At 47.5% G+C, this 60,948-nt stretch overlaps 1 protein-coding gene across 1 annotated transcript; it reads right to left on the bottom strand.

Annotated features, from left to right (window-relative positions):
* Positions 1–18,222: 18,222 nt before the first annotated feature.
* Positions 18,223–27,320, bottom strand: LOC146356611 (extracellular calcium-sensing receptor-like). The gene is made up of 7 exons (XM_084830219.1): positions 27,240–27,320; positions 26,842–27,095; positions 21,756–21,885; positions 20,788–20,973; positions 20,182–20,499; positions 18,622–18,849; positions 18,223–18,357 (listed from the first exon to the last, which is right to left on the bottom strand). The coding sequence occupies exons 1-7, from the start codon at positions 27,318–27,320 to the stop codon at positions 18,223–18,225; spliced, it is 1,332 nt and encodes a 443-aa protein (XP_084686345.1).
* Between the last annotated feature and the right edge of the window lie 33,628 nt (positions 27,321–60,948).

Genomic DNA, 60,948 nt, shown 5'->3' with positions numbered 1-60,948 from the left:
ACAAATTCTGCAAAACATGGCCCCTCCAGGACATTCCTGACTTGTGTGGCGGATAACTTCCTCCAACAGAAAGTAGAGGAAGGAACTAGAGGATCGGCTATCCTTGACTTGATCCTAACCAACAGAGATGACTTAGTGGATAAAGTAGCAGTTACAGGAACTCTGGGGGAAAGCGACCATGTTGTACTTGAGTTCTTGGTTCTAAGGGAAGCAAAAGCCGAGTGTAGTCAAACGCGTACCCTGGATTTTAGGAAAGCTGATTTTCATAAACTCAGAACAATGATCAGTAAGGTCCCATGGCAAGCGATGCTAGCGAGAAAAGGAGTCCAAGATGGGTGGGAGCTTTTAAAAAAGGAAAGTCTCAAGGCACAATCACAAGCAATTCCAACAAGAAGAAAAGGTGGAAGACAACAGAAGAAGCCAATGTGGCTTCACAAAAAGCTTAGGGATGACCTGAAAACAAAAAAGGACACATATAGGAAGTGGAAAGAAGGCCAAGTAACAAAGCAAGAGTACAGGCAGATAGCACAGAATTGCAGGGATGGCGTCAGGAAGGCTAAAGCTGAGAATGAGCTGAGGTTAGCAAGGGATGCTAAAAACAACAAAAAGGCTTTCTTCAGCTACGTGCATAGTAAAAGGCAGAGGAAAGAAATGGTGGTTCAGCTATTAAATAAGGATGGCAAAACGATAACAGATGACAAAGAAAAGGCAGAGGTGCTCAATTCCTACTTTGGCTCAGTCTTGTCCCAAAAGAGGGTCTATGACCCCCCTGGCAAAGGCAAAGTACAGGCTGAAGGGGCAGGATTGCAGCTTGAGATCAACAGGCATATGGTCAAGGAACACCTCATTACTTTGAATGAGTTCAAATCTCCACGGCCAGATGAACTGCATCCTAGAGTCATCAAGGAACTGACAGAAGAACTCTCAGAACTGCTGTCTATTCTCTTTGAGAAATCATGGAGGACGGGGGAAGTGCCAGATGACTGGAGGAGGGCTAACATTGTCCCTATCTTCAAAAAGGGTAAAAAGGAGGAAACTGGGAACTACAGACCAGTCAGTCTGACATCAATCCCTGGGAAAATTCTGGAGCAGATCATAAAGCAATCCATCTGGAAGCACCTTGACAACAATGCCGTGATTACTCAAAGCCAACATGGATTTGTCAAAAACAAGTCCTGCCAGACAAATCTGATCTCATTTTTTGATCAAGTAACCTCTCTTGTAGACCGTGGGAATGCTGTAGACATCATATACCTCGACTTCAGCAAAGCTTTCGACAAAGTGCCCCATGATTAGGGTTGGCGGAGAATTTCTCCCCGAAACTTCGGGGGGGCCGAGCGCCAACGTGTTTGGCCCCCCGAACAAGTTTCGGGGAGAAATCCTCCGAACCCCCCCCCGCACCCCGCACCCCCCCCAGGACGGGACTTACCTTCGCCGAATGTCCCTCCCGGCGGCGGGTCCAGCCGGCAGTTCGGCGGGTGTTCGAGCGGGGCGGGAGTGGCAGCCGGTCTTTCGACATTCCAACAAAAGAAAAAAAAAAACGCCCCCTGATAGGCTACGTGACGATTAATGTAGCCTATCATGGCTAGATTTGCAAAGTCAGCCGTGATAGGCTACGTCAATCGTCACGTAGCCTATCACGGGTGACTTTAAAAAAAAAAAAAAAGTGTGTACGGATAATGGCGGCCCCCATAGGGAGCCGCCATTCCCGTTCCTTATTTGGTCGCTGTAGTCTACGTAAAGATTTACGTAGACTACGGCGAAAATAAGGGCAACGCTATTTGCGTTGCCCTTATTTTCGCCGTAGTCTACGTAAACATTTACGTAGACTACAGCGACTAAATAAGGAACGCGAATGGTGGCTCCCTATGGGGGCCGCCATTTGCGTACGCGCTTTTTTTTTTTTAAAGTCACCCGTGATAGGCTATGTGACGATTGACGTAGCCTATCATGGCTGACTTTGCAGATCTAGCCGTGATAGGCTACGTCAATCGTCACGTAGCCTATCAGGGGGCGTTTTTTTTTTTTTTTTTAACTTTCGCATTCGCGGCCGGGCGAGGCGGGAAGCCTCCCCCCCCGGCCTGAACTTCGCGGGGGGATCAGCGAAGCGCCTCCCCCCCACCGCGAACGTCCTTCGAGGACAGGTAAGTGACTTTCGTCCACCCCTACCCATGATATCCTGATGAGCAAACTAGCTCAAATTGGGCTAGATGAAACAACGATCCGGTGGATCCACAGTTGGCTACAGAATCGGACTCAAAGAGTGCTTATCGATGGGACCTTCTCAAACTGGGGAGTGGTAACGAGTGGGGTACCGCAGGGCTCAGTCCTGGGCCCAGTGCTCTTCAACATTTTTATGAATGACTTGGAGGAGGAGGTGCAGGGAATGCTGATCAAATTTGCAGATGACACAAAATTGGGCGGGATAGCTAATACTTTGGAAGACAGAAACAAAATTCAAAGTGATCTGGATAGACTGGAGCGCTGGGCAGAAAACAACAGAATGACATTGAATAGGGAGAAATGCCAAGTTCTGCACCTAGGAAAAAGAAACCAAATGCACAGTTACAAGATGGGGGATACGTGGCTCAAGAACACGACAAGCGAGAAGGATCTTAGAATTGTTGTCGATCACAAGCTGAATATGAGCCAACAATGTGATGTGGCTGCAAAAAAGGCAAATGCTATTTTGGGCTGCATTCATAGAAGCATCGCTTCCAAATCCTGAGAAGTACTAGTTCCCCTCTACTCAGCACTGGTTCGGCCTCATCTGGAGTACTGTGTCCAGTTCTGGGCACCACACTTTAAGAAGGATGTAGACAAACTGGAGAGGGTTCAGAGGAGGGCAACAAAGATGATCAGGGGACTGGAAACAAAGCCCTATGAAGAGAGACTGAAAGAACTGGGCATGTTTAGCCTTGAGAAGAGAAGACTGAGGGGAGATATGATAGCACTCTTCAAGTACTTCAAAGGTTGTCACAGAGAAGAAGGCCAGGATCTCTTCTTGATCATCCCAGAGTGCAGGACACGGAATAATGGGCTCAAGTTACAGGAAGCCAGATTCCGGCTGAACATCAGGAAAAACTTCCTGACTGTAAGAGCAATACGACAATGGAACCAATGACCTGGGGACGTGGTGGGCTCTCCCACACTGGAGGCCTTCAAGATGAGGCTGGACAGCCATTTGTCAGGGATGCTCTGACTTGTATTCCTGCATTGAGCAGGGGGTTGGCCTCGATGGCCTTGTAGGCCCCTTCCAACCCTACTATTCTATGATTCTATTCTTCTTCTTCTTCTTCTTCTTCTTCTTCTTCTTCTTCTTCTTCTTCTTCTTCAGCTGTCAATTAGAGCCCAGGGAAACTTGCCTGAAGGAGAAATTCCTTCCTGAAACCGTTGTTGTTGTTGTTGTTGTTGTTGTTATACAGCACCTGTCTATTAGAGCCCAGGGAAGCCTGCCTGAAGGAGAAATCCCTTCCTGAAACCATTCTTATTCTTATTCTTATTATTCAGCTGTCAATTACAGCCCAGGGAAGCTTGCCTCTAGACACTGGAAATCAGTTATTATTCTAACATCTGTGGCTGCTCAGTGCATCCCTCTCCTCCTGGGATGCTAGAGGGTGCTGGATCAGACAAGGGCCATCTAGCCCAGCATTTTGTTCACAGTGGTCAACCAGCTGCTTCTGGGAAGCCCACAAGCAGGACAGGAGCATGACAGCACCCTCCAGCTTCTGTTCCCCAGCAACGGGTGTCCATCTTAATAGGGTCAAGAACAAGTTAGAGAAGAAACAATGCAGTGTCAGAAGTGATGTGGCCAATTTTACTTGAGAGGAAGCGAGAGAGGGAGAGAGAAAGGAGGTGAGGGCAGATGTTGCTTTCAGACAGAGAGGGAAAGGGGATCTCTTCTCCTGGAGCCTTGTAAGTTACAAAGCTTCCTTAGGTAGAAACTCAGGGGGGGAAGATGAAGCGCTGCTGCATTCCCTTAGGTCCCAGTCTCAACCAAGGCAGAAGGATAAAATGCAGCTGGGAGAGTAGTAGGGATGTCAGAGAATTCCACCACGGATCCCAGGGAGGCTGAATTCCAGTGAATTCGGCCCCCCGGAATCCATGGCAGAACGGATCAACCCACCCCACCACCCCACGGAAGCCCCCTGGAACACAGCCTAGCTGGCTGCGGCTTTGGCAGTGGCCGCTCCTGCGGTGGCTCTGGCCACTGCTGGGCTGCGGCCACAAATGGCGGCCACTACACCGGCCACCATTTGCGTCCCTTCGCTGAGCCGTGATAGGCTACATAAATATTTACATAGCCTATCACGGCAAAGAGCAGGGATGCAAATGGCGCAGCGGATGCCATTTGTGTCCCTGCTCTTTGCCGTGATAGGCTATGTAAATATTTACATAGGCTATCATGGCTCAGCAAAGGGACGCAAATGGCGGCCGCTACGCGGGCCGCCATTTGCATCCGCAGACCTGCCGCAGCTGGATGTCCGGCTGCGGATGCACCCGGCTGGCAGCTCCGTGGAGTCGCTGCAGAGTGGATCCATCTGGGGAGGATTCCAGGGGGAGGGACGGAGTCCCTCCCCCCCCCCACCGCAGATGCCACTTACGAAACAGGTAAGTGGTTCCATTGTTGTTGTTGTTCAGTCGTTCAGTCGTGTCCGACTCTTCGTGACCCCATGGACCATAGCACGCCAGGCCTTCCTGTCCTCCGGTCTCTCCCGGAGCGTGCTCAAGTTCATGTTCATTGCATCGGTGATGCTATCCAGCCATCTCATCCTCTGCCGTCCCCTTCTCCTTTTGCCTTCAGTCTTTCCCAGCATCAGGGTCTTTTCCAGAGAGTTTTCTCTTCGCATTAGGTGGCCAAAATATTTGAGCTTCAGCTTCAGGATCTGTCCTTCCAAGGAGCAGTCAGGGTTGATTTCCTTTAGGATGGACTGATTGGACCTCCTTGCAGTCCAGGGGACTCGTAAGAGTCTTCTCCAGCACCACAGTTCGAAAGCATCAATTCTTCGGCACTCAGCCTTCCTTATAGTCCAGCTCTCACAGCCATACATTACTACTGGGAAAACCATAGCTTTGATTATGCGGACCTTTGTCAGCAAGGGGATGTCTCTGCTTCTTACTATGCTGTCTAGGTTGGCCATAGCTTTCCTCCCAAGGAGCAAGCGTCTTTTAATTTCACGGCTACAGTCACCGTCTGTGGTGATCTTAGAGCCCAAGAAAATAAAATCTGTCACTGCTTCCATTTCTTCCCCTTCCATATGCCAGGAAGTGATGGGGCCAGATGCCATGATCTTCGTTTTTTTAATGTTGAGTTTCAAACCAAAGTGGTTTCATACATCCCTAGAAAGGAGACTGAGGGAGATGACAGAAGGAAGGGAACAAGTGAGCGGTGGCCGAGTGGAGCTGAATGGAACAGGTGGCTGGAGCAAAACGAGATGAAGCGAAATGGAACCGGAAGAAACTGAATGGAAATCTCACTGCTGCTTTTCAACACCCTGGCTTCGGGGGAGGAACTCCTCTTGTAAGAATAAAGGAAGTAAAAGAGGAGGAAGTAGGGAAACTATTAGTGGAAGTTCCTGCAAAATTGCTGGGTGCAAAAGGAGTTCTGCGTGCGTGCTTTGGGAGGAGGTTCTCAACATTTACCACGCACTTTGGCACGGTGTTTCACTTTTCACCGACATTCAAAAGGTGCATCTATATGTATGGTGTGTGTGTGTTGTGTGTGTGTGTGTGTGCGGGGTGTGTGTCTCCGTGTGTGGGTGTCTGTGGGGGCATGTATGGGGTGTGTGAGTGTGTGGGTGGGAGGGTGTGGGGGGTGAGGGGGGTGAGGATGTATGTGTGTGCCTATACGTGTGTATATGTATATCAATAGGCTGACCATATTTCCTTGAGACAAAAAACAGGATATTAGGATGACAAAAATGGGACGGGGTTATGTAATATTCTGTATTCATTAAAAAGTAAGACGATAACAAATGTTTTATTGGAGAAAGAATTTCTATGGGTGGAACGATGGTAGAAACTCGCCCTCCTGTCTCCCACACGCTGAATGGGGCTTAGCGACCGCCTCTCGAATTCCTGCCACTGCAGAGAAGAAAGGGGGTGGCATCTGATCATCGCTAGTGCAAGAAGCCTGGACCTGACTGGATGAAGGAGATGGACCTCCCTCTTCCATCACACTAGTCGTTTCACTGCACGCATTGATTAGCACAGAGCCTTGTGATAAACGCGTTCAGTGTTCTACAAAAAATTAAGAACGGGACAAAATTGACATTTATATTAAAACGACGGGACAGTCGGGAAAGATGAAAAAAAAACGGTACTGTCCCATTTAAAACGGTACGTATGGTCAGCCTATATCTCGATATGGCCCTCAGAGCCAAAAAGGTTGCACGCATGAGTTGTTTATTAAAATTCATTTCTGTAGCTTCTGCCTTCTGTGAATACTTTTCTGCTGAGTAAGGCGGTAGCTTCAACTGAAGCTCTTTCCATATTCCATACATTTGGATGGTTTCCCCTACCTCTTTTTTTTTTTAAATCTCCTGCCTCTCGCAGGAGCATTGCTCAGATCATCCACCCTTGCAGGGCTGAGTGGCAGAATCCCCCCCCCCCCGCTTTCCTCTGCCTCGTGTGATGCAAAGTTGTGGGATGGGAGCACCATAGAGATATGGTCTGTAGAGCCACTCCTCTCACTCTGCGCTAGGACTCTGCCCGGTGTTGAAAGGGAGCCGGGCGTGAAGACTGTGTGCATTGCGTGCATGCCCCCTTTCCTATCTCTCGGGTCCATGCCTTGGGGATTGGCCTCCTCACGAGTTCCCCGCAGCAAGACCGGGGCACAGCAGGAATTCCAGGCACTAAATGTGGGCGAGAGCAGGAGGCAGATGGGGGGCGGGGGGAGGTGCCCCCTGCCCGGCGGGGCTGCTCCAGGTGAGCAGCTGCAAAGTGCGCCTGGGCTTGCACGGGTGGCAATGCCCGCCGGGCCTGACTCGGGGCCCCCATCTGAGGCAAAAAGGGGGGCCCTGGGGGCAGAGCGCCCAGCGGGGGGAGCAAGGGAGCTTCGCACAACCTCCACGCATCAGAGCCCGAGGAAGAGACACCTCGCCGTCCCTCAGGAGGAGCTCCCTCGCTACCCCCGGTGCGGGAGCGTGTGCGAGTGTGATGCAGGGGCCGCAGTCTTGCGCCCTGCCGCTCGGGGGGCCCCCCGAGTGGCCACGCAGAGAGCAGCAGGTGACGGGGACAGCAGAAGCAAGCCCCCACTTCATTGCTGCAGCCAGGGGCGGGGCGCTGTGGGTTAAGCGCGTTTTGAATGCAGATCTGCACATGCTTAGAGTGTCTTGGGTCAGGACTGGTGCACGCTTTGTTTTGCGTATGCATAGGATCACAGAATCACAGGGTTGGAAGGGGCCCACAAGGCCATTGAGTCCAACCCCCCGCTCAAGGCGGGAAGCCTGATTCCCAGGCAGTGCCCCATCCAAGTACGAACCAGGGCTGACCCTGCTTAGCTTTCATAGAATCATAGAATAGCAGGGTTGGAAGTGGCCTACAAGACCATTGAGTCCAACACCCTGCTCAAGGCAGGAATCCAAGTCAGATCATCCCTGACAGATGGCTGTCCAGCCTCCTCTTGAATGCCTTCAGTGTGGGAGAGCCCACCACCTCCCTGGGTCATTGGTTCCATTGTCGCATTGCTCTAACAGGCAAGAAGTTTTTCCTGATGTTCAGCCGGAATCTGGCTTCCTGTCACTTGAGCCCATTATTCCGTGTCCTGCACTCTGGGGTGATGGAGAAGAGATCCCGGCCTTCCTCTCTGTGACAGCCTTTCAAGGACTTGAAGAGCACTATCCTGTCTCCCCTCAGTCTTCTCAAGGCTAAACATGCCCAGTTCTTTCAGTCTCTCCTCACAGGGCTTTGTTTCCAGCCCCCTGATCATCTTTGTTGCCCTCCCCTGAACCCTCTCCAGCTTGTCTGCATCCTTCTTAAAGAGTGGCACCCAGAGCTGGACACAGTACTCCAGAGGAGTCCTAACCAGTGCTGAGTAGAGGGGAAATGGTACTTTGCATCTAAAGGAGGCCTGGGAGGAAATGCTGTGTATTCACTGATCATCTTTCTATACTGCCCAATAGCCAAAGCTGTCTGGGCAGCTGACAACAGTTCTGTTGTGGTTCTAACCCAACAGGAATGTCGGCAGAGCTTGAAAGCTTGGCGTGGCAGTTGGAGCGGGGAGAGAAGAGAAATGTCAGTTGTGTGCTTTGCAGCTGAAGGAAAGCACGTGGACATCAAAAGCCCCCACCCCAAGACTATGTAGGGCACACGTTCGAGGGGTTGCCCATGAGGCTGGTCCGGAAGCTGGGCCTATAGGTTTGCCAGCTACAGCCTCTCCTGGACAGGGATAGCTTGACTACGGTAGTACAGGCATTAGTAACTTTGAGGCTGGATTGCTGCAATGCACTCTATGTGGGGCTGCCCTCAAGGCTGGTCTGGAAGCTGGAGCGAGTGCAGAACGCAGCAGCTCAGCCTGTGTTGGGAGCTGCCCCTTTTCAGCATGCAGCTCCTTTGCTGAGGGAACTGCCCTGGCTGCCCGTTCACTCTCAGAGATCATATTAGGACCTCGTTGAACTGAACTCCAGTACCAGGGCTCCAGTTAATCAAACGGCTTCTCCCGTTCTCAACAGGACATTCAGTAGAATATTTATTTGTTGAAAATACTTATTGTACCACACTTCACCTATTGACACCAGAATGGCTTACAAAATGTAAGATGATTTATAATCCTCATGAAACCACCACAAACTTGAATGAAAATGGCAGGATAGAAATGGAAAGAAGCAACTCTTAACGTCTGGCTTCCAAAATCAATTTAGGATTCCTGGGCCAACAAACACCCCAAAGGACGTCATCTACGGCACCAGCTGCACCTCCATGGGGATGGTGTTCCACAGTCACAGTGCCACAACAGAGAAGACTCTTGTTGTCATGTCATCGTGGTCTGGGGGTACTCCGAGATCCATCATTGTCGCTGGAGGCCCAAGTGGCCGCTGCAGCTCAGAGTGCCTTTCACCAGCTTTGGCTGGTTCACCAGCTATGGCCTCTCCTGGACAGGGAGCTTGGCCACAGTGGTACAGGCATTAGTAACCTCAAGACTGGGTTACTGCAGTGTGCTCTATGTGGGGCCGCCCTGAAGGCTGGTCCGGAAGCTGGAGCTGGTGCAGAACGCAGCAGCTTGGCTGTTGTCGGGAGCTGCCCCTTTTCAGCAGGTAACTCCTTTGCTGAGGGAACTGCACTGGCTCCCTGTTCACTACCGGGCCAGGTTTAAGGTATTAGTACTAGTGTACAACATTAAAAAAACTAAGATCATGGCATCTGGCCCTATCACTTCCTGGCATATAGAAGGGGAAGAAATGGAAGCAGTGACAGATTTTACTTTCTTGGGCTCCAAGATCACCGCAGACGGTGACTGTAGCCATGAAATTAAAAGACGCTTGCTCCTTGGGAGGAAAGCTATGGCAAACCTAGACAGCATAGTAAGAAGCAGAGACATCACCTTGCCGACAAAGGTCCGTCTAATCAAAGCTATGGTTTTCCCAGTAGTAATGTCTGGCTGTGAGAGCTGGACTATAAGGAAGGCTGAGCGCCGAAGAATTGATGCTTTCGAACTGTGGTGCTGGAGAAGACTCTTACGAGTCCCCTGGACTGCAAGGAGGTCCAATCAGTCCATCCTAAAGGAAATCAACCCTGACTGCTCATTGGAAGGACAGATAATGAAGCTGAAGCTCCAATATTTTGGCCACCTAATGCGAAGAGAAAACTCCCTGGAAAAGACCCTGATGCTGGGAAAGACTGAAGGCAAAAGGAGAAGGGGACGGCAGAGGATGAGATGGCTAGATAGCATCACGGATGCAATGAATATGAACTTGAGCACGCTCCGGGAGAGAGCGCAGGACAGGAAGACCTGGCGTGCTATGGTCCATGGGGTCACGAAGAGTCGGACACGACTGAACGACTGAACAACAACAACAACTAGTGTACAAAGCCCGAAACAACTTGGGACTAGGACTAGGGATGTCAGAGAATTCCGCCATGGACTGAAATGGGATCAAATTCCCTTCCGTCCGTGCCACGGAATCCTATGCGGAACGGCATCACGAGGTCCTGTGGAGCCAGCAGTCATGTGGCTTTTTTTTGGTCATCTGCACAGAGTTGCGAAATTTTCATAAATAAAAACGCAAGGTAGGGTAATAAATACGTAAGTTTTTTTTTAAAAAAAGAATTGTGCTCACTTCCTTGTTTGTGGATGTTCTTTTTCAATTGAAGTCCTCCCTCTCCCTTTACTTTCAGCCAAAACACTTCCTCCACCTCCGGGCTTCCCAAAACAAGGCTGCCCTAGGTGTGCCTGAGCGATGCACTCTTGGTTTAAAGCAACGCTGAAGAAAGAAAGAAAGAAAGAAAGAAAGAAAGAAAGAAAGAACCTTTTAAAATGACCATGCCGGTCTGGAGCCCTGCACGAGTATTATTCCCCCTGCTAGGCTTTCTATTTCCACATCCAGCCTTGTTGGTGACATGGTGAGGCTAAGATGGAGAGGAGAACCAACTCTGTGCATGTCTACTCAGAAGTAAGACTCACTGAGTTCAATGCAACTTACTCCTACACATGTCAGCACCCCACTTGCCCCCAGCTCAGCTTTGTATTTCCACATCCAGCTCATTAGCAAACCTGTTAGTTATCTCACTGGGTGACTTTGGGCTGGACTCTAACCACTATATCATACTTCTGTTATATGAAACTCATGAAGAAAAAGAGACAGTATAATGGGAAGTTCTTTCTGAAGCAGTCACACTTGTACAAATGTGGCACGAAGGGAAAGATCAGCAACCTTATCTTTGTTTGAATAAAAAGCACACTCTGCGCATGCTCAGGGAATGGACAAAATGAGGAATAAACATACCAGGGAATATGAAGAACTGTATTCTTCTATTGTGTGTGTGTGTGTGGAATCTCCCTCAATCCAGCTGTTCCCTGGAACCCCCCCCCCCATTCACCCAAGGGTCTTCTGAGATAACTAACAGGAGGTTTGATCATGAGCTGGATGCGGAAATACAAAGCTGAGCAGACAGAGAGGATAACCAACTCTGTGCATGTCTACTCAGAAGTAAGTCTTACTGAGTTCAGTGCAACTTACTCCTACACATGTCAGCACCCCACTTGCCCCCAGCTCAGCTTTGTATTACTGCACGTCTCAGGGCAGGGGAAAAAATACGTAAATATCTACGAAAAATAGCCTTTCTGACAGAAGTTATGCAGACTCACGGAGATGGCTGGGCACTGGAATTATGGCTGTCAGTAAGGATTTATCTTTGTAATTCTCAGAGCGGAAAAAAAAGAGGAGAATTCTGGGGGCTTGCGAACGACGGTACAGAGCACTGGCTGCAAACTGCGGAAGTCAAGTGTCACGGAAGGTACACAATTCATACATCCCTGACTAGGACACATGAGAGAGCGCCTCCTTCATCACCAGCCTGCCCCGTCACTGAGGTCATCAGAGGGCATGTTCCTACTGGTTCCACAGGGAGCCACGGCCTGGTTGGAATCCACCAGGAAAAGAGCCTTCAGCGTGGTGGCCCCCTTTCCTGTGGAACTCTCTGCCTTCGGAGGTCAAGCAGGCACCAATGTTGTGTTCCTTCTGGCGCCTCCTGAAAAATCTAGCCATGATAGGCTACGTTAATCGTTACGTAGCCTATCACAGGGGCGTTTTTTTTTTTTTTTACTTTTCTTGTAATGGCGGCTGCCGCCCCCACCCCTGACGAAGACCTGCCGAACCGCCGCCAGGACCCGCCACTGGGAGGTACATTCGTGAAAGGTAAGTCCCATCCCAGGGGGGGGGGCGGGGGGCAGAGGGGTGGCAGAGAATTTCTCCCCGAACAACCTTCAGAGGACCGAATGTGTTGGCACTCGCCCCCCCGAAGTTTTGGGGAGAAATTCTCCCCCATCCCTATTCAAAACTTGGGGATCCAAGGAGGGCTTCTTTAAGAGCAGTCTTATCATTGCCTCCTTGAGGGCTGATGGCATCACTCCCTCCTCAAGGGAGGCGTTCACCACCACCCTGATCCCCTCACCCAATCTCTCTCTGCAGCTCATAATGAGCCAAGAAGGGCAAGGATCAAGTAAGCAGGTGGTCGGCCTTACAGATGAAAGCACCTTGTCCACTTCATCAGAAGGAAGAAGCTGGAACAGATCCCACAAAACCAGTTTGCCACAGGCTTCTCTTGCTTGCTAACTGTATCCATGGTGCACGGAATAACACTCCTAATCCAATCAATTTTATCCACAAAGTGCCTTGCCAAGGCCTCACAGGAGGCCTCAGAATGCTCCAGCAGTTCCGGAGCAACTGGACCAACCAGGCTCTGGACCACTTGGAACAGCCTCCTGGGACAGCACTTTGTGGATGCGATAGAGACAGCATAGTATTCCTTTTTTGCTGCCTTCATCGCCACATGATAGGCTGAAGATACAGCTCTAGCCCATGTCCGATCATCTTCGGAGTGAGACTTCTGCCACCGGCGCTCTATCCATCTCACCTCCTGTTTCAGGGCTCATAACCACGGATTGAACCATGGTGTGGTCCAAGCCCTGTTCAGGGGGAGAGGGCATTTTGGAGCCACCCGATCTAATGCCCCAGTGATTGAAGCATTCCAGCCACCCCCAGGGCCTCAACCGATTGGCCGTTTGCATGCTGCAGAGAATCCCCAAGCACGTTTCGGAATCCATTCGGATCCATAAGATGCCTGGGGCAGACCATTTTAATGGGTTCTTCACCCCTGTGGAGGGGTTGTGGAACCGAGAAGTCCAACATCACCAGATAGTGATCTGACCATGACAAGGGGGTGGTGGATATACCCCCGACTTCTAGATCACTCCCCGCTTCTCCAGAAACAAACACAAGGTCTAGTGCATGACCGGCTACATGGGTGGGCCCAGTTGCAATATGGTGCAGCTCCCAGGAAGCCATGGTCTCCATGAAGCCCCGAGGTGCCCCCATGAGGATGGCCTCTGAATGTACGTTGAAGTCCCCCAACACCAATAAGTTAGGGGACTGCACACGCACATCAAAGACCACCTCAAGCACCCTGGCCAGGGAGTCAGTCGTGCAGAGGGGTGGACAGTACATGAGCAGAATCCCCAGACTGCCCTTTGGGCCCAACCTCCAGTACATGCACTCAGCAACCTTGGTCTCCCGGAGAGGGGGTCTGGTGAAGACCAAGGACTCCTGGTAGATAACAGCCACTCCCCCTCCCCGATCCCCAGCCCTTGGCTGCTGTGCATATGAAGTCCTGGCTGGGAACATGGCCACCAGAGTTGGAGCAGCGGCCTCAGCCAGCCAGGTCTCCGTAATACATGCCAGGTCTGCGCCCTCATCCAGGATCATGTCATGGATGAGGGATGCTTTTTGGGTAACAGACCTGGCATTGCAGAGCTGGAAACGAAGCCCAGAAGATGGAGTCAATTAAAACACTATCCTCTAAAATCAGGGAAGAACCTATTAAAATGATACATGGCTGGTATCTCACTACAGTGCACTTATCTCATATTAACTCAGACAACAATAATTTTTTTCTGGAGGAGATGTAAGGAACTAGGCATCACACAACACATCTGGTGGGAATGTGGGGAAGTGAGGAGAATATGGGACTTTGTTTTTATAGAAATTAGTAAAAGCCAGGGAGGATTCTGGGGGGAGGGATGGATCGCCTCCCCCTATGGGCACATTCCCAAGCAGAGGAACAGGTAGGGAATCCGCCCATCCCTACTTGGAAGTTGCAGCTAGGGCAATATACAGCAGCTGGACTGTTGACTGTAACATCTCATAAGGATCGTATAACACCAGTTTTAAAGGAATTGCACTGGCTGCCAATACAAGGCCAGTTGGAATTCAAGGTGCTGGTGATGACATTTAAAGCCCTAAGCAGCTTGGGACCTTGATATCTGTGGGAGCGCCACTCCCTATATATGCTTATCCAAGGACTGAGATCTGTTGGAGGGGCCCTCCTCTGTGTCCCACCAGTGTGAGACATACACTATGTAGGGACATGGGAGAGGGCCTAATCTGCTATGGCACCCCAGCTGTGGAATACCCTCCCCTTGGAGGCCTGATTGGTGCAGATGTTGGTTTCATTTCGGCGCAAGTTAAAACATAGCTTGATACCAAAGTCTTTGAGGGTTGATTTAATTCCCTAAAGTTGCACACTGTTTTAACTGTTTTATTGTTTTAGGGTTTTTTTTAATTGGTATTAGCTTATTTGATGGTTTCATATGCTTTTAGCTGTTTAAATTACTTATAGTTTTATACTGTTTAAATTGATTTTATCTGTACGCCACCCTGAGATCTTAATGATATAGGGTGGGTTACACATGTTGTAAGTAAAATAAATAATAAATAATATTCCTGATGGCTGCTGACAGCATTTAACTGGTGACTCTTCCAGACTTGGCATCTGGACCTTGAGTGCCATGCCTGGTTGCTAAGATTTATGTATTTAGTCATCCAAAGAAACATTTGTACACCAGCCGTTGGACTAGAAAAATGCCCTGAAGATGTTTTACAATGGGAAAAAAAATCAAAATGGCTAAAAACAGAAAGCATTAATCCCAGAGAAAAATACAAAACAAAAACCATGCCTAGTGAGATTGAAATAGAAAAAAAAGGCTTCTCTGGTGCTTTTCTGAAGTTGGAAAGAAGCCTCTTTTTCGAAGTGTAGATTACTACAAAAGAAATAGGAGAATATCAAGGAGATAGTTAACAATACAAGTCAGATTTATAATTTCGTTTTTGTCATGAGATGCTCCTTTGTATTCAGATCAGGCCTCAATATAATAATGTAGCACTTGGGAAGAAAGATGCAGCCCAGCAAGCCAGCACTGGAGGTCAAGATGGAGAAGACCTGCACGACCACCATGTATTTCCCCTTGGTGCTCAGGTAGGTGGGCACAAAGGACACCCAAACACTGCAGAAGACCAGCATGCTGAAGGTGATCAGCTTGGCTTCATTGAAGGCCCCAGGCAGCCTTCTGGCTAGGAAAGCCACCATGAAGCATATGGCAGCCAGGAAGCCCATGTAGCCAAGGGCACTATAGAACATGGCGACAGACCCTTCATTGCATTGCAGGACAATCTCTCCAGGTTGAGAGTGCATGTCAGATTCTGGGAAGGGTGGAGAGGAGCTCAGCCAAATCGTAGAAATGACAACTTGGACACTGGTACTGCAAATGACAATGGAGTTGGCAAAACTTTTCCCCAGCCATCCCCTCACCCTGTTCCCTGGCTTTGTGGCCAGGAAGGCCAACACCACCATGATCGTTTTGGCCAATAGAGAAGAGACAGCAACTGAGAAGATGATGCTGAAGGCTGTTTGTCGTAGGAGGCAGGTCGCTTTCCTTGGCTGGCCGATGAAGAGGAAGGGGGACAAGAAGGAAAGCAGGAGGGAGATGAGGAGAATGTAGGAAAGGTCCCGGTTGTTAGCTTTGACTACTGGAGTTTCTCGGAATTTAATGAAGATTCCTAACACAAAGCCTGTCATTAAGGACAGGAATAGGACAAAGGAAACCAGGGTGATCCCCAAAGTTTCTTCATAGGGGAGGAAAATTAGAATCTTGGGGATGCATTGATCTTGGTCCTTGTTTGGATGCTGATCATCTGGACACTTGGTACAATGGTCTGAATCTGTAAATAGCAAGAATAACATCTGTCTAACATTCTTAGCACTATCTGTTCTTTTATGTCCCGTCAAAGATATTTTCCCTGTGTGATTGACAGCACATATTAATTTCATGCATGGCAGTCAGGCTAACTGGGCTTTATCACTGTCCCATTTCAACAACCCACATTTCATAATTCATCGTAGGAATGTTGGAGAATTTCTCCACGAATCTCCAGGGGGCCGAATGCCAATGCATTCGACCCCCCGAAATTGGTGGAGAAACGGTCCGCCCCCTACCCCCCCAGGATGGGACTTACCTTCGGTGAATGTCCCTCACGGCGGCGGGTCGCAGCGGCGTTTCAGTGGCATTGCGGCGGCGTTGCGGCGGCCGGTCTACCGACCGGCTGCCACCACTGCCATTTCCAAGTGAAGAAAAACCACACACCAACAAACGTGATAGGCTACGTAAAGTTTTACGTAGCCTATCATGGCTAGATTTTCAAAAAACACCGTGATAGGTTACATAAAGGTTTATGTAGCCTATCACGGATGACTTTGAAAAAAAAAAAAAAAAGGGGCGTACGCAAATGGCTTTTGTGTAGCTGCCTTTTGCTGTGATAGGCTATGTAAATACTTATGCATCCCCTATGCCATTTGTGTCCCCGCTTTAGCCGTGATAGGCTATGTAAGTGTTTACGTCTATCATGGGCTAGCATAGGGACGCAAATGGCGTCCCCTACGCAGGATGCCATTTGCGTCCATAGCAGCCTGGCAGCGGCTGGAGGCCCCGCTGTGGGTTGGCCCAGCTGGCGGCTTTGCAGACTGGCCGCGGAGCCGGCTGGGTAGGATTCCGGGGGGAGGAACAGATTTCCTCCCCCCAACTGCGGACCCCAGTGGAGCCAGGTAAGTGGAGTTTCGTACACCCCTAATTTTTCATCAAATCCAGGTGAGGCAGTGGCTGTTCTGAATCAGTGCCAGGGCACTGTAATGGACTGGATGAGAGCCAGTGAACTGACACTCAATCCAGACAAGATGAAGGCACTGTTAGTGGGTGGTTCGTCTGCCTGGCTAGGTTATGTTCAACCTGTTCTGGAGTGGGTTGAACACTCCCTAAAGGCTCTGGTTGTAGTTTGGGGGTGCTCTTGGACCCAGAACTGCCACTTGAGGTACAGGTGGACTTGGTGGCATGGAGCAGCTTGTATCATCTTACACTGATAATACCAACTATTCCCTTATCTGGGCAGAGATAGCCTAGCTACAGTTATCCATGATATGATAACCTCTCATCTGGATTACTGCAATGCATTATACATAGAGCTGTCTATATGTAGGCAGATTTTTAATGGGGACTTGCCAATGTGATCACATTATGCCAGTACTTTTCCAGCTGCACTGTGTCCGGTCCTGATTAAAAGTGTTGGTGTTAACATTCAAAGTCCTAAATGGCTCAGGGCCAGGTTACCTAAAGGATATTCTCCTTCTATATGCACCTGCCCAGACCCTAAGATCATCTTCAGGGGTCCTTCTCTGGGATGCCCAGCAAAAGGAACTGAGGTGGGTGGCTACCAGAAAGAGAGCCTTTTCTGCTGTGGCACCTCAGTTGTGGAATGAATTCCGTAGAGAGATTTGCCTGGCGCCTATGCTGTTCTTTTTCTGATGCCAAGTGAAGACCTTTTTATTTTCCCAGGCATCTTAGCATTTTAGCTTTCTAGTCTTTTTGCTCTGCTGTTTTAAATATGTATTTTAAACTTCTGCATTGCTGCTAGGATTTATTCTGGTTGAACTTTTATACTGTAGTTTTAAGCTCTTATGATTTGTATTGTTTTTATGCTGGACTTTGTGGTTTTAATTTCTGTGAACCATCCAGAGAGCTTTGGCTATTGGGCAGTATAGAAATGTAACAAATAAATGAATAAGTTTCTTCTTTGTGACTCATGATGGAAAATAAATAAATGTGGATATTGCAAGAAAGGACCCAGGTTTAGAAATCCCCATAATTTTTTTTTATTTTTTATTTTTTTATTTTCATTTCTATACCGCCCAATAGCCGAAGCTCTCTGGGCGGTTCACAAAAATTAAAACCAAACAACAATAAAACAATTTAAAATATATAGAACATTAAAACCACAATATAACAATACAACCACAATAAAACCTAGCAGCAGTACAGGAGTTTAAAATACAGATTTAAAACAGCAAAGATAAAAATTTAGAAAGCTAAAATGCTAAAATGCCTGGGAAAATAAAAAGGTCTTCACCTGGCGCCGAAAGGAATACAATGTAGGCGCCAGGCGAACCTCACTAGGAAGCTCATTCCAGAGCCGGGGTGCCACAGCAGAAAAAGCCCTCCTCCTAGTAGCCACCCGCCTCACTTCCTTTGGCAGGGGCTCATGGTGAAGGGCCGCTGACGATGATTTTAAGGTCCGGGCAGGCACATATGGGAGGAGGCGATCCTTCCATAAGAAAACCTTCACAGAAAATGTCTGGGTGGATCGTTGCCCTCCTCCCCACAGGCTGCATTTTCCTCCAGAGTCACCCACCTTCCTGGGTGGAGATGGTCCCTCCTGGACAGGGAACACAGTCGTAGCAGCAAGCAAACTTTCCTTCCTGAACCACCTTGACGAATCCTGGGAGACAGCTTTCCACGCACCTGGCGTGAGGCAGGGGCTAAGGAAGAAGATAAGGGACAGCGAGGAAAATGTGTTAGGGCTCATTCCGCTGTGGAAAGGAGAGACACAGTTGGAGAGGACCCAAGAGAACTTCCAGGGTTTCACTTGATCCCGTAACTAAGCTTAAGCCCATGCAGTTGAAGGGGCTGCACATTGCTTCTCCACTTCATTCATTGGCTTGACTAAATATACCTGTTCAATTTAATACAGGTGAAGGGATGGTCAATAAATACAGTGAAATGCAAGGAATGATTTCCTTCACCTGGTTGAGCCATTTGGGCCACACAATGGCATCCGGGTCTATGGTGACTTTGAGGCCTGGGGGTCCCCGTCTTTCCATGCTCCCAAGTTTGACTCTAACGACAGACCGATTGGGAAACTTCACCCAGTTCACGATGTCAAAGTCGGCTGCCAGGTCTCCTCTCTCGTCCAAGTACACTCCGTCCCCAGAATTATTGTAATACTGGGCATTTCTCAGAAACAGGTGAAGCTGGGATGGCAGAGAAAACACCAGCACTGAGGATACAAGAAGCCACATTGGATATCTCAGTTCTGCCCTTTCCATGCTTGAATCTCCCATGGCTCAGGACTGGTTCCAGACTCAAATCTCTGTGTCTCTTCGCATTCACAAGGGACCCGATTTCATCCATGAATGCCATTCATCTCCTTTAGTAATTTCAGAAGCTAAATTCATTAGGCATATAAATTTGTTCTGGAATCTGCACCTGGTCTTACCCTGAGGCAAAGGGAGCGTGGCCCCTTCATGGGGCATATTTCAGGAATCATTAAAAAGCAGGGAATTGTCAGTTATGTATTTCAGGCTGCAATCGTACACACACTTACCTGGGAGTAAATTCAACTGAATTCAGTAGGATGTGTTTCTGAATAGGCTCACAGAGGATCACATTATAAATATACATTTAGTGAGAGCAGTCAGGTGGGTGACCACACATGAGAGGGCCTTTTCTGAAGACGACCCACACCTTAGGAACAAGCTGCCATCAGAGGTCCGCCATGCTCTGTCATTGCCTTGAAAACGTGTTATTTTATCTTGGCCTGCTATTGTTGCTGTTACTGTTGTGAACATCGTTGCTGGTGTTATTGTTGGCTTTCATTGTAATTTTTATTGTTTTTATCACTTTTAATATTTTAACTGTTTTATGTATTTTATTGCTGTAAGCCGCCATGGGGGGGCTGCTGCCTTGAAAGGCAGCCAAGAAATATTTTAAATAAATAAAATAAATAATTGGTATATGCTTGGGAGAGAAACTAAATTTCCTGCCTGTGGCATCAAATTACACAACACGTTGAAAGAACGCGCTTTCATCACAAAACTGTTCTCTGCTTGAGATAAAAGATACGTGTGATATAAACGTTAAATATAAGATGTTTAATACAAGGAAATGCAGGGCTGGGAATGTACTGCTTGGCACAATAGTCTAACAACTGCAAATGTACACAGCTACCAAACACTGCCAGAAAATGAACCTGTCCAGACACCTAGATGAAGGTTCGGAACTGCATGCAAAGTCCCACAGACAAAGAAGGAGCCAGAAGAATTTAAGCAAAGGCCTATCAATTTCCCACCCTGCTTATATGGACTCTGGCAGACCAGCTTCAACCAATACTGGGGAGCATTACCAGAAGGGCTGCGTCTCCTGAAGCCATTTTAAGTGGGGGAAAGAGGAGGCAGAGGGTTCCCCCCACAAATATGCAACATTTCCCCTCAATTTCTCATATTCTAATTCCAAACCAATGATTCTAGCATTGTACAACTTGTTGTCATGTTCAGCAGGGAGATCTGTGATGGAAAAGGGGAAACCTGCCAGGGCTGAAGCCGTTGAACTTCCAGGCTCTCTCCACCTTCCACCACCCTCCACTCAGACCTGGATGAATATGCAGCATCTAAGGCATGTGCCACAGCCTGGATGGTGTTGTAGGTGATGTAGCTGTCTAGAGAGTGGATTCTCTCAATGTCCTCTTGGGGCAGGGCCTCCAATTTCCCATTTTCTGCACATCTTTTCCAGCCTTTCACAGACAATGCATGCTTTGAATAGGAACAATGAAATGCTTTCTCTACAAATTTCTTGAGAGCAAAGTAGAAGGGTGGAAAATCATCATATTTTGCCCTTTTATTTGTCTGGAGAAAGAAGGAAAAAAAACCATAGATGTGTTGGAAAGATAGATTACTACCCACTAACTCCAAGGTGAAGTCCCACATAGCTGTTGTGATCCAGACTTTTCCAACAATGGGATTCATCAGTGTTTCAATTGCAAGTTGCAAAAGGTATATTCCACTCAAAAAGGAACTAGTCTCTGCAAAATAAACAAAGACATTGACTTCTTGCCACTTTTGGAATGAACCATGACGGATTTCGATATAGGTTGTTCTCAGTACTGATAGGCTTTCTGAAAAAACCACGCAAACACCATTCCGGATGAGCTCAGGTGCCAGCATCCTGATGAACCTATTTCCATTGTTGTTGTCAACAGCAAAGAGACCAATCATCGTCCATCTGAAATGCAGCAGAATTTTGACAATCCCCGGGTACTGGCTTCCTTCTTCAGGAACCATTTGGTAGAAAAAGGGGAACTGAGTTTTATCACTCAGAACCTGAGAAACAAAAGCATAAGTGACCTGGCAAGGAAAGGAAGAGACAGGTGGTTTGTTTTGTTTCAGTACCAAATTTCAGTTCTTTGTGTGATGAGATCCTACCTCTTTGTGTTTAATTTTCTGTGTGATACATCGTTCTGATGGAACAAATAGTCTTAATTTTATAATGAATAAAATTTGCAGGTTTCAGAATTATACCACCCTGAAAAATGAAGATGCCCTAAAGGGCCATGTCTCCATAATGGAAGCAAGGTCCCAACCGTTCACCCTACTTTTCCAGCAGTAGGAGAATCCTTGGTTCTTGGGGTGGCCTAGCACAGTTTACCTTGCCTCCCCCTCCCCCGCTGTCTGATGTCCCTTAACTTCACATGATGTCAATCCCATGATTTGCCCTTGTACAGAATTTTTATTTCACAATTAGAATGCATGGGCCCACCAATAAAGAACGGGACCCTGGTGTGAGTGATAGGGGGTCTTTAACCCTTTGCACCCCATTGTGGATCCAGATCACCTATTTTCATGGAGAGGGAAAACTCCCATTGGAGTACTCTGGAGAACATTTTGATTTGTCTGGTGAGAACTGCAAGTGGAATTAAACTCAGCCTACAAATGCCACCTCACCACACCTGTGGGATCTTGTAGATATCCAAGATGGTTGAAATCTGGATGGAGTTTTCAGAGTCTGCAAGAACAGCCAATGGGTGATTTGATCTTCCACAGCTGTAGTTTGGAACATTTGCCTGCCCAGTAGAAACCAGATCTACGAAGATGTCAGAAGTTACTCTGGCATTGCGATAGTTGTCATAGATGTTGTAGCCCAGGGTGATGTTCGATAACAGGCTGGGATTCTGGTTGATCTCCTGAATGGCAAAGAAGAAGGACAGGATCTTCCAGTAATCTGTGGGTCCTTCCCTGGGAAAAAAGTGTACGTGTGTCACATTGTCTTCCCATTGTCAATAAAAGTAAAATATTCAGTGGTTGCTTCAGCTGTTGCCTTTTGAGGCTATACATTATGTTTCTAGACCTTTCAACATGCTAACACCGATCCCAGGCCAAAGCCAGAAGCACAACTGCCAATTCTAAATTAATAGCTGGGGTTGGAGTTGGGGTGGGTGGGGCACAGTCTTGTTCCAGGACCATTATCTGCTATCCACTATAAATAAAACCAGCAGAGATGTACATTTCAGTGCTGAAAGTTGTAATGTGCAACCCTCCAAATTGAGGGAGAAACTGAAGGCCATTAAACGAAGCAGCATTGCCTTAAGGCACCCTTCCCTGATCTGGTGCCCTCCAATTGTTTTGGACTGCAGCTCCAAGCATTCTGAACCATCAACCTTGCTGGCTGGGGCTGATAGGAGCTGAAGTCCAAAACATCTCAACAATACCAGGTTGCTACTTACAGGGGTGGTCTGGATACACTTATGGTAATATAAAACATTCAGCCTCTAAATTAGGAAGAAAATTGGTCAACGCATCTTTTGTGTGTGAGAGAAAGGGGGGGGGCTGTCTTGACTTTACCTGAGTTTTGGTCTCTTGCATCTCTTCCTCTAGTAATTTGCTCTGCTTCTTTTTTGAAATTTCTCCTCTGGGGTTTCTGTAGTGGGCTACATTCCAGGGTTTTCTATGTTCTAGCCCTCCCCCTGGAGCAATAGAGAAAAAGGTCTACTCCATCTTTTCCCCTTATTCTTTTCTTGTCCAGGCTAAACATACACAGTTCCTTCAACCATCCCTCATAGGACTTAGTTTCCACACTAACATCTGCACTTTTAATAGGCAGTTATGGAAGGGGGGATAGATGGGGAACAGAGTCCTGCCACCTTAGCCACAACCTGTGTCTGCTCATATGGTGTAAAAACAATGATGTTCCTTCTGCACTTTAACATGATGGCAGGAAGACCCTATTCTCCTACAACATCCCTTATAGGTCAAAAGGAGGCTGGCCAGCTGCAGTTTCAGCTTCTGGAATGTCATGCTGTGCTCTGGTCAGATGGTCTAATGGCCCTAGTTTGAGTTGTCCCATAATATGTTACTACAGTTCAAAAAATCAACCAACAGGCTGGCCCTGAATGGTGCATTTGTGATGATGGATCCCCAAAGGCAAAAGAGGGCAGTGTTAGCCAAAAGAGGACTGTTAACAGGTAACAGAGAATGGGCAGCAAATGATAATTAGGGATGATTGTTGTTGTTCAGTCGTTCAGTCGTGTCCGACTCTTCGTGACCCCATGGACCATAGCACGACAGGCCTTCCTGTCCTGCGCTCTCTCCCGGAGTGTGCTCAAGTTCATATTCATTGCATCGGTGAGGCTATCTAGCCATCTCATCCTCTGCCATCCCCTTCTCCTTTTGCCTTCAGTCTTTCCCAGCATCAGGGTCTTTTCCAGGGAGTTTTCTCTTCGCATTGGGTGGCCAAAATATTTCAGCTTCAGCTTCAGGATCTGTCCTTCCAATGAACACTCAGGGTTGATTTCCTTTAGGACTGACTGATTTGACCTCCTTGCAGTCCAGGGGACTCGTAAGAGTCTTCTCCAGCACCACAGTTCGAAAGCATCAATTCTTCAGCGCTCAGCCTTCCTTATAGTTCAGCTCTCACAGCCATACATTACTACTGGGAAAACCATAGCTTTGATTAGACGGACCTTTGTCGGCAAGGTGATGTCTCTGCTTCTTACTATGCTGTCTAGGTTGGCCATAGCTTTCCTCCCAAGGAGCAAGCATCTTTTAATTTCATGGCTACAGTCACCGTCTGCGGTGATCTTGGAGCCCAAGAAAGTAATATCTGTCACTGCTTCCATTTCTTCCCCTTCTATATGCCAGGAAGTGATGGGGCCAGATGACATGATCTTCGTTTTTTGAATGTTGAGTTTCAAACCAGCTTTTGCACTCTCCTCTTTCACCCTCAACAAGAGGCTCTTTAGACCCTCTTCGCTTTCTGCCACTAGGGTGGGATCGTCTGCATATCAGAGGTTGTTGATAATTCTCCCAGCAATCTTAATTCCGACCTGTGATTCATCCAACCCGGCGTTTCTAATGATGTACTCTGCATATAAGTTAAATAAGCAGGGTGACAATATGCAGCCTTGTCATACTCCTTTCCCAATTTTGAACCAATCGGTTGTTCCATGTCTGGTTCTTACTGTTGCTTCTTGACCTCATAAAGGTTTCTCAGGAGGCCGGTAAGGTGGTCTGGTACTCCCATCACTTTAAGAATTTGCCACAGTTTGTTGTGATCCACACAATCAAAGGCTTTAGCGTAGTCAATGCAGCAGAAATAGACGTTTTTCTGGAATTCTCTTGCTTTCTCCATGATCCAGCGAATGGTGGCGATTTGATCTCTAGTTCCTCTGCCTCTTCGAAACCCAGCTTGTACTTCCGGTAGCTCTCGGTTCACATACTGCTGAAGCCTAGCTTGTAGGATTTTGAGCATCACCTTGCTGGCATGTGAATTGAGCGCAATTGTGCGGTAGTTTGAACACTCTTTGGCGTTGCCCTTCTTTGGAATTGGAATGTAAACTGACCTTTTCCAGTCTTGCGGCCATTGTTGAGTGTTCCAAATTTGTGGGCATATTGAATGCAGCACTTTAACAGCATCATCTTTTAGGATTTTAAATAGCTCAGCTGGAATACTGTCATCTCCGCTAGCTTTGTTGTTACTAATGCTTCCTAAGACCCACTTGCTTCACTATCGAGGATGTCTGCCTCAAGTTCAGTGACTGCACTATCATGGCTATCAGGGACATTCAGATCTTCCCTGTATAGTTCTTCTGTGTATTCTTTCCACCTCTTCTTAATCTCATCTGCTTCTGTTAAGTCCCTGCCTTCTTTGTCCTTTATCATGCCCGTCTTTGCACAAAACGTTCCCTTGAGATCTCCGATTTTCTTGAAGAGATCTTTCTTGAAGAGATTTTGAAGAGGTCTTTCCCATTCTATTGTTTTCCTCGATTTCTTTGCATTGTTCATTTAAGAAGGTCTTCTTGTCTCTCCTTGCTATTCTCTGGAACTCTGCATTCAGTTGGATATATCTTCCCCTTTCTCCCTTGCTTTTCGCTTCCCTTCTTTCCTCAGCTACTTGTAAAGCCTCAGCAGACAGCCACTTGGCTTTCTTGCATTTGTTTTTCTTTGGGATGAATTTCGTTGCTGCCTCCTGAACAATGTTACGGAGCTCCGTCCATAGTTCCTCAGGCACTCTGTCTATCAGGTCTAATCCCTTAAATCTATTTCTCACCTCCACTGTATATTCATCAGGGATATGATTTAGGTCATACCTGAATGGTTTAGTGGTTTTCCCTACGTTCTTCAATTTAAGCCGAAATTTTGCAAGAAGCAGCTCATGATCTGAGCCACAGTCAGCTCCAGGTCTTGTTTTGACTGACTGTATAGAGCTTCTTCATCTTTGGCTGCAAAAGACATAATCAATCTGATTTCGATATTGACCTTTTGGTGATGTCCATGTGTAGAGTTGTCTCTTGTGCTGTTGGAAAAGAGTGTTTGCTATGATCAGCATGTTCTCTTGGCAAAACTCTATTAGTCTTTGTCCTGCTTCATTTTATACACCAAGGCTATGCCTGCCTGTTATCCCGGTGATTTCTTGACTTCCTACTTTAGCATTCCAATCCCCTATGATGAAGAGGACATCTTTTGTTGGTGTTAGTTCTAGAAGGTGTTGTAGGTCTTCATAGAACCGATCAACCTCAGCTTCTTCGGCATCAGTGGTTGGGGCATAGACTTGAATTACTGTGATGTTGAATGGTTTGCCTTGGATTCGTACTGAGATCATTCTGTCATTTTTGAGATTGTATCCCAGTACTGTTTTTCCCTCCCTTTTGTTGACTATGAGTGCTACTCCATGTCTTCTAAGGGATTCTTGCCCACAGTAGTAGATATGATGGTCACCTGAATTAAATTCGCCCATGCCTGTCCATTTGAGTTCGCTGATTCCCAAGATGTCGATGTTCAATCTTGCCATCTCATGTTTGACCACCTCCAGTTTACCTTGATTCATTGATCTGACATTCCAGGTTCCTAAACAATATTGTTCTTGACAGCATGGAATTTTCTTTTCACCACCAGACACATCCACAGCTGAGTGTCCTTTCGGCTTTGGCCCAGCCGCTTCACTCTTTCTGGTGCTGCTTGGAAATACCCTCTGCTCTTCCCCAGTAGCATATTGGACACCTTCCGACCTGAGGGGCTCATCTTCCGGCGTCATCTCTTTTAGCCTTGTGATACGTTCCATGGGGTTTTCTTGGCAAGAATACTGGAGTGGGTTGCCATTTCCTTCTCCAGTGGACCACATTTTGTCAGAACTCTCTGCCATGACCTGTCCATCTTGGGTGGCCCTGCACGGCATAGCTTATGGCTTCACTGAGTTACACAAGCCCCTTCGCCACAACAAGGCAGTGATCCATGAAGTGGGCTCATGAACTCAGTAGCAAGTGGAGGGGCAAGAACTCCATCACAAAGAGAGCATCTCTACACCAGCCTAAAATACTGCATTTAAAATGGGGCTTTCTGCTTCCATTTTAAATGCAGGATCACAAGGGACTTACTTTTTCCCATGCTTTCTTTCCCCCCCTCCTTTCTTTCCCCCCTCCTTCTCCCCCTTATCTGAGTCTTCCATATCTTTCATTGATCTCACTCATCTTCTTACCAGTTTTCCTCTTTTTATGGAGGGAACTCAAGGGGAACACAATGGGGTAATTTGATAGCTCATTATCTATGATCTATTTAAAAATGGAACAAAGGGCATTTAGTGCAGGAGACGCCCCGGAGGTTCACGGAGTCATCTAAAGAGCCTGCAAACTTCCATGAGGGAGAAATCTCAATAGTAGGATAAAAGCTCCATGTGAAGGAGCCCACAGAAGGTCTTACCTGTGAATTCTTTTTGAGGGAGTCTCGTAGAAAGTGTATGGTAGAAACTCAGCACGTCCTGCAGAGATGACTGCACTAATGAAGTCATCTCCTGGCCTGTATTGATTCAGTGGGTCACGTTCATCCCTTTCCAGAGTCAAAGAGCATTTCACCTTGAGGATCCCACAGGTTGCCCCTGGGAGCAGAAGTAGCAGCAAGAGCAGGACCACGCCTGGTATGCCTGGTAGAGCGTCCATCTTGCTCCTCACAACCAACTGGAAGAAAGATGAGAAGAAGCTAATCCCACTTCAAACACTGAGGGTTCAGTGACATTCCTAAGAGGTACAGAGGCCAGCTAAGGCTTCATGTCTTAAGAGGATGATCATAAGCAAATCTCAGTGCCACACAGACCTCCTCACCTGTCCTAAACCTCCTCCCAGGTCCTCACCAGCACAGAAGGCATTAATGATCCAGTCCTTCAGCACTTGGATGCAAGACATCACCTGATATTGCTCTTGAAACTGATGTTTATGTCAGTGGCCTCAGAAGTGATTTTTTTTTTTGAAGGGGGGGTGGAATCCCATGAGCTTTGGCAAGAAGAATAACAAATCGCTATGATTTTAATAATTATACGGTTCAGAAGATGGATCACCTCTTCAACTTCCTGAACTCTCTACTCTGTCCATGCACAGGTGCAGAGATGGAGAAAACCATGTTTGGAAGAACGCACTGATGCAACTCCTTCATTTTAATGAGGATCAGGATTGTCTTTTATGATATGTAGTTAGTCTTGAAGGTGCCATCTGCAGTACCACATAGATGCGAATTCTCACCCAGTATTGTCTACTTTGACAGCAGTGTCTCCTATTTAGGAAGTAAATGTGGGTCAGGAAAAACTGTTGTGGTTTATTTTGCCCTTCCCTTCCCTTTTAGGTCACCAAAGGTTCCTTGAGGTTCATCTCACGGCATCCTTGATTAATATGACTGCTGTCTTCACAAAGCAGAATAATGAGCCCATTGTCACCCACACTGAGCACCAGGGACAGGACAGGCTACAATCCTGTCAAAGTATTTAATGTGCAGGGGACCCTATGGACCTTGGAAGGAGTGGCAGTCCATGATGGAGGAAATACCATTTTATAATCCGTGCCAGGTTCACGTCAGCCAGGTCTGAAAGGCAGTGGGTCAGGGGGGCTTTTACCCCCCCTTCTCCTCACCATTTCTTTCTTCAGAAAGCTTCAGCTATTGGGCGGTATAGAAATGAAATGAAATAAATAAATAAGTAAATTCCTTTAAAAAATGGTTTCCCTTCAATTGTTTCTAATGGGAAGGAAAATAACTTCCCTACATCTGAGGCTGGCACAATTTTTTCCCTCTGTGTGTGTGTCCAGGTAATAAACAGGCTTTAGATCTAGTGGATAAACTGTCAATTTCCACATATACATATCTAAACATATAAACAGCAATGGTCAACAAAATTAAGTGGAGAAGGTGTGGATGACAAGCAAAGTTTTTAACATCTCACACTCATAGTTGGTGGTGTATACCTTATTTGCAGTGGCAGACTATTCCACAGGGCAGGGGCAAGTTCACTATTCTATTATATTCATTTATTTATTACATTTCTATATCTTCCAAGAGCCGAAAGCTCCACAAATAAGGCACAATTGATGTTGCACCCCAAATTACAGAGGAAGTGAGTATTTCCAGTGCATGTACATCCTATCAAACAGATCAGGATCATATTGGACATGTCAACGGAACCCCAGTGTGTTACATTTCGACTAGGAATTCTCTTCCTCAGGAGCAATATAGACTCTTTTTAATTACCTATATAACATACTTTGAAAATTGATACCATAAGAAAAAAAATCACTTCTTAAACAGCATAAATATTCAGTGGTTTACTGGTCCATTGAATAATGCAAAATATCCAAGTATATGATAAACTGATAGTGGAATGATTTATCTTTCTTTTCTGGTTGCATATAAATGAAATTTGAGAACTTCCACTTTTCTGAAAGAACAGTTGGGAGGTGGAGAGAAAAGTGACTCCCTCCTCAAGACCACCCTAAAACACAGGCTCTAGCTTTTGCCTTTCTCAATGACCCCCTGTGCTTGGGATTGGGTGTCTTTGTTTTTAAAAAAATGACACAGAGAGACTGGGGATGTTTCTACATTAAGCAAAAAACCCCACATCCTTTCCGGAGCTTCCTGCTTTCTGTTTCTTTGCAGGATTAGGAAGGGCTTCTTTACATGGCAGCTGTGTGGTTTGAATTGAGGGAGTGCCTCCCTCCCTCCCTGGCATGTGTGCAAAGGAGCGGGGGTATGGGGGACGGTTCTTGTTTCCGTAGCTTAACTTCTGCTGTACTCTTTTCTCTCAGCCCCCAGGAAACCGCTGACTTACTTCTGAGCAGACATAAAATGTAAGATTGCGCCATAAGTCTGCAACCCTCGGCGCATTGACATGGGACTAAACCCCACTGAACTCAATAGGACTTACTTCTGAGTAGACATAAACTCACCCTGTAAGTCTACAACCCTCGGCACACTTACTTGGGAGTAAGCTCCATTGACCTTAATAGCGCGCTCTGAAACAACAGAGGACATTGCTTCCGAGCTTGGTGGGGTGGGTCATCAGATGTGTCTCCCTTCATTGCAGGGAGGCATTTTACCCTCTTCTCCCTCCAACTGAGAAATGCAGAGGCAGGAGACACAACTGGCAGGCAATTCTTGTCCTCACACCTGTCAAATCTGCTCTGGTCTCCTTCCCTGCAACCCCGTGCCCATTCTCAGTGCCTTCATCATCCTGACCGCGCCCCCAGCAACCGAAAACACATGCCCAAAGCAGGCAGACAGAGCCATCTTTTTTGCTATGGGAGAATTTCATGTGGATGTCATGGCGCTCCTGTTCTGTGGGCTGGGAAAAATACTACATTTTTTGTGTTTGGGGAAAACAAGGGATAGGCTGGGGAAAATGGCGGGAGACAACCTGGAGGGTAACGGTGTCATCTAAAAAGCCTGCAAACTTCCATAAGAGAGCCATCTCAATAGCAGTATAAAACTCCGTGTGATCAACCCCTGGGAAGAAACGGTTTCTGTCCCCAAATCTGATGCATAGAATGCCTGTTTCTTCTTTGTAAAGTGAATGCCCCTTTCTTCCTGGAGGCTTCCATTGGTTGGCATCGTGATTAATGCAGCCTTCCCTAACTGGGCACCTCCAGATGTGTTGGACTACAACTCCCATCATTCCCAGCCAGCATGGCCAACACATCTGGAGGGCAGCAGGTTGGAGAAGATACAGCTCAGGAATTCTAGACCTCGGACAGAATGTTCTTACAGGGGACCCCTTGAGATGGCCATGTTGGGTTACTTTGGTGGGGAAGCAGACGGTTCCCCTTCTCCCTTCCTGTCAAGAACGACACCCTGTTTCCCACCATGACACAAGGCCTGGGTGTTATCCTTCACCTGGAATAGTGTGTTATCTGCCAGCTCCTTGGCCCTGTTGCTCAAGGCCATGCTCAGTCCCTATTAATTGGGAAACAGATAACAGCTGGGTCTGGTGGGAAGATCCTACCTCTTCTGGATGAAGGTGGTCCCTTTGGGGGCTGAGCTGGTGAGGGGCTAATGGACATCTTCCCTGTGTTGCTGGGTCTGGGCCTTAAAAGGAGGTCGAGGGAGAGGTGTGGTGTCTCCCTTTGTCATGGTGGTTTTGGACCTGCTGTCATCTGGATGCTATGCGGGGAGGCCCATACCTAGGTATGTGAAAGGACAGGCTAGCCAGTTTGGGTATTTTGCTTGGGCATGCATTGTAAAGGCTCTCTGTGTATGCTCTGGTTTTCCTTGCAAGTTTTCAGCTCTGTAATCCTCTGTACAACCTACCACCTCTAACTCTCCCCTTCTCTCTATCCCTTGCCCTATAATAAACAGTTATCCAGCTCCAAGTTGGTGTGATAGTTTCTGTTCAACCTCAGTGCTAAATTCAGTGCATCTTGGCAGGAGAGGGAGGTTACTGGGTGTATTTGGGGGCCCGAGGCCTGGTTTGGCCTATCCTACCTTGCAGGGATGTTGGGGTTAGCTCCAGCGGCCCTTCACACTCCCTACCTGAGTTTAATGCTTTACGGCTGCTTCTGCATTCCTGATATGCTAGAACAAAACAAGACCAAAGTGTTTGCCAGCCCTGATAAAAGAAAAAATACTCTCAGCATATGAAGTTTTGTTCTTTAAACATACTTAAATCACAACACCATCATGGCTACAGGAAGAAAAATGGAATTTGCTCTGGCTGCCCTGATGCTAAATGCATTTCCTTGGAAATGCACACCAGTTTATTGTAGAAATGGTTTATAGCTGTTGTAGTTCCAGCCACCCACCCTTATTTCCAGAGCAAAAGGGTCAAACTAAATGTTAATGTAATCACACATAACTCAATATGGTTTATTTACTCAAAAGTAAGTGTACATGGTCCCAATTTAGATCAAGACAATGGCAGTTGGGGTGGGTGGGTTAAGCTTCCCCACCCACCCATTTTTGTTCTGAAATTCAACCCTTCCGGGGGGGGGGGTACTAAGAAAGAAAGAAAGAAAGAAAGAAAGAAAGTCTCCCATGAAATAAAAAAAAATATCTCCTCCAAAAATGAAGAAAATGTCTTGAGGACAAGAATGTGTGGGTACTAGGGATGCATGAAAGTGACTTACCTTTCGCTGATTATGTTGATGGTGGGGGGGGAGGCGTTCCGTCCCTCCCCCTGGAATCCTCGATGGGGGGGAGGCGATCCATTCTTCCCCCCTGGAATCCTCGATGGCCGGCTGTGCTCCGCGGCAGCTCTGCAGAGCAACCGGCCAGGCCCAGCCCAGCCCAGAGCTGTCTGCAGCCGGATTTCCGGCCGCGGAGGGCTCTGGGGAAAAAACAACAATTGCATACGCAAATCTTTATGTAGGATAAAACAGTGAATCAAAAAGGGAAGCAAATAGCACCTGCTACGCTTTGCATTCCCCTTATTTTCACCGTCATAGTCTACGTAAATATTTACGTAGACTAAGACAGCCAAAAATAAGGAGCGCAAATGGTGGCGGCCGTAGCCGCCGCCATTTGCGTACGCGGGTTTGTTTGTTTTTTAAACCCACCCAGCCATGATAGGCTACGTGAAGATTTACATAGCCTATCACGTCGTGTTTTTTTTTTTAACCCAGCCATGATAGGCTACGTAAATCTTTACGTAGCCTATCACGTCTTTTTTTTTTTTAACAAGACTGGAAATGGCGGCGGTGGCAGCTGGTGGGAAGACCAGCCGCCGGAGCCGCCACCACCTGGAAGATCCACCCCAGGTAAGTCTTGTCCCGGGGGGGATCCACGGGGGGGGAAGGGGGGTGGCAGGCCGTTCCGCCACAGAGTTCCGGGGGCTGAATGCACTGGCATTCGGCCTCACCGAGATCCGTGGTGGAATTCTCTGCCATCCCTAGTGGGTACGGAAGCTTAAACCGGCACTATGGTCCTGACCTGTATAGTGGTTTACTCTGGATTAAAGCAGCCCAGGATGAAGGATGTTCATTTGCCCCTGAATATGGTTTACATCAAGATTTTCACTTCGTTTCCCCCTCTCCTCCCAAGGGATGTAAGAAAGTCACTTACCTTTTCGAAGGGTGACATTCACGGTGGTGGGGGGGGAGGTGCTCCATCCCTCCCCCAAAAATTCTCTCCGACCACACCCAGACATCTGGCCACTGGGCAGCCTGCAGGGATGCAAATGGCGCCTGTTGTAGCCACCATTTGCGTCCCTGTATTTTGCCATTATAGGCTACGTAAATATTTACGTAGCCTATCACAGAAAAAAACAAACAAAAAAAAGCGAATGCAAATGGCGGCTACGGCGGCTGCCATTTGTGTTCCCTTTTTTTTTTTTTTCTCTTTTAGCCTATGTAAATATTTATGTAGGCTATTACGGCAAAAAAAAAAAAAAAGGAACACAAATGGCGTAGTGGCCACCATTTGCTTTCCCTTTTTTTTTTTTTTGCCATAATAGCCTACGTAAATATTTACATAGGCTAAAACGGCAAAAAAAGGGAGTGCAAATGGCAGCCGCCATAGCAGCTGCCATTTGCGTTCTGTTAGATTTGCTGTGATAGGCTACATAAATACTGACGTAGCCAATCATGGCTTCCGCAGGGATGCAAATGGCACCCCTGCGTTAGCCGTGATAGGCTACGTAATTATTTACGTAGCCTATCACGGCTATATGGAAAAAGTGAATGGCGGCTGCAGACGTGGCCGCCATTCGCAAGTCAGCATAGACAGCAGCTGGTAGGTGCTCCGTTCCAGGCCCATTTCGTGGGGTGGAGGGCTGGGGGGGCTTCATTCTGCCATGGATTTGGGGGGGCCAAATGCACTGGCATTCAGCCTCACCGGGATCCGTGGTGGAATTCTCTGACATCCCTACTCCTCCCTCTGGGGTTCTGCCTGTTGGGCACAAAGCCACGAGGAATCATTTGCCACCTCTCTGGCTATGCAAACGTCTTCTGATCTTCTGTCTCACAACAGGATTTTTTGATTATGTCAGGGTAAACTGTTGCTCAGTGCTGTGGCATGTACCAGCACATGATGAGCAGAAGCTCACCAGAGTTCCGATACACCCGCTCCTTCCCTGAGAGTAGCGAAGAAGTGGAATGCGACCCTGGCTAAAATAATCAAGACGATCCTTCCATGTTTTACACATCTTTACTATCTTGCTATTAGTGCTCAGATTTAGTAGCTAGGGTCCCAGAAGAAGTATGGACAAAAGTTTGCAACATTGTTCAGGAGGCGGCAACAAAAAAGTCCCAAAGAAAAAGAAAACCAAGAAGGCAAGATGGCTGTCTGCTGAGACACTGGAAGCAGCCCAAGAAAGAAGGAAAGCAAAAGGCAACAGTGATAGGGGGAGAGATGCCCAATGAAATGCAAAATTCCAGAGGTTAGCCAGAAGAGAGAAGGAATTATTTTTAAACAAGCAATGCGTGGAAGCGGAAGAAGATAATAGAATAGGAAGGACAAGAGACCTCTTCCAGAAAATTAGGAACATCTGCAGTAAATTCCAGGCAAAAATGGGTATGATCAAAAACAAAGATGGCAAGGACCTAACAGAAGCAGAAGAGATCAAGAAAAGGTGGCAAGGATATACGGAAGATCTGTATAGGAAGGATAATAATATGGGGGATAGATTTGACGGTGTGGTCAGTGAGCTACAGCCAGACATCCTGAAGAGTGAGGTTGAATGGGCCTTAAGAAGCATGGCTAATAACAAGGCATCAGGAGATGATGGTATCCCAGCTGAAGTGTTTAAAATCTTGCAAGATGATGCTGTCAAGGTGATGCATGCCATATGCCAGCAAATTTGGAAAACACAAGAATGGCCAACAGATTGGAAAAAATCAACCTATATCCCCATACCAAAAAAAGGGAAGCACCAAAGAATGTTCAAACTATCAAACAGGGGCACTTCTTTCACATGACAGTAAGGTAATGCTCAAGATCTTGCAAGGTCAACTCCAGCAATTCATGGAATGAGAATTGCCAGATGTACAAGCTGGGTTTCGAAAAGGCAGAGGAACTAGAGACCAAATTGCCAATATCCGCTGGAGAATGGAGAAAGCCAGGGAGTTTCAGAAAAACATCTATTTCTGTTTTATTGACTATTCTAAAGCCTTTGACTGTGTGGATCATAATAAATTATGGCAAGTTCTTGGTGGGATGGGGATACCAAGTCATCTTGTCTGCCTCCTGAGGAATCTGTATAACGACCAAGTAGCAATGGTAAGAACAGACCACGGATCAACAGACTGGTTTAAGATTGGGAAAGGAGTACGGCAGGGTTGTATACTCTCACCCTACCTATTGAACCTGTACGCAGAATACATCATGCAACGTGCTGGGCTTGATGAAGCCAAGGCTGGAGTTAAAATCACTGGAAGAAACATTAACAATCTCAGATATGCAGATGATACCACTTCCATGGCTGAAAGCGAGGAGGAGCTGAGGAACCTCATGACAAAGGTGAAAGAAGAAAGTGCAAAAGCTGGGTTGCAGTTAAATCTCAAAAAAACCAAGATTATGGCAACCAGCTTGATTGATCACTGGCAAATAGAGGGAGAAAATGTGGAGGCAGTGACAGACTTTGTCTTTCTAGGTGCAAAGATTACTGCAGACGCTGACAGTGAGGCTGAAACCCATGGCAGAATGGCCTCCCACCCCACATCCGCCCGCGGAATCCCCCCCCGGGACGAAGCTTACCTGGGGCGGATGTTCCGGCGGCGGCAGCTGGTCTCTCGGACAGCTGCTGTGGACTCAAATGTCGGCCACCATAGCGGCCGCCATTTGTGTCTGGCCAGGCTGCCGTGATAGGCTATGTAAGTATTTACGTAGCCTATCATGGCAAAGGCAGCAACGCAAATGGCAGCCACCACACCATTTGCGTAGCTGTGTTTGCCATGATAGGCTATGTAAATACTCACATAGCCTATCACAGCAAGCTAAAAAGAAAAAAACAGTGTACGCAAATGGTGGCCTCCGTAGCCACCGCCATTTGCGTATGCTGTTTTTTTTTTCCCGGAAGGCTGCCCAGTGGCCGGATGTCCTGCTGCGGGCGGCCCCGGCCGGCGGCTCCACAGAATCTCTGCAGAGCGGAGCAGGCCAGGTTAGGATTTAGGGGGAGGCACAAAGCGCCTCCCCCCCCCCCACGGATCACCTCATCGAAAAGGTAAGTGACTTTTGTACATCCCTGCTTAACAATACCATTGTAAGCTTGTGCCTGATTATGCAGAGAGAGGCGCCCAGCCAATCACTACGCTTTGACATTGCAGGCAGTGAGATGCCTAGCGAGGGGGAGGCAGGGGCCTAGCTGCTGACAGGTTCGATGGAGCCCCAGAGGCCTTCCTCACCTGCTGCTTCTTCAAGATGGCCCAGGCCCCCGATCTGGGACAGGGAGACCGAAGTGGTTTTGCAGGCAAACAGCTCTGTGAGCAGCAATGTTTGCACTAGGGGCAAAGTAATATGGGGGGGTGTAGTGTGGCTCCACATGACATGCTTGAGTGTGTCTGGATCTCCTTGGTCCTGAAAGCATCTTTCTGGACTGCTCAGAAAGCAAGGAGAACACTCAGGGACATCTCCGAGGGAGGAGGGAAAACTACTTTGCTTCTCAATGGAGGGGTTTCCCAGTGGAGGGAAGGAAATAGTGGGGTCCCACATGAATCTGTATTAGGATCAGTGCTTTTCATCCTGTTCATAAATGATCTGGAATGAGGAGTAAGCAGCGAAGTGGCCAAATTTGCTGATGGCACCAAATTATTTAGGATGGTTAAAACAAAAAGGGATTGTGAAGAGCTCCAAAAGGATCTCCCTGAACTCAGCGAATGGGCATCTAAATGGCAAATGCCATTCAATGTAGGCAAGTGAAAAGTGATGCATGTTGGGGCAAAAAATCCCAACTGCAAGTATAACCTGATGGGATCTGAGCTAGTGGTGACCGACCAAGAAAGAGATTTTGGGGTTGTGGTGGACAGCTCGATGAAAATGTCAACCCAGCGTGCAGCCGCTGCAAAAAAGCCAAACTCCTTGTTAGGCATAATTAGAAAAGGAAATGAGAATAAAACTGCCGATATCATACTGCCCTTCTACAAATCTATGGTGTGACCACACTTGGAAGACTTTGTACAGTTGTGGTCACCACACCTACAAAAATATATTGTCGAGCTGGAAAAGGTGCAGCAAAGGGCAACTAAAATGATCAAGGGGCTGGAGCATCTCCCCTATGACAGAAGGTTACTATAGCTGGGATTGTTTATCTTGGAAACAAGGAGAGTAAGGGGAAACATGATAGAGGTGTACAAAATTATGCATGGTGTGGAGAATGCAGATAGGGAGACATTTTTCTCCCTTTCTCAAAATACCAGAACCCAGGGTCATCCTCAGAAGCTGATTGCTGGGAGATTCAGGACAGATAAAAGGAAGTAATTCTCAAAGAGCATAGTTAAACTCTGGAATTCACTACCACAGGATGTAGTGATGGCCACTGATTTGGATGGCTTTAAAAGGGGTTTGGACAAATTCCTGGAGGAGAAGGCTGTCAATGGCTACTAGTCCTGATGGATACGTGGTACCTCCAGAACCAGAGGCAGTGAGCCTATGTACACTAGTTGCTGAGGAACATGGATAGGAGGTGCTGTTGCACTCCTGTTCTGCTTGTAGGTTCTTGGTCGACAGCTGGTTGGCCACTGTGTGAATGGAATGTTCTCCCCCCGGAATCCTCCCTGGCCTGCTCCGCTCAGCAGCGAGTCCGTGGAGCTGCCGGCTGGCTCCGGCCACTGCCGGACTTCCAGCCGCGGCCAGTCTGCAGACGCAAATGGTGTCCGGTGTAAAGATTTATATAGCCTATCATGGCAAAAGGCTGGGACGCAAATGGCGTCCACTGCACCAGACACCATTTGCGTCCACAGACCGGCCGGGGCTGGAAGTCCGGCAGTGGCTGGAGCCAGCCGGCAGCTCCATGGACTCGCTGCTGAGTGGAGCAGGCCAGGGAGGATTCCGGGGGGAGAACCGGATCGCCTCACTCCCCTTGCGGACCCACAGGCGGACAAGGGTGAGTACAGTCTGTATACCCCTACTGACAGATAAGAACATAAGAAGAGCTTTGAAAGATAGCAGACTCTCAATTAAAAACTGAGAAGCCAATCAGCTTCTGAGGATGGCCCCGGGTTCTAGTATTTTGAGAGAGGGAGAAAAATGACTCCCTATCTGCATTCTCCACACCATGCATAATTTTGTACACCTCTATCATGTCTCCCCTTACTCTCCTTGTTTCCAAGATAAACAATCCTAGCTATAGTAACCTTCTGTCATAGGGGAGATGCTCCAGCCCCTTGATCATTTTAGTTGCCCTTTGCTGCACTTTTTCCAGCTCGACAATATATTTTTGTAGGTGTGGTGACCATTTGCATCCGAAGACAGGCAGCAGTGGATGGCAGCGGACAGCAGTGGACGGATGGTGGCAGGTAGGATCCGGCCAGTACACATTCCGCCGGATGGTGGAGGTGAGTCTTTCGTTCTGCCGCAGACTCCAGGGGGGCGGATTCTTAGAATCCGGCCTCATTGGAGTCGGTGGCAAAATTCTCTGACATCTCTGTCGGTCACTCCTAAGTACCAAGCATGCTCCTCTCCTGAGTTGTGTCTTTTGGCCACATTAAATAGTGTTGGGAAAGTGGGGTGAATACTGCCAGCTTTCAAAGATCATAGAATAGAATCATAGAATAGTAGGGTTGGAAGAGGCCTACAAGGCCATCAAGTCCAACCCCCAGATATCCAGTGAAGAATGGAAATTTGGTTCTGAAGCAAAATAAACCACCCATCTCTTCCTTCTTTTGCTTCTCATCTTCTGAGTGAGAAAACACCCCCCACACACAACACATGGTTTCCATGGAAGGAACCCAGTACCAGGGGATTCTCAAACTGCTCCTGCATTTCAGATGGATGATGGTTGGTGTCATTGCTTCAGACACTGAGAAGGGAGAGAGGTGCATGAGGACCTCCAACCCTTAAGTAGGAGGAGAGAACTGGGGATCTCCAGATCTTTTGAACTACAGCTCCAGTAATCCTCAGCTGGGGCTCATGGGAGTTGTAGCCCAAGGCGTCTGAAGGGCACCAAGTTCTTAAGAGCTGAGAGCTCTCCTCTAATTCCATGACTGCTTGGGTTGTGTGCTATTCTCTTCTTGCTGTGTTTTTAATTGTGTTTTAATGTATTTGCTATATTATTGCTTTAATTAGATTTTATTCACCTATGATTGTAAGCAACTTTGAGTGTTATTTCTCTTGGTAGAAAAGTGGGTTATAAACCAAATAAATGAACGCCACATGATGTAGTGATGGCCACCACACTGGATGGCTTTGAAAGGGAGTTAGTCAAATTCACTGGGGATCAGGCTATCAATGGCTCCTACTCCTGATGGCTGCTGACAGCATTTACCTGGTGACTCTTGTAAGCTGGCCTCTGGACCTACAGAGTGGTGATGAGCTTGTCAGGAGTGCCCTAGCTGCCTCTTACAGTCCCCTCCAATAGCCAACTCAGGACACAGATGACGAGGATTCTTTCCAAGGCTTTATTCCTTGAAGACGGTTCGGAAACTGCAGCTGGTACAGAACGCGGCGGCTTGCCTGATTAAAGGCAGCTGCCAGAGAGATCACATCACTCCAGTGCTGAAGGAGTTGCACTGGTTACCAGTTGTTTTCCAGGCCAAATTCAAGGTGTTGGTTTTGACCTTTAAAACCCTATGTGGTTCCAGCCCAGCCTATCTTAAGGAGCGCCTCCAGCAGCACCAGACAGGCCGCTTAACAAGATCAGCCTCGGATGGCTTTCTCTCTGTCGCATCAGTCAGGACAGCTAGACTGGTGGGGATGAGGGAGAGAGCCTTTTCTGTAGTGGCCCCCACTCTGTGGAACTCCCTCCCTAGGGAACTCCGTCATGCCCCCTCTTTAATGAGCTTCCATCGTGCATTAAAAATGTTGTTGTTCAGGCAGGCATTTGGGGTGGGTTAGGTTATTTTAGAAAATGTTTTTATTGTAGAATTTTATTGTTTAAAACTGTTTTTATTGTATGTTGTACATCGCCCAGAGTGGCTGGGTGACCAGCCAGATGGGCGATTAATAAATTTAATAATAAATAAATAAATAAATGACTCTTACAGATACTAATCACTAGCAACTAAGCAAGGAACTGCACTGGGGTAGATAGCAGAGTAGCCTAAGCTCCAGGTAAGTAGCTAAGCTCCAGCAATGGAGCATGCACATTTTCCATGGGTTCCCAGGATTGCTCATCTGGCCCATACCCTTCCAGTCCACCAGATGTTGCAGGCGGCCGTGAGAAAGGCGGGAGTCCAGAATCTCCGCGACCTCAAACTCCTCCTCCTCCTCCACCAGCACTGGCGGTGGTGGCGGGGGGGGGGGGGAGCTGGCTGAGTGATGAGAGATGCCAGAAACCAGGGGGAACAGCAAGGACTGATAAAAAACAGGATGGATCTTCATGGAGGGGGGGAGAGCCAGGCGAAAAGCAACACGGTTAATCTGGGCCGTAATCTAGGGATGTACGAAAGTCACTTACCTTTCGTGGATTATGTTGATGGTGGTGGGGGGAGGAGTTTCATCCCTCCCCCTGGAATCCTCGACGGGGGGGGAGGCACTCTGTTCCTCCCCCCCGGAATCCTCCGCAGCCGGCTGTGCTCTGCGGCAGCTCCGTGGAGCAGCCGGCCAGGCCCAGCCAGGCCAGAGCCATCTGCAGCCGGATTTCCAGCCACGGAGGGCTCTGGGAAAAAAACAAAACAAAAAACCATGTATGCAAATGGCGGCGGCTACGGCTGCCGCCATTTGCATTCCTAATTTTTGCCATCTTAATCTACGTAAATATTTACGTAGACTAAGACGGCGAAAATAAGGGGAACGCAAATAGCGTAGCGTCTATGCTATTTGTGTTCCCCTTATTTTCACCGTCTTAGTCTACGTAAATGTAGACTAAATGTTTTACGTAAATGTTTACGTAGACTAAGATGTGCCAAAATAAGGAACGCAAATGGTGGTGCCCATGGGCGCGGCCATTTGCATATGCGCTTTTTCTTTCTTTCTTTTTAATCAGCCATGATAGGCTACATAAACATTTACATAGCCTATAACGGCTGACTGCAGGGACGCAAACGGTGGTGGCTACGGCCGCTGCCATTTGCGTCCCTGCTAGCCAGCAGCCGGATGTCCGGCTGCTGGCAGAGCCAGCCGGCAGCTCCGCAGAATTGCTGAGGAGCACAGCCAGCTGGCAAGTATTCCGGGGGGAGGGACAGAGCGCCTCCCCCCGCACCATCAGCATAATCCCCGAAAGGTAAGTGATATTCGTACATCCCTAATTGTAGGCGCCATGCAGGTCCAACTTTGTGAAAATCTTGGCTTGCCTCAGGAGCTCCAGCATCTCTGGTATGAGGGGGAGGGGGTACTTGTCAGGGATCAAGACCAAATTCTACACTCGGAAGTCATGCACCAGGCAGAGTTCTCCCGATTTTTTGCACAGAAACATGGTAGGGGTGCAGGTGGGGGAGGAGGAGGGGCGAATGAAGCCATGGCTGAGGTTTGTGTCCAAAATCTCCCACAGAGCTCGAAGTTCCGGCTCCGACATTGAATACAGCCGGCTGGAGGGGATGGTCGCCCCAGGAATGAGATTAATGGCACAGTCAAAAGGGCAGTGAGGAGGGAGCTGGTCGGCCTCCTTCTTGTCAAAACATCCCGAAAAGCCACATACATCTCTGCGAGGATCATGGTAGCTGAAGAATTGCCAGAAGCAGACGAGGAGCGGGAGGAAAGGGTTAAGGCCTGGGCTGGAACCGGTGCTTCAGTTGGGAAGCAATGCTTCCAGCAGTACTCCACTTGCTGAAGCCCCCAAGAAATCTGAGGATTGTGCTTAGAGAGCCAGGAAACACCCAGCACGATTGGGTATTGGGGAACCTTGGCCAAGTGAAACTGAATCTGCTCAACATGGGACTGGGCATGCAGAGTGAGCAGAGCTGTAATCCGCCTGAAGAAAGAGGACGCCCATCAATGGTGTCCACTGCCAAGGGGGCAGGAAGAGGCAAGGTAGGAATCTTGTGGAGGTGAGCGAACATTTCATCCATGAAACTGGTCATAGCCTCAGAGTCCACTAAAGCTAAAGCCTCCACCCCACCCCACTGGGAGGAGCGGAGGTGAACATGCAATAGCAGATGGGAGGGTGGGGGGGTTGCAGAAGGCACCCACCTGGTGGGGAACTGACCCCCACACTGGAGACCCCAACAGGCTTGGGGGGCAGCCTAGTCAGGCCTGGGGATGAGGAGGAGGAGGAGGATGAGGAGGAAGGAGAGGAGGAGGAGGCAGTGGGGCTGTGGGTCTGGTGCAGCAGGTTATGGCGAAATGTCCCAGCTTTCCACACTGAAAGTATCGGCTTTAGTTCCTCCAGCGACAGCGGGGCTTGGGTAGCTCCCAGCTGCATTGGGGTCTCCTCCACCCCCACCACAGGGCCAGGGGGTGTGGGAGGGGGCAGGAAACATGGGGGAATGGGAGAAGGGAAAACTTGGCCCCGGCACCCCACTGGGTCTGCCAGCACCATTCCAGCCAACTATCTATCTGGAGGCAGGTCTGGATGAGGTCTTCCAAAGTAGGTGGGCTGGACGTGCATGCCAACTCATCCAAGATCTCGTTGTTCAAACCATCCAAAAACTGAGCCACCAGCGCAGCATCATTCCACTGTAAATCCTGCATCAGCAAGCGAAAGGTTGTCATGTAGCTGGAAACTGAGTCCTTGCCCTGCCTGAGGTGGCGAATCTCCCGAGAAGCCATCTGTGTGTGCAAGGGGTCACCGAAAAATCTGGCCATCGCTGTCATGAAACCTTGATAGTCCCTGAGCAGGGGGTCATTGGCGAGAAGAAGTCCCAAAGCCCATTTAGCTGCCATGCCTGAAAGTAGGTTAATGATAAAGCCCACACGAACCTGTTCTGTCAGGAAATCCTCAGGTTGAAGGCGCATGTACAGCTCCGGTTGGGCACAGAAAATCTGAAAAAATCCTTTCTCCCCAGAAAACTTCTCTGGCAGAGCCACCGTGCACTTGCAGCGGGGGGGAATCGGGGGTGGTGGGGGTTGCACTGCAGCTTGCAGAGCCTGTGCGGCAGTCGTCAGTTGAGCCACTTGATCACGAAGAGCCTGGTTCTCTTGTGCGAGAGCTTGCATCGCCGGGTCCATGGCACTCTCCAGAGGCAGTAGGAGCAGAGAAAAAAAAAAAGAGGAACGGGGACCAAGCTGTCAGGAGTGCCCTAGCTGCCTCTAGGGATGTCAGAGAATTTCGCCATGAATCTCGGAGAGGCTGAATGCCAGCGCATTCAGCCCCCCGAAATCGGTGGTGAAACGGTCTACCCCCCATTTATCTACATAAATGTTTACGTAGCCTATCACGGCTGAGTGGAAAAAACAAAACCAAACCCGTGCGTACGCAAATGGCGGCGCCCATGGGCGCCGCCATTTGCATTCCTTATTTTGGCACATATAGTCTACATAAACATTTACATAGACTACAGCGAAAATAAGGGGAATGCAAATAGCGTAGCGTCTGCAGTCACGGCTGACTGCAGGGACACAAACGGCGGTGGCTACGGCCGCCACCATTTGCGTTCCCGGCTGGCCGGGATTCGTGGTGGGAGGGACGGGGCACCTCCCCCCCGGCCAGAATTTCAGGGGGGAGGGACGTGGTGCCTCCCCCCCAGCCAGAATTTTGGGGGGAGGGATGGAGCACCTCCCCCCCACGGTGAAGCAAATTTCGTCAAAGGTAAGTGACTTTTGTATATCCCAAGCTGCCTCTTGCAGTCCCCTCCAATAGCCAGCATGGGACTCAGATGACGAGGATTCTTTCCAAGGCTTTATTCTGTTATTACTTTATGACTCTTTCAGATACTCTTTCAGACACTAGTGACTAAGCAAGGAACTGCACTGGGGTAGATAGCAGAGTAGCCTAAGCTCTAGGTAAGGCAGTTTGTCCCCGTTTGAAGGAGAACTGTGGGAGGACCCTGAACTTATGGGCTAGGGAGAGATCCTCCCTCTTTCCCTTGGGTCCTTGGGATGCAACCATTGTTTGCGCGCCAAACGAGCAGTATGCCTCCTTTCCGCACCCTCCATCTGTTGTCGCTCCCTGCGTCTGCACTGAGCATCCAGCAAGCCCCCCTCCAGTGCTCTCTCGCTGCCAGGGTCACTATCTATCCCAGGAATGCTGGCAGGAGGAATCTCTGCCAGCTGCTGTGCTTTTGAGAGATGAGCGAGCTCCTCTCCCATGGATTGCTGTTTCTCCTCAGAATCAGAACTGCTCTGGGGCTCTATGGGCTCCGTTTCCACCCTGCCAGAGCTCACGTCAAACATACAGTTCTGATTTGAGTGCCACACCTGGTTTCTCAGAGTTATATATTTATTTCTCCAAACAAACATTTGTATACCACCTTTTGGCCCAGAAAAAGGCCAACAAAATGTTTTATACTGGGAAAGTCTCAAAAGGGTTAAAAGCAGAAAGCTTCAAAACCCAGAGTAAAATAGGGAGCAGAAACCATGCCTAGTGAGATTGAAATGGCAAAAAAAGCCTTCTCTGGTCCTTTTCTGATATTGGAAAGAAGCTACTTTTTTGAAGTGCAGATTACTACAAAAGAAATAGGAGAATATCAGAGTGCTTGGTAACAATACAAGTCAAATTTATATTTCGGTATTCATCATAAGATGCTCCTTTGCATTCAGATCAGGTCTGAAAAGAATAATGTAGCACTTGGGAAGAAAGATGCAGCCCAGCAGCCCAGCACTGGAGGCCAAGATAGAGAAGACCTGCACGGCCACCATGTACTTCCCCTTGGTGCTCAGGTAGGTGGGCACAAAGGACACCCAAACACTGCAGAAGACCAGCATGCTGAAGGTGATCAGTTTGGCTTCATTGAAGGCCCCAGGCAGCTTTCTGGCTAAGAAAGCTACTGTGAAGCAGATGGCAGCCAGGAAGCCCATGTAGCCAAGGGCACTACAGAACATGGCAAAAGACCCCTCGTTGCATTGCAGAATGATCTGTCCAGGCTGGGAGTGCATGTCAGAGTCTGGGAAGGGTGGAGAGGAGCCTAGCCAAATGGTAGAAATGACAACTTGCACACCAGTACAGGAAATGACAATGGAGTTGGCCAATCTCTTACCCAGAAAGTTCCTCACCCTGTTCCCTGGCTTTGTGGCCAAGAAGGCCAGCACCACAGTGACCGTTTTGGCCAGCAGAGAAGAGACAGCAACTGAGAAGATGATGCTGAAAACTGTTTGTCGGAGGAGGCAGGTTGTTTTCCTTGGGCGGCCGATGAAGAGGAAGGAGGACAAGAAGGAAAGCAGGAGGGAGATGAGGAGAATGTAGGAAAGGTCCCGGTTGTTAGCTTTGACTATTGGAGTTTCTAGGAATTTAATGAAGATTCCTAACGCAAAGCCTGTGATTAAGTACAGGAATAGGGCAAAGGAAGCCAGGGTGATCCCCAAAGTTTCTTCATAGGAGAGGAAAGTCAGAATCTTGGGGATGCACTGAATTCGATTCTTGTTTGGATGCTGATCCTCTGGACATTTGGTGCAATGCTGTGCATCTGGAAAGAAAAAAGAATAACATCTGTCTAACATTCTTAGCAATCTCTGTTCTTTTAGGTCCCATCAAAGACATTTTTCCTGTGTGATTAACAGCACACATTAATTTCATGCATGGAACAGTCAGGCTTGCTGAGCTTCATCATTGTCCCATGTCAGCAACCCACATTTCATGATTCATGTGTTTAGAATCAATATTTAAACATGACTTGAACCTAGAAATGGGGAATATCTGGGCAACAGGCCTAACTTTCCTGCAAAGATTCCCCATCTGGCTCACAAGGTGTGCATGGATTAATCTAGCAGGCTGGGCTCAGCCTCCTTTCTCTGGAAGAATCCGAGGTGTTATCTCCAATGTGTGACTGGAGATTACAGCATGGGATGCGGGCAGCAAGGAACCTGGCTCACGCCTCACAGCAGTGATTGTTTTGCATGCCCTGCACCTTCTCTATGTGGTGATGTATTACATATGAAGTCCCTGGGATTCCCTATTGTGGTGCCTCCCCATTGGGGAATATGCCATGCTGATGAAGCTGCGATGAGTCTCTGCCTGAGCCTGGAGCTGGAGCACTCCAAACAAAAAGTGAGAGCGGGAGGTTCAGAGCACCACAAAGATAATGCAAACAACACCCAAGTGTTGTAATGAACAAGATTCAATGTACAATTTATAGTTGTTGTTGTTGCTGTTCAGTCGTTCAGTCGTGTCCGACTCTTCGTAACCCACAGCATGCCAGGCCTTCCTGTCCTCTGCTCTCTCCTGGAGCGTGCTCAAGTCCATATTCATTGCATCAGTGATGCTATCCAGCCATCTCATCCTCTGCCGTCCCCTTCTCCTTTGGCCTTCAATCTTTCCCAGCATCAGGGGCTTTTCCGGTGAGTTTTCCCTTCGCATTAGGTGGCCAAAATATTTGCGCTTCAGCTTCAGTATCTGACCTTCCAATGAGCAGTCAGGGTTGATTTCCTGTAGGATTGACTGATTTGATCTCCTTGCAGTCCAGGGGACTTGTAAAAGTCTTCTCCAGCATTAAATTGATGGTGCAAAACTACAAAGCCCATATACAAGAGAAGAGGGAAAATCAAAGACAGAGGGCAGCATTTCGAAGAATGCTTTGAATGCGCAGACTTGGCCAAACTTGGTCACGTGTTTTTTCTCCTGTTCCAGCTAATTGCTTCCTTTTTTCATGTCATTCTTAGCACGATAACAAATGGCAACTGTAGCTTGCTGTTCTAACAACTGTGCCTCTGAATGGTGGAAGATTCAGGACAGAGGAAAGGTAGATTTTCTTCAGACACACATAGTAAAGTATGGAATTCAGTGACAAAAGGCATAGTGATGGCCAACAATATGGACAACAGGGAGGGAGGATTCACATGTCTCTTCTTATGTTTTTAATGATCATTTGTGAATAAATCCATATATTGCAAATTACATGCATTTTGTGTCCTCCTTCCAAAATAAACCCAACGTTGGGAAGCACTCCATCCCTAGAATTTCTCACTGCTCAGAGAAGTGGGGTGAACATAACAATATTAACCATGGAGGGTGTGCATGTGATGTGATTTGGAGAAGCCACATGTAGGCTGGTGGAGCATACACCACCCCATCCACTGTCTCACCCCTCAAGCTGCAGGGAGGGGTCCATCCTGCAACATTATTGCCAGAGACTCCTTTTGTGGAATGAATTGCAGATATTGCAAGAAAGGATCCAAGTTTAGAGATGTGGGTTTAAAACAAAGAAAACAAGGATGAACTTCACTGAAAACATCTAGAGTCACCCTTCCCCTGCCCATGTTGGAATGTGTTTGGTGATGGAGCCTGCTGTCATGGTCTGCTTTGGAGCATTGGGGGATAAAGAGGCCAGTTGAGGAGAAGAGGGGCTAGATACCATACCCCTATCCCCTCTTCTGGTTCTTCCCCCAACCAGATGGTTCCTGGTGTCCTTACCAGCATTCCCTCGGTTCTGGTGCTGCTGCTGCCAAATGTCAGGTTGCTTCAAATCAAAATCTCCCTCAACCATGATTTGATTGTGAGTGAGGTGGCTGATCTGGTAAGTATTACTGAGACCTGGGTGGGGGAACTGAGAGGGGTTAGTCTCTCCCAGCTGTGCACTTCTGGGTATTTGGTGAAGCACCAACCTCATGTTGAAGGGGAGGGGGGGACTTTGCTGTGGTCTATAAAAATACTATCTCCCTCTCTAGGCTTCGTCCTCATTCAAGTGCAGCTCTGCAGTGTCTGTACCTTGTGCTATGTTTCTGGGACAGATCAGGGATTCTGCTGGTGTACCACCCACCCCGCTACCCATCAGACTTTCTGCCTGAGCTGATGGATTTGGTGTTGAGGCCCTCTAAGATGATGGTCCCCTTCATGGATCACTGCCTTGTTGTGGCGAAGGGGCTTGCATAACTCAGTGAAGCCATAAGCTATGCCGTGCAGGGCCACCCAAGACGGACAGGTCATGGCAGAGAGTTCTGACAAAATGTGGTCCACTGGAGAAGGAAATGGCAACCCACTCCAGTATTCTTGCCAAGAAAACCCCATGGAACGTATCACAAGGCTAAAAGAGATGACGCCGGAAGATGAGCCCCTCAGGTCGGAAGGTGTCCAATATGCTACTGGGGAAGAGCAGAGGGTATTTCCAAGTAGCGCCAGAAAGAGTGAAGCGGCTGGGCCAAACCCGAAAGGACACTCAGCTGTGGATGTGTCTGGTGGTGAAAAGAAAATCCGATGCTGTAAAGAACAATATTGTTTAGGAACCTGGAATGTCAGATCAATGAATCAAGGTAAGCTGGAGGTGGTCAAACATGAGATGGCAAGATTGAACATCGACATCTTGGGAATCAGCGAACTCAAATGGACAGGCATGGGCGAATGTAATTCAGGTGACCATCATATCTACTATTGTGGGCAAGAATCCCTTAGAAGAAATGGAGTAGCACTCATAGTCAACAAAAGGGTGGGAAAAGCAGTATTGGGGTACAATCTTAAAAATGATAGAATGATCTCAGTACGAATCCAAGGCAAACCATTCAACATCACAGTAATTCAAGTCTATGCCCCAACCACTGAGGCCGAAGAAGCTGAGGTTGATCGGTTCTATGAAGACCTACAACACCTTCTAGAACTAACACCAAAAAAAGATGTCCTCTTCATCATAGGGGATTGGAATGCTAAAGTAGGAAGTCAAGAAATCACCGGGATAACAGGCAGGCATGGCCTTGGTGTACAAAATGAAGCAGGACAAAAGCTAATAGAGTTTTGCCAAGAGAACATGCTGATCATAGCAAACACTCTTTTCCAACAGCACAAGAGGCGACTCAACACATGGACGTCACCAGATGGTCAATATCGAAATCAGATTGATGATGTCCTTTGCAGCCAAAGATGGAGAAGCTCCATACAGTCAGTAAAAACAAGACCTGGAGCTGACTGTGGCTCAGATCATGAGCTGCTTCTTGCAAAATTTCGGCTTAAATTGAAGAACGTCGGGAAAACCACTAAACCGTTCAGGTATGACCTAAATCATATCCCTGATGAATATACAGTGGAGGTGAGGAATAGATTTCAGGGATTAGACCTGATAGACAGAGTGCCTGAGGAACTATGGACGGAGGTCCGTAACATTGTTCAGGAGGCAGCAACGAAATCCATCTCAAAGAAAAAGAAATGCAAGAAAGCCAAGTGGCTGTCTGATGAGGCTTTACAAGTAGCTGAGGAAAGAAGGGAAGTGAAAAGCAAGGGAGAAAGGGGAAGATATACCTAACTGAATGCAGAGTTCCAGAGAATAGCAAGGAGAGACAAGAAGGCCTTCTTAAATGAACAATGCAAAGAAATCGAGGAAAACAACAGAATGGGAAAGTCTAGAGATCTCTTCAAGAAAACTGGAGATCTCAAGGGAACGTTTTGTGCAAAGACAGGCATGATAAAGGACAAAGAAGGCAGGGACCTAACAGAAGCAGATGAGATTAAGAAGAGGTGGAAAGAATACACAGAAGAACTATACAGGAAAGATGTTAATGTCCCTGATAGCCATGATAGTGCGGTCACTGAACTTGAGCCGGACATCCTCGAGAGTGAAGTCAAGTGGGCCTTAGGAAGCATTAGTAACAACAAAGCTAGCGGAGATGACAGTATTCCAGCCGAGCTATTTAAAATCCTAAAAGATGATGCTGTTAAAATGCTGCATTCAATATGCCAACAAATCTGGAACACTCAACAGTGGCCACAAGACTGGAAAAGGTCAGTTTACATTCCAATTCCAAAGAAGGGCAACGCCAAAGAGTGTTCAAACTACCGCACAATTGCGCTCATTTCACATGCCAGCAAGGTGATGCTTAAAATCCTACAAGCTCGGCTTCAGCAGTATGCGAACCGAGAACTACCGGAAGTACAAGCTGGGTTTCGAAGAGGCAGAGGAACTAGAGATCAAATCGCCAACATTCGCTGCATCATGGAGAAAGCAAGAGAATTCCAGAAAAACGTCTATTTCTGCTTCATTGACAACGCTAAAGCCTTTGATTGTGTGGATCACAACAAACTGTGGCAAATTCTTAAAGTGATGGGAGTACCAGACCACCTTACCTGTCTCCTGAGAAACCTGTATGAGGGTCAAGAAGCAACAGTCAGAATCAGACATGGAACAACCGATTGGTTCAAAATTGGGAAAGGAGTATGACAAGGCTGCATATTGTCACCCTGCTTATTTAACTTATATGCAGAGTACATCATGAGAAATGCCGGGTTGGATGAATCAGAGGTCGGAATTAAGATTGCTGGGAGAATGATCAACAACCTCCGATATGCAGACGATACCACCCTAATGGCAGAAAGCGAAGAGGATCTCAAGAGCCTCTTGTTGAGGGTGAAAGAGGAGAGTGCAAAAGCTGGTTTGAAACTCAACATTAAAAAAACGAAGATCATGGCATCTTGCCCCATCACTTCCTGGCATATAGAAGGGGAAGAAATGGCAGCAGTGACAGATTTTACTTTCTTGGGCTCTAAGATCACCGCAGACGGTGACTGTAGCCATGAAATTAAAAGACGCTTGCTCCTTGGGAGGAAAGCTATGGCAAAGCTAGACAGCATAGTAAGAAGCAGAGACATCACCTTGCCGACAAAGGTCCGTCTAATCAAAGCTATGGTTTTCCCAGTAGTAATGTATGGCTGTGAGAGCTGGACTATAAGGAAGGCTGAGTGCCGAAGAATTGATGCTTTCGAACTGTGGTGCTGGAGAAGACTCTTACGAGTCCCCTGGACTGCAAGGAGGTCAAATCAGTCCATCCTCAAGGAAATCAACCCTGAGTGCTCATTGGAAGGACAGATAATGAAGCTGAAGCTCCAATATTTTGGCCACCTAATGCGAAGAGAAAACTCCCTGGAAAAGACCCTGATGCTGGGAAAGACTGAAGGCAAAAGGAGAAGGGGACGGCAGAGGATGAGATGGCTAGATAGCATCACGGATGCAATGAATATGAACTTGAGCACGCTCCGGGAGAGAGCGCAGGACAGGAAGGCCTGGCGTGCTATGGTCCATGGGGTCACGAAGAGTCGGACACGACTGAACGACTAAACAACAACAACAACAAGATGATGGTTCTGGTGGACCTCAACTTCCATGTCAAGGCTGCTGTATCCAGGGCGGCTCAGGACTTCATGGCTGCCATGACAAACATGGGGCTTTCCCAACATGTCATTGGCCCATCATATGTAAAGGGCACATGCTTGATCTGGTTTTCTCAACTGGGCAGCAGGAGGAGGAAATGAAAGTGGGGGAATTAGCATCTATCCCCTTGTCATTGTTGGATCACTTCCCATGGAGGGTTGGACTTTCGGCGGTCTTTCCTCTCTGCATCAGTGGAGTACCTATTAAACTGACCCAGCTCTGGAGGCTGATGGATTCCAATGAATTCCAGAGGGCTCTGGGGCATTTTGCTGCTGGTATGGCTGGTACTCTTGTTGAAGTCCAGGTCGCTCTGTGGAACGTAGTGATGACTTGGATGGACCACCCAATTGTGCCCAAGTGCCCTCTCCCTCTGAGCAGAGCCCGGCCAGCTCCTTGGTCTAAACCCAAGCCTATTCTGTGGCAGTGAGGCTGGCAAAGAGAGATTTCTTTTCCACCACCTTTGCATCTTCTTAATGTCGGCCTGCAGAGCTTTCCCAACTGGTTCATTTACCTGCTACACTCTGGGCCAGGGAGATAAACTGTGGAACCCTCGGTCGCACGCTGTGATGAGTTTTCACAGCACTTTGAAGACAAAGTCACTCAGATTCAACATGAATTGGATACCATGATTAATGCAGCTCCATTCATAGAGGCATCCTGAGCACTGCCTGGTCCAGTGTGATTGGATGAGTTTCAGATACTGCAGCCCGAGGATGAGGACAAAGTGCTTGGCGAAGTCCGGATGGCCACCCTGTGTGCTCATCACATCAAATAAGGAGGGGATGTCTGGCTGGGCGCAGAAGGTTGTAAATTTCTTCTTGAGAGAGGGCGTGGTGCCACCCTCTTTAAAAGAGGTGGTAATTCGGCTACTCTTGAAAAAGCCTAACCTGGATCCGGGTGATGTTAACCACTACAGGCCAGTAGCTAAGATCCCCTTCCTTGGTAAAGTGCTTGTGCAGGTGGTTGTAGGACAACTCCAGGCACTAGATTTATTTCAGTGGGGCTTCAGGCCTGGGTTTTTGGGGGTGGGGAAACTGTCTTGGTCATCCTGTGGGATGACCTTTGCTGGGAAATGGATGGGGGAGTGCGACCCTGTTGATTGTCTTGGACCTCCCAGTGGCGTTCAGTATCATCAGCCACAGTATCTTTCTGGATGGCTTGTATGGGGCGGAAGTAGGGATGTTGGTGGAGTCTGGTTGGGGGCTTGAGCTCAGTGGATTACTGCCAGTTTGGATCCCAGACTGGAGTCTGCAGACAGAGATATCTGGACAGAGATAGCCTTAGTTGGGAGAGGGAGGCACTGTTTCCGCTTCTACTTGAATGGCCGGTTCCAGAAGGTGGTGCTGGGAGATTATGGCTCTGTGCCTTGGTAACAATGCTATGGGGTTCCAAAGGAGGGCTCTATTTTAGGCTGTTCAGAATCAGGGCCTGGGCACAGTAATGGCCTGGATCTGGGCCAAGAAACTGACACAATCCAGACAAAATGGAGGTACTATCCATGCATGGTTCATCTGCCCAGCAGGGTGATGTTCAACCTGTTTTGGAGGGGGTTGCACTCCACCTAAAGGATGAGGTTCATAGCTTGGCGGCACTCCTGGTCCCAGAACAGTCTCCGGAGGCACAGGTGGACTTGGTGGTATGGAACAGCTTTTATCATCCAGGCTGCTATACCAACTATGCCCTTATCCAGACAGAGATAGCCTAGCTACAGTTATCCATGCTGTGATAACCTCTCATCTGGATTTGTTGTTGTTCAGTCGTTCAGTCGTGTCCGACTCTTCGTGACCCCATGGACCATAGCACGCCAGGCCTTCCTGTCCTGCGCTCTCTCCCGGAGCGTGCTCAAGTTCATATTCATTGCATCCGTGATGCTATCTAGCCATCTCATCCTCTGCCGTCCCCTTCTCCTTTTGCCTTCAGTCTTTCCCAGCATCAGGGTCTTTTCCAGAGAGTTTTCTCTTCGCATTAGGTGGCCAAAATATTGGAGCTTCAGCTTCATTATCTGTCCTTCCAATGAGCACTCAGGGTTGATTTCCTTTAGGATGGACTGATTTGACCTCCTTGCAGTCCAGGGGACTCGTAAGAGTCTTCTCCAGCACCACAGTTCGAAAGCATCAATTCTTCGGCGCTCACCCTTCCTTATAGTCCAGCTCTCACAGCCATACATTACTACTGGGAAAACCATAGCTTTGATTAGACGGACCTTTGTTGGCAAGGTGATGTCTCTGCTTCTTACTATGCTGTCTAGGTTTGCCATAGCTTTCCTCCCAAGGAGCAAGCGTCTTTTAATTTCATGGCTACAGTCACCGTCTGCGGTGATCTTGGAGCCCAAGAAAGTAAAATCTGTCACTGCTTCCATTTCTTCCCCTTAGCACGCGAGCTTTCCTTCCTGAGCCACCTTGACGAATCCAGGGAGGCAGCTTTCCACACACCTGGCGTGAGGCAGGGGCTGAGCAGAAAGATCAGGAACAGCAAGGAAAGTGTGTTGGGGTTCATTCAGAAAGGGAAGACATAGTTGGAGAGGAGTCAAGAGAACTTCCAGGGTTTCACTTGATCCCCACTTCATTCATTGCCTTCATTAAATATACCTGTTCAATGTAATACAGGTGAAGGGATGGTCAATAAATACAGTGAAATGCAAGGAATGATTTCCTTCACCTGGTCGAGCCATTTGGGCCACACAATGGCATCTGGGTCTATGATGACTTTGAGGCCTGGGGGTCCCTGCCATTCCATACTGCCGAGTTTGACTCTAACGACGGACCGATTGGGAAACTTCACCCAGTTCACGATGTCAAAGTTGGCTGCCAGGTCTCCGTTCTCATCCAAATACACTCCGTCCCCAGAATTATTGTAATACTGGGCATTTCTCAGGAAAGGGTGAAGCTAGAACAGCAGAGGAAACACCGTCATTTAGATAACAGAAAGTCACATTGGATATCTCAGTTCTGCCCTTCCCACACTTCAATCTTCTGTGGCTTAGGGCTTGTTCTGGACTCAAATGTCTGCATGGGTCTCTTGACATCCGCAAGAGACCTGACTTCTTGCCTGAATGCTGTTTGTTTCCTTTAGTAATTTCAGAAGCTGAATTCATGAGGGATGTCAGCTTGTTCTGGAATGTGGGCCTGGCCTTACCCTGAGGCAAAGGGAGGCCGGGCACCTCACGGGGCATCTTTCAGGAATCATTAAAAAACCACAAATTGTCAGTTATGTAATTCAGGCTGCAATCCTACACGCACTTACCTCGGAGTAAATTCCACTGAACACAATAGGATTTGTTTCTGAGTAGGCTCCCAGAGGATTGCATTGAAAATATTATATGTCTAGTATTTTGTTGGGAGGGAATCTGAATTTCATGCCTCTGGCATCAAATTGCATGACATGATTTTAGAAAATGCTTCCATCACAACACTATTGCCTGCTTGAGATCAAAGATAGGTGTGATATAAACATTTAATACAAGATGTTTAATACAAGGTAGTGTGTGTGTGTGTGTGTGACCAAATATACACAGCTATCAAACACTGCCAGCACATCAGCCTGTCTAGACACCTAGATAAAGGTCCGGAATTGCGTGCAAAATCCCATAGACAAATGAGGAGATAGATGAATTCACACAAAGACCAATTGTTTCCCCACCCGCTTATATGGTCACCTGCAGGATGGCTTCATGTTTAGCCTTGAGAAGAGACTATGAGCCAACAATGTGATGTGGCCGCAAAAAAGGCAAATGCTATTTTGGGCTGCATTAATAGAAGTATAGCTTCCAAATCATGTGAAGTACTAGTTTCCCTCTACTCAGCATGGGTTAGGCCTCATCTGGAGTACTGTGTCAAGTTTTGGGCACCACATTTTAAGAAGGATGCAGACACACAGGAAAAGGTTCAGAAGAGGGCAACAAAAATGATCAGGGGACTGGAAACAAAGACCGATGAGGTGAGACTGAAAGAACTGGGCATGTTTGTCCTTGAGAAGAGAAGACTGAGGGGAGATAGGATAGCGCTCTTCAAGTACCTGAAAGGTTGTCACAGAGAGGAAGGCCAGCATCTCTTCTCGATCATCCCAGAGTGCAGGACACGGAATAATGGTCTCAAGTTATTGGAAGCCAGATTCCGGCTGAACATCAGGAAAAACGTCCTGACTATTAGAGCAATACGACAATGGAAGCAACTACCTAGGGAGGTGGTTGGCTCTCCCACCCTGGACGCATTCAAGACGAGGCTGGACAGCCATCTGTCAGGGATGCTCTGACTTAGATTCCTCCATTGAGCAGTGGGTTGGACTCGAGGGTCTTATAGGCCCCTTCCAACCCTACTAGGTTGGAGTTGGAATATAATCATATCATATAGAATATGATTCTATGAGTCTAATTATGGAGGGCATTATCAGAATGGCTGTGTCCTCTAAAGTCCATGTAAGGGGTGAAAAGAGGGAGCAGCACAGGGAGTTTCACAACTGGGTTTGCCCCATCAATCTGCAACAATGCACCTCCATTTCTCATATTCTAAATGCAAGGCAATGATTTTGGAATTGTGCAGTTCTTTGTCATGTTCAACAGGAATATCTCTGATGGTAAAGGGAATACCTGCCATGGCTGAAGCTTCTGAACATCCAGCCTGCCTCCACCCTCCACCACCCTCCTCTTTCTTCTGGATGAATAAGCAGCATCTAAGGCATGTGCCACAGCCTGGACAGTGTTGTAAGTGATGTAGGTGTCTAGAGAGTGGATTCTCTCTATGTCCTCTTGGGGCAGGGCCTCCAGTTTCTCATGTTCTGTGCATCTTTTCCAGATTTTCACAGACAAGGGATGCCTGGCATAGGAACAATGAAATGCTTTCTCCACAAATTTCTTCATAGCAATGTAAAAGGGTACAAAGTTATTATATTTTGCATTCTTCGTTGTCTGGAGAAAGAAGGAAAAAAACCCACTGATGTGTTGGAAAGAGAGGTTACTAAATGTTAACTCTAAGGTGAAGTCCCACATAGCTGTTGTGATCCAGACTTTTCCAACAATGGGGTTCATCATTGTTTCAACTGCAAGTTGCAAAAGGTATATTCCATTTAACATGGTACCAGTCTCTGCACAATAAACAAAGACATTGACTTGTTGCCACTTTTGGAGAGAACCATGACGGATTACAATATAGGTTGTTTTCAGTACTGATAGGCTTTCTGAGAAAACTACACAAACCCCATTCCTGATGAGCTCAGGTGCCAGTGTCCTCATGAACCTATTTCCATTGTTGTTGTCGACAGCAAAAAGACCAATCATCATCCATCTCAAATGCAGCAGAATTTTGACAATCCCCAGGTACTGGCTTCCTTCTTTGGGGACCATCCGGTAGAAAAAGGGGAACTGAGTTTCATCGCTCAGAACCTGAGAAACAAAAGCATATGTGACCTGGCAAGGAAAGGAAGAGACGGGTGGTTTGTTTTGTTTCAGTACCAAATTTCAGTTCTTCATCTGGTGAGATCATGCCTCTTTACTTTTAATTTTCTGCATGAGACATCATCCTGATGGAGCAAATACTCTTATTTTTATGAGGAATAAGATTTGCAGGTTTCAGAATTATACCGCACTGAAAAATGAAGATGCCCTAAAGGGTCTAAACTATGGAGCACCTCCTGGGTCTCCATAATGGAAGCAAGGGCCCAACACTTCACCCCACTGACCCAGCAGTCAGGGCATCCTTGGTTCTTAGGGGTGGCCTAAGACATTTTACCTCCCCCCTCCTTTCTGATGTCCCTTACTATCCCTTTCTTTTCTGAGCCATAGGCAAATGGAGGAAAAAACTTCACACAATGTCAGTCCCATGATTTGCTCTTGTGCAGAATTGTTGTTTCACAAATAGACAGCATGGGCCCAGCAATTCAGAACAGGACCCTGGTGTGAGTAATAGGGGGGCTTTAAAGCTTTATACCCCACTGTGGATCCAGATCACCTATTTTCATGGGGAAGGGAAACCCCCCATTGCAACTCCCAGGAGAACATTTTGATTTTTCGGGTAAGAACCACAAGTCCAAAAAACTCAGCCAGCAAATGCCACCCCACTACACCTGTGGGATCTTGTCTTTTATGAGATGCAGTTAGTCTTGAAGGGGCTAACTGCATCTCATAAGATGGTTGAAATCTGGATGGTGTTTTCAGAGTCGGCCCCTGCAAGAACAGCCAATGGGTGATTTGTTCTTCCACAGCTGTAGTTTGGAACATTTGCCTGCCCAGTAGAAACCAGGTCTACGAAGATATCAGAAGTCACTCTGGCATTGCGATAGTTGTCATAGATGTTGTAGCCCAGGGTGATGTTGGGTAACAGGCTGGGATTCTGGTTGATCTCCTGAATGGCAAAGAAGAAGGACAGGATCTTCCAGTAGTCTGTAGATCCTTCCCTGGCAAAAAAGTGTACGTGTGTCACATTGATTTCCCATCTTCCATCAAAATAAATATTTAGTGGTTGCTTCAGCTGTTTCCTTTTGAGGCTATGCATTATGTTTCCAGATGTTTCCACGTGTGAACACTGATCCCAAGCCAAAGCCAGAAGCACAACTGCCAATTCTAACTTAAGGGCTGGTGGGGTTGGGGGGTTGGGGCACAGCCTTGTTCCAGGGTCAGCATCCACTATCCATTATAAATAAAACCAGCAGAGAGGTATGTTCCAGTGCTGGAAGTTGTAATGTGCAGTTATGTGCTACCCTTCAAATTGAGGGAAAAATTGAAGTTTCTTAAATGAGGGGCATTGCATTGAGGCACCCTTCCCTGATCTGGTGCCCTCCAGTTGTTTTGGACTGCAGCCCCAAGCATTCCTGACCATCAGCCATGCTGGCTGGGGCTGATAGGAGCTGAAGTCCAAAACATCTCAAGGGTACCAGGTTGCTACTTAAGGGGGTGTCTAGATACACTTATGATGACATAAAACAATCAGCCTCTACATTAGGGATAAAACTGGTGAAGAAATCTTTTGTTTGTGAGAGAAAGGGGGGGTTGTCTTGATTTTCTTGAGTTTTGGTCTCTTGCTTCTCTTCCTCTAGTAATTTGCTCTGCTTATTTTTGAAATTTCCGCTCTGGGGTTTCTGTAGTGGGCTATGTTCCAGGGTTTCCTATGTTCTAGCCCTCCCCCTGGAGCAATAGAGAAAAGGTCTAGTCCATCTCCTCTCCTTATTCTTCTCTTCTCCAGGCTGAACATACACAGTTCCTTCAACCATCCCTTGTAGGACTTGGTTTCCACACTAACATCTGCACTTTTAATAGGCAATTATGGAAGGGGGGATAGACAGGGAACAGAGTCCTGCCACCTTAGGCATAACCTGTGTCTGCTCACATCGTGTAAAACCAATGATGTTCCTTCTGCACTTTAACATGATGGCAGGAAGACCCTATTGTCCTACAACATCCTTTATAGTTCCAAAGGAGCCTGGCCAGATGCAGTTTCAGCTTCTGGAATGCCAGGCTGTGCTGTGGTCAAACGGTCTAATGGCCCTAGTTTGAATTGTCCCATAATATGTTACTACAGTTCAAAAAATCACAAGCTGGGCACTGAATGGTGCCTTAGTGGTGAAGGATCCCCAACAGAGGACAGTGATTTGACAGATAACAGAGAACGGGGCAGCAAATGATACTTAGGGATGATTGGAGCTCAAGAAATCAGTAGCAAATGGAGCAACAAAGGAGCAAACTCTATCACACACAGAATGTCTTACGTTTCAATTCTGTTCGAGGGAGGCTTGGAGAAAGTGTATGGTATAAACTCAGCACGTCCTGCAAAAATGACAGCACTAAAGAAGTCATCTCCTGGCCTGTATTGATTCAGTGGGTCAAGTTCAGCCCTTTCCAGAGTCAAGGGGCATTTCGCCTTGAGCATCCCACAGCTTGCTTGGGGAAGAAGAAGCAGCAGAAGTAGCAGCAAGCGCAGAATCATGCTCTGTACGCCTGGTAGAGCATCCATCATGCTCCTCTCAACCAACTGGAAGAAAGGTGAGAGGAAGCTAAAGCCACTTCCAAGACTGAGGGTTCAGTGACATTCCTAAGAGATACGGAGTCCGGCCAGCTGAGGCTTTGCGGCTTAAGCGGATGATCGTAAGCAAATCTCAGGGCCACACAGTCCTCACAACCTGCCCCAAACCTCCTCCCAAGCCCTCACTGGCACAGGAGGCATTTATGAGCCAATCCTTTTGTGCTTGGATGCAACATGACCCCTCATATTGCTATGTCAACGGCCTCAAAAAGGATTTATTTTTTGGAGTATGGTGGAATCCCATGAGCTTTGGCAAGAAGGAGAACAAATTGCTATGATTTTAATAATTATGAGGTTCAGAAGATGGATCACCTCTTCAGCTTCCTGAACTCTCTACTCTGTCCATGCACAGGTGCAGAGCTGCAGAAAAACATGTTTGCTCACTGACCACTCACTGATGCAACTCCTTCATTTTATCGGGGATCAAGATAGTCTTTTATGAGATGCAGTTAGTCTTGAAGGGGCCACCTGTTAAAACAAAACTGTTGCTGTTTATTTTGCTCCTCTCTTTCTTTGGTTCATCACCAAAAGTTCCTCGAGGTTCATCTCATGGCATCCTCGATTAATATGATGGCCATCATCACAAGGAGGAATAATAAGCCCATTGTCACCCACTTTGAGCACCAGGGATAGGACAGGCAACGATTCTGTCAAAGTATTTACTGGGCAGAGGACCCTAAGGACCTTGGAAGGGGTGATAGTCCATGATGGAGGAAATATCATTTCATAATGCCTGCCAGGTTCATGTCAGCCAGTCTGAAAGGTGGTGGGGCAGGGGGGCTTTTACCTCTCTCTCTTTTCTCCTCACCATTTCTTTCTTTTCAAAAATGGTTTCCCTTCAATTCTTTCCAATGGGAGGGGAGATAACTTCCCTAGATCCGAGGCTGGCACAATTCTTTCCCTCTGTGTGTGTGTCCAGGTAATGAACAGGCTTTAGATCTAGTGGATAAACTGTCAATTTCCACATAGAGATATCTAAACATATAAACAGCAACATCCTTGGTCAACAAAATTACGTGGAGAAGGCTTGGGTGAAAAGCAATGTTTCTAAATCTCAAACTCACAATTGGTGGTGTATACCTTACTTGCAGTGGCAGACTATTCCAGAGGGCAGGGGCAACAACGCTATTTTATTCTATTTATTTATTTTATTACATTTCTATATCTCTCAAGAGCCAAAAGCTCCACAGATAAGGCACAATTGATCTTGCACCCCAAATTACAGTGGAAGTGAGTATTTCCAGTGCATGTACATCCTATCAAACAGATCAGGATCATATTGGACATGTCAACGGAAGCCTGGTGTGTTACCTTTCAAATAGGAATTCTCTTCCTCAGGAGCAATATAGACTCTTTTCAATTATCTATATAACATACTACAAAATTTGATACTGTTAAGAAAAAAAAATGTCCTAAACAGCATAAACATTCAGTGGTTTACTGGTCCATTGAATAAGGCCAAATAGCCAAGTATATGATAAATTGTTAGTGGAATTATTTATCTTTCTTTTTTGCTTGCATATAAATTAAAGTTGAGAACTTCCACCTTTGTGAAAGAACAGTTGGGGGGGGAGAGAGAAGTGTCTCCCTCTTTGAGGCCTCCCTAAAACACAGGCCCTGGCTTTTGCCTTTCTAAATGGGCCCCCCTTCTTGGGATTGGGTGTCTTTACTTTGAAAAAAGAAATGCCACAGAGAGACTGGGAGGAAACGGTTTCTGTCCCCAAATTTGCTGCCTAGAAAGCCTATTTCTTCTTTGTAAAGTGAATGCTCCTTCTTCCTTCCTGGAGGCTTCTGCTGGTTGACCTCATGATTAATGCAGCCTTCCCCAACCTAGCATCTCCAGATGTGTTGGACTACAACTCCCATCGCCCCCAGTCAGCATGGCCAACAGATCTGGAAGGCAGCAGGTTGGGGAAGATGCAGCTCAGGAATCCTAGACCTTGCACAGAATGTTCTTACAGGGGACCCCTTGCAATGGATATCAATCTTTTTTATTGTGATTTAAAAAAACAAAAACAAATTGTGCAAGGGGAAAGAAGAACCACAAGAAATTACATGCAATACAAAATCAGTATTCCATTAAGTTCAACATTCTGGAAAACAATACAAAACAAGGGGTTTAGCACAAGGTTCAAGAAAAGGGGACCAAATATCCATATATTTATATAATATTTATCCGTTTGAGAGTGGTGCCTATGTACCACCTGCTTGGATGTTGATAATGCTCTTAGGTACTCAGTCCACTAAACTATAGGAGGTGAACATTTATCCTTCCAATCTTGCAATATCAGACTTTTGGCTGT

Source organism: Heloderma suspectum, chromosome 2 (assembly GCF_057233095.1).
Source record: "Heloderma suspectum isolate Gila_16-S chromosome 2, 16-S_ref, whole genome shotgun sequence".
NCBI classification, from domain to species: Eukaryota; Metazoa; Chordata; class Lepidosauria; order Squamata; family Helodermatidae; genus Heloderma; species Heloderma suspectum.
This window is presented reverse-complemented; position numbering and strand designations above follow the sequence as displayed.

Excerpts from the sequence above, each read along its gene's own strand:
- LOC146356611 (XM_084830219.1), bottom strand. The coding sequence starts at position 27,320 with ATGTCTTGCATCCAAGTGCTGAAGGACTGGATCATTAATGCCTTCTGT. Across the intron at positions 21,886-26,841 it reads CCCTCAAAAAGAATTCACAG|GGAAGGACCCACAGATTACT; the intron begins GTAAGACCTTCT and ends CTTTTTTCCCAG. Across the intron at positions 20,974-21,755 it reads ACAACTATCGCAATGCCAGA|GTTCTGAGTGATAAAACTCA; the intron begins GTAACTTCTGAC and ends TTTGTTTCTCAG.